The sequence below is a fragment of the Nicotiana tomentosiformis genome, chromosome 10 (assembly GCF_000390325.3).
Source record: "Nicotiana tomentosiformis chromosome 10, ASM39032v3, whole genome shotgun sequence".
In the NCBI taxonomy this organism is placed as follows: Eukaryota; Viridiplantae; Streptophyta; class Magnoliopsida; order Solanales; family Solanaceae; genus Nicotiana; species Nicotiana tomentosiformis.
In genome coordinates this window covers 40746573-40817395 of record NC_090821.1, presented here as the reverse complement: position 1 = coordinate 40817395, position 70823 = coordinate 40746573, and the positions used below count along the sequence as shown (strand labels likewise).

Here is a 70823-nt window from a genome sequence, read left to right as displayed (position 1 = left end):
ATTTTTAAGTCCTAGACTTATAGGAGGCCATTTTTGGAAGGGATTCTGAGACCTAGCTATTGGGTAAGTGATTTTGACTCAATCTTAATATTTTAACTTAATTTCTTATGTATCTTAACATCAAAATCATGGGATTTGAAGAGAAATTCTAAGGATTTTTTACTATGTTTTGATAAAATAAAAATTTGAGATTTGAAAGTCGGTTTGAACTCGAATTTGAAATTCAAATAGATATTTAGACTCGTGGGGCTATGGGTAGTCGAGATCTACCCTTCGACTCGGATTTTGACCGGATGACCCCAGGGTTGACTTTTGTTGACATTTTAGGAAAAGTATAAAGATCTTAATTTTATTAATTGAATTTTTTTGCATTGTTTGATGTTATTAAGTCGTTTTGGTCTAGATTTAGACTGAACGGAGGTGAATTTTAAAGGAAAAATATTTTTAGATTATTGATTGAGGGCTTTTGAGGTAAGTATCTTGCCTAATCTTGTATGAAAAAAATGCTCTTAGGATTTGGCTTAATTGCTTATTTGTGTTATGTGTAGACGATGTGTCCACGAGATAAAAAAAATATGTACACGAGGTGACGAGTATGTACACGGACGTATGTGTGCCTTATGACCGGATTTGACCCAAGGTTGCTTTTATTGCCTTGTTTTCAGTGAGAGGTCCCTGACTATGTATTTTCACTTTGGATAGTTACTTGAGTCTATGGTCTATGCTAGAGATCATGTTTTAGGATCGTATTTCCTAAATTGGTCAATTTGGGCATTTGTAAGATTGTTACTGATTTGAGTTAGCTATTGTAACGACCCAACCGGTTGTTTTGAGTATTTACATTATGTTCGGCTGTTTGAAGTCTTGAGTAACTTTATATGATGTATTATGACTTGTGTGCATCATCGGTTTCAGTTTTTGGGTATTTCGAAATTATTTTAGAAGAATGATTTTCATGTTTGAAGCATTAAGTTGGAAGAGTTGATCAAGTTTGAAATTTGTTTATTTGACCTCTGATAGGAGTTTTGATGGTTTCGTTAGGTCCAGATAGCGATTTTGGACTTGGGGTATGCCCGGATTTGCATTTGGATGTTTCTAGAAGGTTTCGGCATTAATTGGCGAAATTTAGAAATTTGAAGGTTTGGAATGTTCATAAGTTTGACCGAGAGTTGACTTTAATGATATCAGGTTCGAATTATTGTTCCGGGAGTTGGAATAGGTTCGTTATGTCACTTGACACTTGTATGCAAAATTTGGGTTCATTCCGGATTGGTTAGGCTTGAATCGGGCTCTTGGTTTGAACTTTGAAGTTTATGAACTTAAGAGATTGATCTTGATCGACGATTCGTGGTTTTGATGTTAATATGTGTGATTTGAGGCCTCGAGTAGGTCCGTAATATGTTTTGAGACTTGTTGGTATGTTCGGACGGGGTTCCGAGGGGCTCGAGTGGTTTCGGATTATTTTGAGGCCATTTTCAACTGCTGATTTTTTGCTACAAGGGTGTATATTGTGATCGCGTAGAGTTGGTGACGATCGCGAAGAGTAAAATGGGAAAAATGGACATGTGCATCACGTTCACGAAGAAGAAATTCTATTGTCAGTGAGTTAATTTTGGAAGCTTATATCTTACAATTTATAAGGAATTTGGAGATGATTCAAACATGAAAGTTGTATCTCTTTGTGTCTAGTTTTCAGAAAACTAAACTGTTTGACATTTGGAGTTATGTATAAAAGGTTATCGCTATTATACTACATGCTCTTTGAGACGAGTTTGGGAAGGGCTAATGGAAGTTTGTTCATCACGATCGCGGGGAAATGGCCGCGATCACATAGGGTAAAAATTATCTTGGAAACTTTTGTAATCGCGATCGCAAAAGGTACCTCTAGAATAGTGTATAAAGAACTATATTTTGAAGGTCTTGGTCATTTTATAATATTTTGAGCTATGGAGCTCGGATTTGGGCAATTTTAGAGACAAATTTTACCACATGAATTGGAGTAAGTGTTTTGTACTCGGTTTTGATTTTATTTCATGAATCTATTTTCGATTTTAGCATTTGGATTATGAATTTGAAAGAGAAATTGGGATTGTTTTCTAGACTTTCCTAAAGTGAACTTTTGAGGTTTGAGCAACGATTCGGAGTCGAATGCGAGTGAAATTAGTATGGTAGGACTCATAATTTAATGGGTTATCGGATTTTGTGAGTTTTTCAGGTTTCGAGGTGTGGGCCTGGGTTTGACTTTTTGGTTGACTTTGAGTAAATGTGTAAAGATTCGACCTTTACCATTTGGGATTATTTCCTTAGGCATTATTTTATGTATTTGAGTTGCTTTTGGCTAGTTTCGAGCCGTTTGAAGATTGATACACGCAGGATGGCATTTCTAGAGTATTGTTTAGCTTGCTCGGTATTAGATTTGGCTTGTTCGAGATAAGTAACATATTTAAACTTGTATTTTAGGGTATTTAATCCTAGGAACTATGTTATAAGAGATTTATTGAGGTGGCGCACATGCTAGGTGACGAGCGTGTGGGCGTGCACCAGGGAAATCATGATTCTAGTTTACTATTTGGCTATGACCATACTTGTTTGCTGTTATATCTTGTTACATCCATGTTCTCCCTACTTGTTGATTATGTGAGATTTGAATCATGTTAGAAATCATGTTTAGGTTATGTGCTTATTCGGCTGAGACCTAATGAGGCTATTTCTATTATTTTGAGTTATCTGCTCTAACTGTAATTATATACTCAGTCATGATTCTTCATTTTCATATCATAGCTTAGTCTCTGTTCATCATTCATTGTTACATCACATGTTATCATTGTTTGGGCTGAGTGGTACGAGATTGTGAGCCCTTGAGACTTGAGAGATTGATGAATGAGGTGGGCCTGAGAGCCGTATTATGAGTGCTATTTATGGGATCGGGTTGCACGCTACATCAGACCATATTAACTTTATATTAGCACTAGGGCAGGATCCGCCTCTCGGAAGTCTGTATACTAGCAGTGAGCACAGGTACCGTACGATACTGAGTGATTGTGTGTGATGAGTGGGAGTTTGAGATAGGCATATTGAGTACTCTGAGAGTGTGAGTATCTAGGATTATCACTGTGAGATCATTCATTTGACATGCATACTTGGAATGTAGGCATAAAGATGCATTTTCCTCATGCTATACAGTACGATGACATTCATGATTTGACATGCATATTGACATGTAGTCATAGAGATTTACATTTCTCATGCTTTCTGATAATGAAATATCCTATCTATTGTTGCAAGATTTGGAGAAATCACAGTTATTCTGATATACTCATCTTTTGGTGATTTCGGTAAAAGATTTGAGTTTTATTGTTATACCTGAAAAGCATGCCTATTTTCCGTAAATTTAAATGAGCTGAGCATCATATCTTTGAGTTATTACTTGTACTGCTTTTATTATATTGTTACGAGTTGTTCTTGGCTATTGGTATTGGACTCTGATCGTTTTTCGAGCTCGTTACTGCTTTCAACCTAAGGTTAGGTTTGTTACTTGTTGAGTACATAGGGTCGGTTGTACTCATACTACACTTCTTCACCTTGCGTGCAAATTTTGGAGTTGATGTTGTTGTGTACAACGGGAGCTGGCATTGAAGATGTACCTACGTTCCGGTTATAGCTGCCTCTTGTCCTTGGTAGCTTTAGATTTATAAATCTATTTATGTATATTTCAAACAAATGATGTATTTATTTCATACTAGCTTTGTAAGCTCTATGTCTTAGAAGCTCATGATTTGTACTATCAATCCTTGAAATTTTTGTATAAAAATTTAGTTATTTCATCATTATTTTCTCAGTAAATCTCATCTGAATTGGAGTGTTCTTAATTGACTTATCTAGCGAGTTGGGTTAGGTGCAATCACGACTAGTTGGATTTTGGGTCATGACAAGTTGGTATCAGAGCTCTAGGTTCATAGGTTCTACGAGTCATGAACAAGTGTCTTGTAGAGTCTTACGGATCAGTATGATGATGTCCATACCTATCTTCGAGAGGCTACAAGACATTTAGGATAAACTTCCCATCTTTCTTTCCTTATCGTGCGACATTGATTCAGCTTGAAGTATATCTCTTTAAATTCCTTCCACTCACTTGTATGCGTATGTGAGCGTTCAGCATTAGATGTTCATTGACGACTTGCGATTCCATGGATAAGGTGCGAGATATGTTTTTTATGTTCTGGTGATGGGCCAGTCCGGAGATGTGAGGCTTGATTTTGACCGCAGCTTGGGCATGGTAATTGCAGTTGTGTGAGTATGTGCACTTGGACATCTATGTCTGGTGGTGTCCCTATGAGTGGGACTATATCATGTAACCATGGGATGTGTTAAGATGTCTTTGACATTATGAGAAGGGTTGCTTGGGATGTAAAAAGGATTATTGGATGCTCGATTTTTGTCTTGATGTGTTGTTCAGTATCGAGTTATGATTGTATTGAGGGATCTTTCATATAGTTTATTTGTGGAACGAAGTAGATTCTCAAGTCTTGTTGATGAGTTCAGACTCAGGAATATTAAGTGATTACATAGTAGTTGTGGTTGTGAAAGGGTATAGAGAGATGCCAGTTTGAGGCTAAGCAAATAGGTTATCACCTGCGGGGTAATCTACGGATATGTGATACTTATGATATTGTGAGGAGAGTTTCTTTCTACCAGTGGGTTATATGTGTTGCGATTTGAGTTTGGATCGGTTGAGAAAGTTGACCTGACTGTCACGAGAATGAATGCGAGCTTAGCGGATGATTTGAGTGATTGAGCTTAGCGGGTTAATTGAATTCTTATGTGCTAACGCGGATTGCTTTGCTTGGTCGCATTCCGATATGACAGGTATACCGTAAGAGGTGATGACTCATAAGTTAAATGAGGATCCATTACACCCACCTGTCAAGCAAAAGAAAAGAAAGCAGGGGAGCTTCAAAAATCAAGTAATCCAGGATGAGGTACAAAAACTTCTGAAAATTGGTTCGATATGAGAGGTAAAGTACCCTAATTGGTTAGCTAATACTGTTCTGATTCCAAAAAAGAATGAAAAATGGCGAGTCTGTAGATTATACTGATTTGAATAAAGTTTGTCCTAAAGATTCATTTTCTTTACCACACATAGATCAATTAATTGATTCTACCACAGGTCATAAGCTTTTAAGTTTTTTAGATGCTTATTCTGGCTATAATCGGGTAAAAATGGACCCTTTAGATGAGAAAAAAATCTCGTTTATCACAGACAGGGGGACTTATTGCTACAAAGTCATGTCATTTGGTTTGAAAAATGATGAAGCCACATACCAAAGATTGGTGACCAAAATATTTAAGAACACCTAAGAAAAACTATGGAGGTTTACATAGATAATATGTCAGTCAAATCAACACAGGCAAGGGATCATTTTCAACATTTGGCTGAGACCTTTGAAATTTTCCGCAAGTACAACAAAAAGTGTGCTTTTGGCGTGGCCTCAGATAAAATTTTAGGTTTCCTTGTTTCTAACAGGGGTATTGAAGTAAATCCCGTACAGATCAAAGCTATTTAAGAAATACCATACTCACGATCAAGAAAGAAGTGCAAAGATTAACAGGTAGAGTAGCAGCTCTGGGAAGGTTTATATCAAAGTCATTGGAAAAATGCTTTAAGTTCTTTTCATTATTGAAAAAGCAAAATCAGTTTGAATGGATTGTCGAGTGTCAACAAGCTCTGAAGGACTTAAAGGTGTATCTATCAAATCCACCTCTGTTAGCAAAACCAAAAGACGGAGCGCGGTATTTGTACGAGAAGATAAAGGTAGAAAATCTCCAATTTATTATGTTAGTAAGTTTTTTGCTAGATGCTGAGACACGGTATCCTCACCTAGAAAAACTTGCTTTAGCTTTAATTATGGCGTCAAGAAAGTTACGACCTTACTTTTAATGTCATCATATTTTTGTTATAACTTCTTTCCCATTAAGGAATATATTGCATAAGCATGAATTATCAAATAGGTTATCTAAATGGGCTATAAAACTCAGTGAGTATGATATTATATATCAGCCTAGAACCGCTATAAAATCTCAAGTGTTGGCAGATTTTGTAGCATATTTTAGCTCAAGATTAGTTCCTGAAGCAGAAAAAGAGCTATGAATATTTACCGAAGCTAATCCGGGGACTTGAATCTTATTTACTGATGGCTTTTCAAATGGAGCAAGTTTGGGGATTGTCTTAATTCCACCCTCGGGAGAAGTCATAAGACAGGCAATAAAATGTTACCCAATCACTAACAATGAGGCAGAGTGTAGAACTGTGATTGCAAGCTTGGAACTCGCATGAGAGCTTGGCATTGAACAAATTGTGATCAAAAGTAACTTGCTGCTAGTTGTCAATCAAATGCAGGGGACTAACGTAGCAAGAGAGACACGAATGCAGCAATACTTCAAAAAGGTATGAGAATTGCTTAGACAATTTAAGACATGGAAAGTTGTGCAAATACCCAGGGAGGAAAATGCAGAAGCAGACGCGTTGGCAAATCTCACGTCCGTCACAGATGCAACAAGTGCAAAAAATGCTGTTGTGGTACATTTGTTTCATTCAGCCCTCGACTAAACCAAGAGTGATGTAAATTTCAATAATTTAACTTGGGATTGGAGAAACGAATTTGTGAACTTTTTGCAGTATGGTACTTTGCCTGAGGATAAAAAGAAATACTGATTGTTACGGTTGAAAGCTGCTCAGTATTGTTTAATTTACGGGAATTTATATCGCAAAATATTTGGTGGACCTTTAGCACGATGCCTTGGACCATCACAAACGGAATATGTAATGAGAGAAGTACACGAGGGGCATTGTGGCAATCATGCTGGGGGAAGATCGTTGGTGAATACATTAATAAGGGCATGATATTATTGGCCAAAAATGGAAAAGGAAGCAGAAAACTTTGTAGCAAGGTGGGATAAATGCCAACGATACGCTAATAATATGCATCGACCGACAGAACTATTGCATTCAGTCATATCACTATGGCCCTTCATGAAATGGGGGATGGACATTGTACGACCTCTACCTCAAGCTAAGGAAAAGGTACGATTTTTGTTAATTCTAACAGATTATTTCTCAAAAAGGGTAGAAGCAGGTAACTTTAAATAGGTGCGAGAAAAAGAATTTATGGATTTCCTTTGGAGAAATATTATATGTCAATTTGGAGTCCCAAAGAAAATCGTATATGAGTGTAAGGCCCCGAAACATTTCACCCAAAACCCGGGGGGTTCGGACTTTTTGGGTTGAACAGTGCGTTGGGGAGTTGAAGAAAATTTCTGGAAGTACAGGGCATTTCCGCAAATCTACCGCAGACTGAAGCAGAAATCTGGGCAAATTTTCGGACCATTATGCAGTCCAGTGTGCGGTCGCATAATCATTTCGCAGGCCGCACAACCCATCGCAGATCCAGCATGAAAATTTTCGGAGGGGAGTTCTGCGGCGCATTATGTGACCGCAGAATTGGTCTGCTGACCGCACACTGGTCGCAGAGTGAGGCAGAAGTGCCCAGTTCCGGAGGGCCATTATGCGGTCCATTTTGCGGACCGCAGAAGCGTTATGCGGTCGCATATGCAACCGCAGATCTGTGTCGGGCTTCATTTTTTTAATTTTTTTTACCCAACCCTATTTTGATTAAAAGCCCTTGGGGATCATTTTAAAGGTAAAAACCTGTCATTTTAGAGAGAAGAGGGGGGTATTCTATAGAGAGAGAAGTAAGACCCAAGTGTTTTGTTCATCAACATCTTGTCCAAGCTTTGAAATTCAACAAGAAATCTCATAAGATTTTCATCTAAGAGGTAAGATTCTAACCCTAGTCTTCAATTTCGAGTATAGGTAGAAGATATATAATCGGGAGTATGATTCTTGGGTGTGGGAGTTGTTCATTATGCATGCATGTACTATCTAGGGTTGTGTGATGACTGTTGAGCTCAATTGGGTAGAATTTGGGTAGTGAAATAGAGGAATCCAACATAGGAGGACCTTGAACTCACAATACCCACCTAGTGTTTGATAAAATGCTCAAATAAGCTGGAACCACGAGCTCCCTCCTAATTTGTGTTCAATTTTGTTATGTCTCTAAATAGATCGAAGTTGCTACGATTTTCAAAACTGTGTAGTGAATTAAGGAAAGCTCAAAGCGAGGTATGAAGGCTAAACTCTTTTTTTGGTACTGGAATTCACGTGTTCTTACAAAACTCCATCGTGTGAAGTTCGAATATAGAACGCTATTGATGTGGGGTATTCAAACTAGTAGAATTGATTTTCGATTGGCATAACGAGTCAGAAGCCTCGTGTATTAATGATTCTCTATTTTTGACTTAATTATGTTATACCCCTTTGGGGAAGAAGATCTTGTATGAAATCAATGTGTTTAAACACTTATTTCTCATATGATGAAACCTTATGAACTGACTCTTTCTAAGGCCAAAGATGCCAAATGGTTGATTTGAAAGGGAACTCTTTTGTACCAACTATTATTGTTTTGGGAATCCGAAGTGTGGCATTGTGAATACACCTCCACCCGCATACATTGGGGTGAGGCGACAGTACCGCTTTGTGTAGAATTGTGGTATTGTGAATACACCTCCACCCGCATACATTGGGGTGAGGCGGCAGGGCCGTTTTGTGTAGAGTTTGTGGTATTGTGAATACACCTCCACCCGCATACATTGGGGTGAGGCGGCAGGGCCTCTTTGTGTAAAGGTAGTTCTAGAGGATCCCCGACTTAAAAATTTATAAATGTTATTGAAAGATCTTAATAAATTTTCTATGGCTTTAACGGCTAACTAAGCCTTTTATTGTTACCATGATTCATCATATTCATGTTATATTTCAATGCCCTTGCATAGGTGTTTGATTTTCATACTAGTACTATTCGACATTTACTAACATCCCTATTTTTGGGGGCGTTGCATCTTTAATGGATGCAGGTGGTTCCACAGCGGAGGGCATTGACCAGTGATAGCGGTACACTCTCTTTCCGGTTGGCTTGGTGAACCCTACTTCATTTCGTGGTCGTGCATCTTTTGTTGTATGTGTATTATGTTTTGAGGTATAGCCGGGGCCTTATTGTCGGCACTATCATTGGACTCTTTTGTATCTATTAGAGGCTTCATAGATATGGTGTGGGTTGTGTATTTGTAATGGAAAGGTCAAGATAGTATTGTCGCATGTGTATTACATATTCCACTTCAACTATGAAAGTGTATGTATTTTGATACTTTATAAATGAAGTAACAAATAGTGATGGAATTGGTGTCGTTCATGAACTCTCTTGGTGTTGATTAATGAAGTTTACCTTCTCTTTATTTATGGGTGAGTTGGGTAGAAGGAAATCTAGCAGGCTTGCTCGGCCGGGTTATCTCGGTTGAACGCCGGTCGCGCTCCCCGAGGTCGAGGCGTGATAGTGACAATGGCCCGCAGTTCATAGGTGCAAAAGTCACTGACATTTTACAAAGCTGGCAGATTAAATGAATCACTTCCGCACCTTATCACCCAGTGGCTAACGGGCAAGCTAAGTTGACAAATAAGGTTATCATCAACAACTTAAAAACGCGATTAGAAGAATCAAAAGGCAAATGGCCAAAAGTGCTTCCAGGTGTGCTATGGGCTTACCGAACAACGTCAAAGACTAGTACGGAGGAAACACCATTTTTACTTGTGTGCTGAACAGAGGCTCTAATTCCAGTGGATATAAGTGAACCAAGCACGAGGTACACACATACTACTGAGGCAACAAATGAGGAAGAGCTACGAGTAAATTTAGATTTGATAGAAGAAAGGGGGGAAGCAGCATTAATTCAGATGGCTGCTCAAAAACAGATGATTGAACGATACTACAGCAGGAAGGCCAACCTGAGGTACTTCAAAAATGGGGACTTCGTCCTCAAAAAGATATTTTGGTCAACAAAAGCAGCAATCGCAGGAAAGTTGAGTCCAAATTGGGAAGGCCCGTATAGGGTTAGAGGCATTGCTGGAAAAGGAACGTACGAGTTAGAAACCATGGATGGCAAGGTGTTACTAACACATTAGAATGCAGTCCATTTGAAGAAGTATTACTTCTAAAAGAGTTTAATACCCACGCTCAGGTGTCATGCAAGTTCGATTTTATTTTGTTCATTTGAATTTTACTAAACGTTTTAGATGATAGGCAAAAAGTTGGCATGTACCAAATGATGATATTAGACTTTAAAGGCACACGAAATACTAAATTATTCTCGGGCTAGATTACAACATTTTTCATGGATAAAGGGTTATGCAGTCATCATCTAAAAGATTATCTCCGAGTCCCGTATGTATTTTCCTTTTCAGGAAAAGGACCAAAAGTAAGGAGTTGATCCAGTGTTGGAGATCTCATGCTTCAATGCTCTTACACTGGGAGGACTATGCATATAGAAGGATACACAAGGAAAGAAGATGTATACCAAGAGCATAGTTCAGCCAGAATCAAAACCTTGAAGAAACCCTTGAAGAATATATTTCAAAGGCGTTAAAACTCGCAAAAAGGATGCAAAATATCATTCCATGAGATTCTAGGTTAAGGCCATAAATTTAGTCATGAGAAGATATACCCACGAATTTGTAAACCTACTACAAAGAATGCAGTTATGAAAATATTGTACGAATTTACTTATTTGAAAGTTCAAATAATAAAACTTCCTCAAATTTATTCATGTGTTGTATTTACTTCATTTTTTATATTTCTGCACCAATATGAAGATGAAACGTCATCTTCATCAGTATTATTAATATAAAAGATCCCTCTTTTATAAAAATCTATGCATATTGAAGTCACATTCCACTAAAGCGTTTTAAATATAAGTATAAGCTCAAAAAATCAAAGAGCATAAAGCATAATATACAGCAAAAAGATATTTATATCATCATCCCAAAAGCAGCAGCAGAAAAGCTTCCAAAAGTTATCCAAACAATAAGAGGATTCCAACAAAAACCAAAAACAAACAATTCCAACAAAAGAAAAAAAGGGGAAGAACTAGGGAGCATCATCCAGGGGAGAAGAAGGATTAACTTGAGAAGATGAAGGTTGAACATCGGCTTCACCAGGAGTAAGTCCATCACCATCACCCTTGGAACTTTCATCCTCGGGTGTATAGAAGCTTTGACGCTGCTGAGTCTATTCAATTGTTTCCTTGGCCTTTGCAATTTCAGCATCAAGGTCAAAACCCTCCTGGCTAGCTTCAGTTAGAGTCTCAAAGCGAGTGTTCAAGAAAGCTCAACTAACATCAAGTGTCAATTTGTCTTCAAGGGCTTCTTAATCTTTCTCCCATTGCTCGATCTCAGCTTTCAACTCTTCTTTTTCTGCTTCTAAAGCTTCATAAGCTGCCTGAATAAGAGAACTCTTAAGGAACTGAACCTTGTCTGTAGAGGCATTGAGGTCTTCTTGAGCCTGGGTAAGCATTTGTACCAGATCACTCGCGTACACCTCTTTTTCATTAAGGAGTTCTTTCAAACTCCTTATCTCTTCAGTTGCCTTGGAGTGTTGTTCTGCAAAGTAGGATTCCAATATGTTCTTGCCTTTCTCAACTTTATTGGAGGAAGCTTTTAAAACCGCTAGTTCAGCGGAGATCATGCTCAGTTGTTGTTCCAAAGCTCCTTTCTCCTCAGCGAGAACGTCTTTCTCCAGTTGAAGGCCTTCAAATTGTTCTTCCAATTATCAGCATCGGTGCGCAAATCAACCACCTATTGATCTATCTAAGAAATCCTTCTCATAAGCTCTTTACCTGTCAAATTAATCTATAAAATGATAAAATAAGGGGAGTTATGACGAGAATGAAGGAAAGGAAAATAAGTGAGTAAAGATATACCTTAAGGGAAGAGTGAATGATGTCATTCATCAAGGTCAAAGAACTGTGACCCTCTAGCTTCTCTCTTTCCATGGGTCCTAGCAATGGTTTTAGCCACACAATAGCTTGACTAGACTTTTTCAATAGATTTCCACCATCAGGGACTTCAATCAAAACACTTTTCATACCCCCCTGCCGCTGGAAGGCTCAACTTTCTCACGAGGGGGCAACAGCGGGGGCAACCATTTAGGTAATTGTATGCAAAGAAACAGGGGGATTAACAGTAGGTGTAACTGACGACATTAGAAGAGAGTCAAGTGACGGCTCTTCAGAAATAGACCCGAATTCCTCTCCACCCTCAAAGCCTTTGGGCAAATAATCTTTCAACATGACTTGAGGGAGGGTTATGAAGGTTACCAACATCTTCATCAGAGATATACAAAGAGACATTCTCTGGCTCATCGACAAGACTAAAAGGAATTGAACTTGAAGGAGGAACTTGAGAGATATGAGTTTCATCCTCCGAAACCACGTGCCTTCTGATATGCGATTTCCTCACCAAGGAACCTTCTTCGGTATCCTCTTCATATTCAGACCCACGGGCTTCAGTAGTTTTCCTCATGGAGGAAGATACGCTCAAAATATGTTCTTGTGTAGAGCTTACATAAAGCCTCGCAGAGGGAAGAGAAGCGGGGATGATGCCACAAATGGAAAACCCTAATAAAAAGGGGAGGAAAAAAAGTTATATGCACTAAACGAAAATAATAAGCAAAGAGGAAGGAAACCACGGGGAAAAAAGGTACCGCGAGTCTTCACTTTCCATCCGAATTTCTGTGAAAGAAATTTCCAAGATCTTTTGTCCATGGAAGCATCAGTCAATATTTTTTCTATCCAAACACGAAAGTCGTGAATTTCTTAAAAAACTTCCATGGTTGCTGAAAAATGGAACATACGTTCATGTAAAGAAAATCAAGACATCCAGAAAAGTAAAGAAAAAGAAAGAAACACTTACGTGCAAAGTTCTATTTTTCAAGGAAAGGCATGTGTTCATCACCCACTAATCCACGAGTAGGGGCAGCAACAAATCGAGTATACCAGCCACGGTCGTGGTCATCCTCGGGGCTTACTAAAACCCTTTTACTTCTAGACACGAGAGAAAAGACACCTTCACGAAATAGTTTTGGAGAATAAAGGTGAAGCAAGTGACGGAAGGTAAAAGGGGCGGAAACCAAATCCGATAAGTAGCGAAGGCAAGCAACTGCCCTCCATACGATGGGACCGATTTGACCAAGGCAAACATTGAAATAGCGACAAAACTCAATAATCAATGGGTCAATGGGAGGTTTAAACCCTAAAGTGAAAGAATAGGTGTAAACAAAAGAAAAGCCAGTATGATAAGAGGTGATTCTCTGATTGGCACCAGGAATCAAAATTGGAAAATTTGGTTTCCAATGGCATTCACGTCGAACTAAAGAAAGAAGTTCTGGAGTGATCAAACTTGGGTAATGTTCAGCAGGGTTAAGAGATGCTATAGAAGAAACTTTCTTTTTCATAGCTTCACGGTCTGATACGAAAGAGAACTCTTGAGGGACAATCTCAGAAATTGTAGGCTCACGCATGGATTCGTTCTGATCCCTCCCCTTAGAAGAAGATCTAGGGTTTAAGGGAGCTTTAGCCCTAGAAGAAGATGGTTTGACAGTACTACTTTGGGGAGTAGAACTACGAGTAGATAATGAACCTAGACTAGAGAGTCTACCACCTCTCCTACTCCTAAAAGGTGCAGTAAAAGGAGCAAGTTCATCAACAATCACTACTTTACGAGTATCTAGTGTTGAAGAAGACATCATTAACAAAGGAAGATACAGAAAAAAGATGAGGAAATATGAAGAAAAGTTAAGGAGATGAATGCAAAGAAGAAGAAAGAGATTTTCAAAATCAATCATGAAGAAGTATTTAAAAGGAAAGGCAAAAGTCATCAGGGGTAATCATTATGAACTATCATCATGGAACTGTCACTTCGTGACTAATGCAGCTGCAGAAAAATCCTAAAAAAGTGCTGAAAATCGCAGAACCAATCATGGTGTGACACGAGTCTTGGGCATTAAATGGACGTTACGTATGTCGCATCGGTTCTGAAAAAGGCATTATGATACTCGAGAAATGGCGGCAAGGAATTCCCGCTATAAATACTTACCACTTCCCGAATATTCAGTTGAAAATATTTAGAAAGTGGGAGGATTATTTGTATTGGTGGAAAAAAGGCATGACACGTGGACCATCAACAAGGTGACAGGCGGCATTTCCAATTAGACGAGTTAAAGAATTCAAGAAGGCACGGGAGAAACACCCCCAGAATTTCTCTGGGAAAGGAACCGGATCTAACAGCTGGAAAAGAAGAAATAGGAGTGAAATGAATAAAGACCATCAAAGAGGAAAGATGCAAGAACATGTTATAAATAAGGAAGGGAAATTGACATTAATCGTGGTTACAGGAAATTGATAGTCATAAATGCTTCAATTATAATTATATATGGTAACGGATAATCAAGGCAATTAACGTCATTAACAAGCCCGAATTAAGTAAGAAAACCGTCATAATTATGTATTCCTATATAAGGACCTAATCCTCATTGGTAATGATCATCTGATTTTTATTGAATATATGTGATTATTCTTTACTTTATTCACAAGGTTCTAACTGCAATTCTGGGAGAGATTATTAATCTGCTTAAAATTTTCTTTCCTTGTCCATTATTTCTATTATTTGTCTTACTCCTCAAATTATTGAGAAAGTGAAGTAAATTTTGGTTATCAATAACCCGATTTCTTCTTGATATTGATTTTAATCGAAAAATCTATTTTTGGGTTAAACAAAAATATGAGTTGTGGTATTGTCTATCGTAAAAATAACATAATTTTGTTGACATGTAAAGCTGTTTATCTTCATGTATAACTCTAAATTACCTGAGATGATAGGTGTATTGACGACATGGAGAGACATTTAGATCAATCTATTCTCAAAGTTGCCTCATGGTTTCGAGTCTCATTTGCAGCAATCGTCATTGAGTTTGGCCGATGACATGGGAAGGCTTCCAATATTTCATGCAGCTTGATTGAAATAAATTGATTCAAATCACTTGCATAACCTCTTTGTTATGTATTATTTCTGCATGCGTGTATAGGTTTATCATCTACTTTAAGCTAAGAGAGTTTGCACAGTCCATGCCAAAAAATGAAAAAGCATCTTGATGTTACCTGTTATTATCAATCTCGAGCTATGATATAGAAGACTATATCTCCTCACTGAATCTACATTACCTATCAATTCTATGCAATATTCACTTAAAGTTCCCACTTTCCTTTTCTTCTTTTTTTCTTTTTCCCTTTAGAAGCTGATAGAGTAGTAATGAGGATTCAGTATTTCTCCCTTAGCAGACTTCATCCTCTCATTAATCCAATAAGTTATATACAATTAACTCCAACCATGGAGGTAATCCTGTCTTTATAATTTTTTAAATTATTCATATTTGTTGGAAAAACTGAGAGAAACGTGCAGTAGCTTTAATTTACAAATTTTATTCATGAATTCCTCTGTTAGGTGATGCACCTAATAATCATAAAATTTATTGAAATCTAATTATAAAGATGTAGTTGTGTTAGTTCTTGCTTTTCTTCATTATTTTATGTGGTCATTCTAGTTGTCTCCATTTGTTTACTTTCTCCAAGCAGCTTCTCTATATAATCCCTACAATTTTCGTGTTGACTTATTCCGTAGCATTTGTATTAAGAACAATCTCGGAAAAATTATCTCATCTCTGGCTAAGGTATGTTGTAAGATATAAAATGGACTTGAACCAATAAATGGTAGTATAAAGTATGACTATCTCAATCCAATGTGGCAAAGAGTGCTCTTCTTATTTCTTTAAGGCTGTTCTTATTATTTTACCTTTATTTCCTTAAGATTGCAGTCTTGAACCAATGAAACGTAGATAAAATATGAATATCTCGACGGGACTGCTGCAATACAAAATTTCAGACTTTAATATGTTGTGATGAAAATGGTAGAGATAACTGAATGAACTATTTTTTGAACATTTTCCTTGATTGTAAATACTTGAGTTGTGGGTATTCTGTTGTATGGTTATGTGGAAAGGATTTATTCCAGCATTGTCATCTGATTCAGTATCCTGTATTTCATCATGGTTACATATTAATACTTAATATCCTTAGCGTAACTGATAAAGTTGTTGCCATGTGACCAGGAGGTCACGAGTTCGAGCCGTGGAAACAACCTCTTAGAAATGTAGGATAAGGCTGCGTATGATAGACCCTTATGGCCCGACCCTTCCCCAAACCCCGCGCAGAGCGGTAGATTAGTGCACTGAGCCGCTCTTTTTTTACATATTAACATGAAAGGCCTGGATGGTATTTTGGACCAATTTATGGTAGAACAGGTTGTGCATTATATGGCTATGATCCATATATGATTGCTGGCCTAGGTGATGCTGCTCCAGTTGTGGTGGTTCAAGAAAGTCTAAGTTCAAGAACACTTACCTTTTCTCAAGAAAAATAAAGTACAAGTCCAAGAACAAATGTGCCAAGGGTTTACTCTGCTATCCATTCCAGTTGAATGCCTTCGCACTAGAAAATATATCGCTCCAACAGTAAGTGAACTGAAGTCATTTGGTATAATATTAATGAAAATTTTCTAATTCTAATCTCATGTTTGTTTTTGCAGCTTAACAACTTTGCAAGCATTTGGTTCGTGGCTCTCTTCCTTGCAATCATAGTCACTAGTTTGCTTGAGATGCAATAGAGTAGACTATGCAATGAGGCCTGGTGGCGTAATGAGCAATCTGATACTTTAGTTGTTTAGTTCAAATAATGCAACTTTATCTTTTATGCTGCTTATACATTTATATTATTGATTACTACTTGCTTTAGTTTGTGTAGATTTGAATGAAAAATATTATGTTTTTATGAACTAATCGTAATATATTTTATTTGCATTTGCCAATTCTAGATAGTTTTAGCATTATGGCAGTATAATGCACCTTTCATATGCTGCTACTAAATGGGTTGTAATATGGCCAAATTTTCATGACATTTGCCATGACATAATATCCATTATAACAAAATTTGTGGATCATGACATTTGCCATGACATAATATCCATTATTAGGCCAAGGATTTCGTGCTATAAATAGAGGAGTTTCTCCTCATTTGCAAACACACCAATTCAAGAGCTTTTCATTTTTGTCTTTCTTTCTCCTCTTTTATTTCATTATAGAGTATTTTGTAAGAGAGTGAATGTTGGGAAACACTTGTGTGAACCCTTTCTTTGGAGTGATATTGTGAGGTTATTCTCTTGGGTTATTTGAGACTAATTAGAGTATTTGCTCTAATTTTGTACTCTCTTTTGTACTCTTGTTGGTATAGTGAAATTTTTCCTCTCCGCTTGTGGACGTAAGTCACCTTGACCAAACCACGTTAAATTTGTGTGTACTTTATCTTCTTTAATTGCCGTTATTATCAACTTGCATTGTCTTTGTTATTGTCATTATAATGTTGTTTGGCTAAATTCCGCACTACCCGGTAACCCGATCCTAACAAATTGGTATCAGAGCCAGATCTAACCGGGTTAGTTTAAATAGCCAAAATGACTCTAACAAGGTCTTATGTTGAGAAATTTGACTGAAGTACAAACTTCGGAATGTGGCAATTAAAGATGGAAGCTATCCTAATTTAGGATGGCTTAGATTTGGCACTGCAAGGAAAGGAAAAGATGCCGGATAAAATGACAAACGAAGAGTTTGCCGTCATAGACAAAAAGGCAAAAGCAAGTATTATTTTAAATCTTTCAAATGAGGTTTTGCGTGAAGTTGCAGCAGAAAGCTCAGCCAAGGGCATATGGGAAAAGCTTAAAACCCTATATATGAAAAGAACAGTAGAAAATAGGTTTTACCTAAAGCAAAAACTCTACACTTTTCGTATGGCTAAAGGTACCTCTATACTTACTCATCTTGATACTTTTGATTCTCTAATTATGGATTTAAGTAACATAGATGCTGAAATCAAAGATGAGGATTAAGCTGTATTATTGCTTGTTTCCTTACTCCAGTCGTTTAAATATATAAGAGATACTGTGCTTTATGGAAAGGATAATATCTCTTATAAAGATATCAAATCTATTATGAAATCAAAAGAACAAATAGATAGAGATATTACTGGGAAAACTAGTGGGAACCAAGGGGAAGGCTTATTCATAAGAGGTAGATCCAATAAGAAAGATTCAAGTAGTGAGAAACCTAAATCAAGGTCAAAATCCAGATACAGAAATGTTATGCGCAAATATTGTCATAAGAAAGGTCACATTATTTCTGAATGCTTTAAATTAAAAAACAAAGAAAAGCATACAGAAAAGAAAAATGAGCACAAAAATACTGACACTGCCGAAGCAAGTGTAGCTGCTGATGAGACTGAGAGAACTATTTTTTTAGAAACTAATAATAGTTTCAAATCTAACAATGAGTGAATTTTAGATTCGGGTTGTTCTTATCATATCTGTCTCAATCGGGATTTATTTATCATATATGAATCTATTGGAGGTGGAGTTGTCTTGATGGGCAACAATGTTGCCTGCAAAGTTATTGGAAAAGGTACATTCCGAATCAAAATGCACGATGGTGTGGTGAGAACTCTCACCGATATTAGACATGTTCCTGACTTGAAGAAAAATCTCATCTCTTTGGGCACTCTAGAATCTCTTGGGTGCAAGTACACATGTGAAGGTGGAGTTCTAAAAATTTCTCATGGTGCTCTTGTGATCATGAAAGCATGCAGATCTGGTACGTTGTATACTCTTTTGGGATCTACTGTTACAGGTGTTGCTGCAGTTTCAATATCAGATAAATCAGATTCTGACATCACCAAATTGTTGCATATGCGATTGAGGCATATGAGTGAAAAAGGTCTTTCCATCCTCAGCAAAAGAGGTCTCTTATGTGGCCAAAGTACCGAAAATATAGAGTTCTGTGAACATTGTGTGTTCGGGAAACAGAAAAGAGTCAGCTTCAAATCTCCAGCGATTCATAGAACAAAAGGTACTTTGGATTACATTCATTCAGATCTTTGGGGTCCTTCACGTACCCCATCAAAAGGTGGTGCCAGGTATATATTAACTTTCATTGATGATTATTCAAGAAAGGTTTGGGTTTATTTCCTAAAATAATAAAAGTGATGTTTTCTTAAATTTCAAACAATGGAAAGTTTTGATTGAGAAGAAAACATGAAAACAGGTTAAGCGGCTTAGAACAGATAATAGCTTGGAATTTTGTAATGATGAATTCAACGAATTTTGCAAGAATGAAGGAATTGCTCGACATCGTTCTGTGAGAATGACACCTCAACAAAATGGTGTGGCAGAAAGGATGAATAGAACTCTTTTGGAAAGGGCTCGTTGCATGATTTCAAATGATGGGTTGACAAACGCCTTTTGGGCAGAAGCTATCTCTACAGCTTGTTATTTTGTCAACCTAGCTCCTTCTGCACCTTTGAACTTTAAGACTCCAGAGAAAGTGTGGTCAGGTACTCCTGCTAATTATTCTGATTTAAAGATATTTGGTTGCCCTGCATACATGCATGTAAATGATGGAAAATTAGAGTCAAGGGCTAAAAAGTGCATTTTCTTTGGGTATGCATCTGGGGTGAAAGGATACCAACTATGGTATCTTGATCCCATGGAACCAAAATTTATAATTAGCAGGGATGTAACATTTGATGAATCCTCTATGTTACATTATAGAAAAGAGTCTTCTAGTTCTTGTGATACAGATAAAGGAAAGTGTACACAGAACCAGGTGGAGATTGAGATTGGCATTCCTTCTGAGCCAAGCTCATCAACTTTGGAGCAAAATATAGTTGAAACTCCTGAAGTTGAGACAGAAGCTAAAATTCCTAAAGTTGAGACTCCTGAAGTTGAACCAGAAGAAGAGGAGTATTCTATAGCCAAACATATACCAAGAAGAGAAGGTAAACAACCATTAAGGTTTGGAGATTATGTTGCATTTGCTTTTTCAGTTGCACAGGAAACTGAAAAAATTGGAGAACCATCAAAATATTTAGAAGCAGTTTCTGGTGCTGACTCAGCCAAGTGGCTGATCGCAATGAATGAAGAAACTGAGTCTCTCCACAAGAATAGTACTTGGTCTCTTGTGAAATCGCCATCAGGAAAAAGAATTGTTGGTTGCAAATGGATCTTCAAGAAAAAGGATGGCATTCCAGGGGTTGAAGATGCCAGGTATAAGGCACAATTAGTTGCAAAGGGCTATAGTCAGATACAAGGAGTTGATTTTAATGATATTTTCTCACGTGTTATTAAACATAGCTCTATTTGTGTCTTGCTTGCCTTCGTTACCATGTATGATTTGGAATTAGAATAACTTGATGTTAAGACAACTTTCTTACATGGCGAACTTGAGGAACAAATATACATGCATCAACCCGAAGGATTTGAAATTGAAGGAAAAGAAGATCATGTTTACTTGTTGAAGAAACCCTTGTACGGATTAAAGCAGTCTCCAAGACAATAGTATAAAAGGTTTGATTCCTTTATGTTGGGTCATGGTTATTCGAGGAGCATGTATGATAGTTGTGTTTACTTCCGGAAGTTAAATGATGGTTCATTTGTGTACCTATTATTATATGTTGATAACATGCTCATTGCTGCTAAAGATTTAACAGAAATTCACAATTTAAAAAGTCTGCTGAAAAGTAAATTTGAGATGAAAGATTTGGGAGCAGCTAAGAAAATCCTTGGCATAGAGATCAAAAGAGATCGAAAAGCCAACAGGCTATTTCTGACCCAGAAGAAGTACTTGGAGAAAACCTTGGAGATGTTTGGTATGAAAGATGCTAAACTAGTTAGTACCCCTCTTGCTGCTCATTTTAAGTTATCAGCTGCTCAGTCCCAGCAGTCAGAGGAAGAAGAGAGGTACATGGCACAAGTTCCTTATTCCAATGTAGTTGGCAGTATTATGTATGCAATGGTTTGTACACGTCTAGACATTTCACAAGCAGTGAGCGTGGTAAGCCGGTATATGGCTTGCCCTGGTAAAGCACATTGGCATGCTGTGAAATGGATTCTCAGATACTTGCGAGGTACTTCAAACACATGTTTGGAGTTTGGGAGAAATACTAATACTTTGGTTGGTTTTGTAGACTTAGATTATGCAGGTGATCTTGACAAAAGAAGATCACTGACAGGTTATGTATTTTGCATCGGTGGTTGCGCTATTAGTTGGAAATCTACATTACAACATGTAGTAGCTTTATCTACTACCGAATTAGAATATATGAAAGTGACCGAGGCGATCAAAAAAGCTTTATGGTTGAAAGGTCTATTTGCGGAACTCAGTTTACACCAAGGTGGTATTACCATTTTTTGTGATAGTCAAAGTGTCATTCACTTGACTAAAGATCAAATGTATCATGAGAGGACAAAGCACATTGATATAAAGTATCATTTCATCCGAGAAATCATTGCTGAAAGAAAAGTCTCTGTTCAGAAGATCAACACTAGAGACAATCCTGCTGACATGTTCCCAAAACCTCTTCCAGTGTCCAAGTTCAAGCTTTGCCTAAACTTGATTGGCATTTATGAAGAATGATTTTGCCCATTGGGGGTTTTGCGGAGAAGGTGGAGCAAATTTACTATATATAAGCCGAAATTAGGCCAAGGTGGAGATTTGTAATATGGCCAAATTTTCATGACATTTTCTATGACATAATATCCATTATAACAAAATTTGTGGATCATGACATTCGCCATGACATAATATCCATTATTAGGCCAAGGATTTCTTCCTATAAATAGAGGAGCTTCTCCTCATTTGCAAATACACCAATTCAAGAGCTTTTCACTCTTGTCTTTCTTTCTCCTCCTTTATTTTATTATAGAATATTTTGTAAGAGAGTGGGTGTTGGGAAATACTTGTGTGAACCCTTTCTTTGGAGTGATCTTGTGAGGTTATTCTCTTGGGGTATTTGGGATTAATTAGAGTATTTACTCTAATTTTGTACTCTCTTTTGTACTCTTGTTGCTATAGTGAAATTATTTCTCTCCGCTTGTGGACGTAGGTCACCTTGACCGAACCACGTTAAATTTGTGTCTACTTTATCTTCTTTAATTGCCGTTATTATCAACTTGTATTGTCTTTGTTATTGTCATTATAATGTTGTTTGGCTAAATTTCGCACTATCCGATAACCCGATCCTAATATGGGTATTTTTACTGACAATTAAATTAGATTTATCAGCAATAAAAATGGATGTTAAAAGTGAAAATTTGTCCATTTTTGTAACGGATATAGCAGCAATTATAATTGTGGCTAAATAATTGCCATTAAAGCTTGTGACTTTTAGCGGTAATTTGATTAAATTTATCGGCAATAAAATGGATGCTAAAGGTGCAATTTAAGCAATTTTCGGAATGGATTTAACTGTCATTATAATTGCCACTAAACAATTGTTGAATCAATTGCCACTAAACAATTGTCATATAATTTCCACGGCAAAGACCTTTAGCGGCAATAAGAACTACGGCATTTTGTTGAATCACCGCTGCAGGCTTTAGCGACCCCATGTACACCGGCCAAAAATTAATGGCTGGTAGATGTTTTAGTGGTAATTTCTATTGCCGCTAAAGGCTTTCTTTATTGCCGTTAAAGACCATTTTTGTTGTAGTTATATACACATTGTGGCACGAGGTCTTTGCCGTACCGGTATAGTATATGTTGTGGCACGAGATGTTTATCGTGCGAAGGTGATTGATAATATGGGTACGAAGTGCAATATATGTGCGATTCTAATAAATGACTTGTTGTTAGAATTGAATCTTTGCTGGTATGAAGTTGTTATCACTTGTTTTGACGAGATTACAGTAATTGCAATTTGTATAGTTTCAGTTGTTAGCTATTGGTATATATTGCACAGGTTTTGTTTAGCGAGTGACTTGACTTGAAACTAGTCATTACTCCATGGAGGTTAGTCTTGATACTTACTGGGTACCGACTGTGGTGTACCCATACTATGCTTCTGCACATTCTTTATACAAATCCAGGTTCTTCAGATCGGGCTGACCTTTAGGTGACGTGCGAGCGTTGGTTGGAGACTTCAAGGTATCCTTGTTGTCCCGTTCGCAGGTCGCAGAGCCACCATTTTTACTTTATTCTCTACTATTTATGTATTCCAAATAGTATTGTACTATTTGAGACTTGTTATGTATTCAAGTAAAGTTTATGACTCAGTATTACCGGGTTGTGAGAAATTGCTTATTGTATCCATGTTTGGCAGACTTATTATATTTCTAGTTTTTATCGGGTTTATAGCTATTGTAATCTAATTGGCGTCGTTATGTGATAGGCTTACCTAGTCTTAGAAATTAGGTGTCATCACGATCCCTACGACGGAATTTTGGGTCGTGACATTTTGGCATCCGAAAAGCTTAACCAAGCAGGCTTAGTTCTTAGCTGAAATTATGCTCCAAAAAATTCTCCCAGTTATTATTTTAAATCATTTTTAAAAGCTACAAATTGCATCCTGTTTTTAGGTACCTAATAGGAAATAATATTTACTATTATTCACATACATATATATTTATCACACATTAAAATGTATTTGCATGTTTATTTGAAAAATATATATTTAAATTTTTTATAATATTAACTTTCATGAAATAAAAAATATCTAATTGTGTAGTTATACCTAGGTATGCAATGAAACATAACACTTCAGATTACGTTGTAATTACAAACATATCGTTAGAAGATGGAATCATGTCAATGCTATATTAAAGAATATAATGATTGAAGAGCTATGACTAAGGTGTAATCTTAACTAAATCAAGTCATTGCTATCTTAAAAAATATAATGTTTGAAGAGCTGTCACTTAGGTGTACTCAGCTGAATCATATCATCGCTATCTTAAAGAAAATAGCAAGAAGGGTTATGGCTCAACTGCTTCGCTATTTCACCATATTGCCTAAGGAATATTCACAGCAAGAGCGTAGTTAGTATAGAAAGAATTATAGAGATCAAGGAGTTTTACCAACGGTTGGGAATACAACAGGGATATTGACCCCAATACTATATTAGAAATTTATTTACCTATATTCTTTATGTTTTGTAATTTTTAATAAGTATTTAGGTTTTTCTTACAAATTGTATACATTGCTCCTTAAAAGGCTCATACCCCATTATTAGTCCTTCAATTAATGGATTCAATTATATTCTTTCCTTTTTTTCCCTCTCCTCGGCTCTCTCCTTTTCTTTTTACATCAAAATCATCAAAATCCCCTAATCTACGCCCAGAATCTCCATCTTCTCTTTTTCCACCATTGCATACAGGTTTATATTATTAAAAATCGTCAATTGCATCGTTCTTCTGCTGGGAGACTGGACAACACTGAAAATGAAGAAATATTCACGAATTGTATGATAATTGTATGATAATTGTATCATAATTGTATCAGATACATCAATGTCTAAAACATAATTGTATCATACTTGTATCACAATTGTATCTAACTTGTATATGGTACATTAATACCCAAAATAATATCTGATACAATACTAATAAATTAATATACAATTATTATATATTTGTGATACAAACTGTGAAATTCGTCACGAACTCACCACTGCTCGTAATAATATACAATGAATATACAATTATCATATATTTGTAATACAATTTCTTCAACAATTATGATACATATACAATTATAATACAATCGCGATATATTTCTAAAAAATTGTGATACAATTATGATCTTCATCTTTTTCAAGTTTCAATCACAACTCTAAACTAAAAATCTAATATTATTGTATTATAATTGATTAGTATTGTTTCAGGTAAATTTTGGGTATTGATGTATCATATACGGTCAGATACAATAAAGATTTTAAAAAGAAAGAAAGCAAGATTCAAAACGTACCCACGGCTTGATTATAGAGCAATATTTTGAATTTTGTCTACACTGTATCAATAAGTTGGAAATGGGGGTAACTGTCGTATAACTGACATGCTAAAATTAAGGAATCTTGAATTTTTTTTTCTTTTTTATGGTTTTGTATATAACTTGTAAATATAGATATACAAAGTAATTAATAAGGAACCTAAATAAATGTAGTAAATAAGTTCTATTATAGTATAGCTAGGTAAAAATCCCAATGCTACAATGACACTCGATGTAACAATAACAACTATGTCTCAGTCCTAAACAAACTGAGTTCGGCGATACAAATACTCATTTCTTCCATTTATTCTCATTTCTCGCCAATTCATGATGACACTCGATGCAACCGTGGAAAAATTGAACTACAACACTTTGGGCATAAAAGAAAGAATTTAAGTTACAACACTTTTGGCATAAAAGAAGGAATTTAAGCATAACTGGAGCTATTGCATGTCCAGGGCGCAATATTATGGTTTTAACAGATTAACTGGAAGTTATCTGTGATGTTCCAATGAAATTTGTTAATCAAAGGACACTAGAAGGGGCCATGGCATTTGTTAATCAAATGCCATTGGAAACTTGGATATGTCATGTTTTCTAGGCATGTACATTCAGTGTGGCGGCAAACGGGCGGGGCGGGTCGGATATGGACGGGTTGAAAATGGATAATACAAAATGGATAGATTATCCGATCCGACTCATATTTAATAGAGATAAAAAACGGGTTAACCGATGGATAATATGGATTTCTTGAATATGATCACTTTCGGGGAATTCCTAATCTTCCAAACTTGAGGAACCCCCAATTTAAGACTTTACAAATGTAAAAGTTAAACCCATTAGTTATCCATTTTCTAAGTTGGATAATATGGTTTTTATCCATATTTGACCCGTTTTTAAAAAGTTCATTATCCAACCCATTTTTAATGGATAATATGAGTGGATAAATATTTTCTTTTATCCATTTTGTCACCACTAGTGGTGGCAAATGGACGGGTTGGATCGAATTTGGGCGGGTTAAAAATGGGTTGGACCTCAACCCACCCATATTTCATGCGGGTCAAAAACGGGTTGGGTGTCAAATGGGTGGGTTGAATATGAGTTAACTCATATTATATAAGTGTAATATTTTTTCAAGTGCAATTTATAATTTTTCTTTTGCTCAAATTATTTAGTGACATAATCTTTACTAGGATAATATATACTCTTTTTCATTAAATTTATTTAAATTTGACTATCATATTATAAACTTAAGTTACTTTTCCACAAAATATGACGGTTTTCATTTTAGGAAGAAAATGTGCTTAATGCACTTCAAGCAATAATCACTAATAATAAATGACTCTATGTATTTTCGACCTTGTTCATATATTATCTGCAATCCAATATAAAACTAAACAAATTCAAAATATATATAATAATAATAACAATATTAATAATAATAAGAAGAGAAAAAATACAAATTCTTAGGATGTTTTGGTAGGAAGGAAAATATTTTCAATAGAAAATGTTTTCTTGAAAAATGAGTGATTTTATCTCGTATTTTTTCTCGTTTGGTTGGTGAGTGAAAAAAAATTTCAGAAAATATTTTCTAGTATTTGGTTAGAGAGTAAAAAATATTTTTAGGAAAATAATTTTTTAGTGTTGCTTTACTTTTTCACGCAAGACAATGTTGAAATTTGTGCTTCATAATTAAAAAGAAAATACTTTTTTTGGTTGAAAAAGAAAGTACTCATTTTAGTACTTTTTTGTTGAAATGAAAGAAAATATTTTTTATATTATGAAAAGAAAATACTAATTTTGTTGAAATAAAAAAGAAAGTACGCTATCTACAACATGAAAAGAATGTACTCTTAATAATATTTTTATTTAGGATGGGGAGTAGGGGTGGGGGTATGGTGGGGGGTTTTTGTGGGGGGTGGACGGGGGTTGGGTGGGGATTGGGATGGTAGGGGTGGGTGGGGTAGGGTGGTTTGGGAGGTGGGGTGGGTGGAAACTATACAAATTTGCTTCTATTTCTTAAAAGTTTTTTTGATATTCAAGTATACATCTAGAAAGAACAAGAATGCTAAACATAGTAAACAATACTTACAATGTTTAGAAGGAAAAGAAAGAAAAGAAAAAAATACTCACACAGTCAAGTATAGTGAGAAGAAACTTAGGAAGGAAGAGGAGTTGGAATACCTTAATAGGATTTTCAGTTTTAAAAAATGATATCATGTATTCTGAATGAGCAAAAGTTGGAAGATAACCCACTAGGCTAACTCATATTTTACCCATATTTCTATGGGTTAAAGCCCAAATTTTACCTAACTTAAACATCACTCATCCAACTCACTAAAATATGGGCTTATTTTGCCAATACTAGACTCACCACTACACCAGACCATAAAATGGTTCGTTTAAAGTCGGATATTTCCACGTTGTTATTTGACCTATCAATTGACGGTTCCGCTTTAGTGTTTACGGTTGTTCACTGCGTTAGAATTGTTTGTATGTTATTTGTCCCAAAGGACTGATCATAATCATCCCTTCCGTGACAATAATGATTCCTTCTATTCACCATTCAACAAATTAAAAGCAAAGGTTCTTGATCCATAACGCGATCCAAACTTTTTATAAATAAAGCAACTCAAGTAACTCAACGACTTTTTTACAAGCAAATATTATTGAGCTATCATCTTTCGAGGACCTTGACATATAAAAATGAAATTCCCACCACTATCTATCACAATAAAGGCCAATAAATATTGGTAACATCAATTGTTTATCCAATGCTCGAAGCGAAGCTGCTTTAAACAAAGTTAAAACATGAATATTTGGCCATACAAGCAGTTGGAAGTTGGGAATCTGCCTTGAAAAAATATTTGATACGAAACTAATCATAAGCATTTTATGATACAAGCAAATGAACACCATCACATATAACAGAGTCAATTACAATTAACAACAAAATTGGCCCAGGAATTTTCCTTAAAACCCAGTCTGAAAACGAACAGTTGCGTTCCACGAAGCAGCTCAAAATTTTAGAACTTGTGGGTTACCTGAGGCCTGCTAACGAACTCAATTGGCTGGAAACACCATCTCAGCTTGACCTTTTATATTAGTCGTAACTCGTACTCACCAGCCATCGTAATATATCTCACCCATGGAAGAGCCTGATAGCCACTTTTCTCAATAATCTTCAAGTACCGAACCTAGCATGCATTGAACAATCCATATCGTTACAATGTTAAGAACAAACCATATCAGATTAAAGCACAGATACAAACAAAATTATACTTGCCATGTAAAAGAGACTCTCCAAACACTGAACAAAGGAGATAAGTCATAGAAGGCAAGATATTTTATGGATGACATTTCAATCACTATACAGCAGAGCCAGATTAGATCTTAAAAAGTTCGACCACTGGAGATTGTTACTTCCAGTTCTCTGGAAGGCATGTGGGGAACGCTAAGTGCTTAATTGGAATCCACATATTAGTCAGTACTGTCGGAGCCATATCTTATAAACTTGTCTCCATTTAAATTATTATTATTTAGGTGGTGAATTGCACTATTACAGCCTATACCTGTACCGGAAAAACATACCACGATTACCCATAGGTAATTAGACTGTAGTATATGAAGTTACTGTACATGAAGAGATTACAGTCAGCTATCTATCGCCCCATCTTCCAGGACAAAACCCTCGTCCTGCCTCTCTTTTCTTATTGCAGTCTGTCAAGCACCACCAGTAGCAACTAGCGAGGAAAATAACTTGAAGTAGTATAACTAAATGGACAGCTTTGTTTTATGTTTTGGCAGTTCTTCTAAATTTCTTCCAATATGCCTCTACAGCAGAACTCAACCATCCGCATCAACACATTGTCCCCTATATGCCTTGACATGTACAATAACCCCTATTTCCGAATACCATTTGAAGTGTCAACCCCTAAAGTAATTGCCAGTTCTAAATCCTAATGTATGTAGAGTTAACAGCTCTATCCGAGAGTAATAGTGGTGGCTCAATATGATAGACTAAGCAAGGTTATCAGCATGGGCCTAGAGATTACAGAGATCAAGGAGAAAAAAGACTTGGAAGTCTACGACTTAAGTACAGCCAATGCTTTTAAGGGCTTTCTGAAACTTAAGTACAACTAATGTCTTTAAGCCCTTACCTGTATGCCAGAAACTGTAAAATAAGGTATTTCAAATTTCACACGTATGGGAGCTTTTCTCTCAGGAGCTGATTCTTCTGCTGTAATACTGGGAAGAGTAAACTCTGCTCTCAACATATATTCCTGAAAAATAAATGAAAATACGTATAGGAAAGCCCAACGAGAGAACAAAGAGAAAAGTAAAACTATAAGTTAATATTCAACTATGATCAAGTCTATACTAACCTTACCACCTGGAAAAGATTTTATTTTCCAAATCAATGCATCTTTTTCAGGTGCATAAGTAGATGACCCCATTGATGTTCGGACATTTGGATTTGTAGCATCCGTTGCCACGGGTAACTCAATTTCAACATTAGTTGCAGTACTGAAATTATTGAAGAAACTCATAACTAGACATGGAAAGCTTTGTTATAACATAATGCATGTCATCCATAGTACAGAGTAATGATGCATCTAATCAGTTGAATATTTCACACGTATACTTGATACACATACCTTCGTTCCTTGAACTGGCTCCGCGCTTTAACCACAATTTCCATACGGCTCCTAGAATGTCTTTCCACTTGAGCTTCTACCCATATGAGAGGCTTAACCTGAGAACAAGTACCACCAAGGTTTAAACTATTTTGCTTAAGGACTTCCACAAGTGAACTAAAAGTTTTAGAGATGCAGTAAGCTCGTGATTTACCTGAGTACCGAGTCTGTAGGTCATAAGATCAAAAGCTCCATCTGGAGGTATGAATGATATAGTGCGATCATTTTCAAATCGGGCCAAGCGAACACACCTATATTACAAGCAAAATTAGTAGAATAGAAAGAGAAGGGCAATAAGAGAGATAAAAGGGTATAAAAGGGTTACTATCATGTTGACACTGTTCAAAAATGCTGACTGGAGTAACTGTCGGATCCTCCAAAAGTATTGCATTTTTGAAGGATCCGACACGGGTGTGGCATATTTTAGAGAGTCCGAGCAACATATGTTACTATCAGAAACTGGTCAGGACATTTGATCAAATTCATTTGACTAATTGTATGGGAGGTCCAGGTTTGCTGATTCAAAAACCGTATGCGAACCTCTTCCCAAAAAAAAGGACCTTTTACTACTTAACTACTTAATTCCTTTTCCCGAACCCCCATGCCCCGTTATTTTCGAAAAGCCCGATATACAAGTAAATCAATTACCAATCCATACAATTCCGTTTGACAGGAGAGACCAGTAAATCATAACACCACAAAAAGAAATAACTGAACAATTTCATACTGATGAAACTTGATATCATCTAGATCAATGGCCTTCCCCTTCGTAGTTCGTCCTTGTGCTTCCAGCAACATTCTATCATTAAGACCAAGCTTACACTCAGGCATACCACTGCAAGAAAGAACCAATAAGACTTACATTCCAGATAACAGTCGCTCTATATACAGTAGGATAAAACCAACAAGTCAAACTCAACGAGACTGAGGAGCATGACTTTCAAGTAGTGGAACTAAGTGCGTTTTGTATCAACACAGAAAAAATCCCAGACATTCAACTCTACCTTAAAAAGTTCCAGACATTCAAATAGGAGATAAGGTAGTTACACTACAAGCCTACAACTGATGCAGAACAAAGAGCTGACTAGATCACTGGAAACTGAAAGATATCAAGGGAAGAGCAAACAACAACTCACTCCAACAACTAGACCCCACACATTAAATCAAAAGGTTTGGAGAAGGGACTCGCATTCAAATATGATTACAATTGGGACGAATCATAATCAGTTTGGAACATCTTTGAAGGCGATAGAAAATACCCTTAGAGGTTGAAGGCCTTGTATTAGCTTCTAAAAGGTTAAGTAAACAAATTGGAAAAAGGACAAGAGACGGTTGCACAAGTGGTAAGCACCCATCCACCTCCAATCTTGAGGTTGCGGGTTCGAGTCACCAAGGGAGTAAAGTGGGGAGCTCCTGGGGAGGGGTAATAAAAAAAAAGACAAATTGGAAGAGGGAACTAATTTCAACTTTCACTTGAGTACTTGAAAGATTTAACTAGTAAACTAGGAGTATCAAAACTAGCCCTTACATGGTGCAACCCACCAATCAAGAAGTTAAGCGCCGGATTTGTATGCTTATTAGGACATGTCAATTATAGACTCCACACATGGTGCCTGTAACGACCCGACCGGTCGTTTTGCTTTCTAGATCCCTGTTCTCCTAAATAAGACTCCCCGTATATGCTTTTACTGTTTTATGACTTGCGGGGATGGTTAGTTCGGTATTTGGAAGAGTTCGGGTCGAAATCGGAACACTCGGTTCCTTAGTTTGGCTTTAAAGAGCTAAGTTTGACTTTGGTCAATATTTTTAGTTAACGACCTCGGAACCGGGATTTGACGGTTACAATAGGTTCGTATGGAGATTTTGGACTTGGGAGTATGTTCGAATCGGGTTTTGGATGACCCGGTAGCGTTTCGGCGCTTAATGTTGAAAGTTGGCTTATTGAAGGTTTATAAGTTCTTTAAATTTGGTTTGGAGTAGGTTTTGGTGTTATCGAGGTCAGTTTGTGATTCCGAGCCTGAGAATAGTTCCGTATGGTGATTTAAGACTTGCACGCAAAATTTGGTGCCATTCCGAGTAGTTTAAGTATGAATCGGCGCGTTCGGAGTGAGTTGGAAGAATTTGAAGTTCATAAGTTGATCCTATTGGTTTTGGGTTGTGTTTCCTAGTTTTAATGTTGTTTTCCGCGTTCCGAGGGTGCGAGCGAGTCCGTTTTATGTTTACAAACTTGTTGGTATGTTTGGACGGGGCCTCGGATGCCATTCGGACGATGCACGGAAGTCGTTTGGCTTTGGGTGATCAACTGAAGCATCCAGCTTCTGGTGCAATCGCACCTGCGGAGGGCCAATCGCAGGTGCGAGCTCGCAGAAGCGAGCCAGCGGCCGCAGAAACGGCCCAGCATAGGCAGCCCAGAAATCGCAGATGCGGACGAGGTAGGCGCAGATGCGCGACCGCAGAAGCAGTCAAGGGACCGCAGAAGCGAGAAAGGACGCAGGTGCGGCTCGAGCGCCGCAAGAGCGGGCTCGCAGATGCAGATTTTGGCCAGCCAAGAGAGGACCGCATCTGCGATGAAACTTCCGCAGATGCGGCCCTTGGACCGCAGATGCGAAAGTCCTGGAGGTACTGAGGTCCATTAATTTCGGACTTAGCTCATTTTGGTTCATTTATTTCGGACTTAGCTCATTTTTGTTCATTTATTTCACTTCTTGACACCCCTTGCTTCAATGTGGCTCCGCCACTGGTATCTATTATTTACTTCTTGAATTAAGAATTGAAACATTTGCTTAATATGTTATTTTTATTGAGTTTTTGGTCATTTATCTATGCCTATTTAATTACTTTTATTTATGTGTTAAATTGCGCTTCACATGAAAAAGAAAAGCGCTTCGGTGAAGCGAGGCCTCCTCGCTTTTTTCCGCTTCTCGCTCTCCAAAACACTGGGTTGTTTATAAAGTATCCTCTCTTCTTGTGGAGCGGGCCAAACTTGCATCTATGGTTCGTGCCGCTCGACTCTCGGCAGTGTACACATTATTCTGGATCAGGCCGTACGACCTCGGCATCGTGCGTGATAACACTCGAAGTGTAATTATATATTTGATATCTTTTCCTGGCTTTGAGAGGCTAAAATTATATAAGACAGAAATTTATTTGGGACTTACCATGCGTGAAAGAATTATTTACTTTCTGCCAGTGTTATAAATAGCGCTCGCCTCAGCGCTAATAGCGTGAGGCGAGGCGAGGCGAGACAGTGTCGCCACAGAGCCTCTGTTGCGTTGCGTTTCGAAATAGCGCTCGCCTCTGCCTGCGTGGCGAGAGGCGACAGTGTCGCGAGAAGCGAACATAGCGTCGCCTTTTGTTTTTTTAAAAAAAAAAAAGAAAAAAAGCAAAGACTCAACAAAAAGGGTCGTGATTAGGGCTTGACAACATATCTTCTTCATCTTGAACAAAACAACAGAGCTTCTTTGACGTTCTGAACTAGCGAGCCATCGTCTGCCATCGTCTTCTTCTTTCAGAAGCTTGAGGTTCCAGCCATTAAAAGTCCAGGTATGCTTCTTCTCCTTTCTTCTTTCTTCTTTCTTCTTCTTTCTATTTTTTTTCCTCTGTTTTTTGTCGAAAAGAACAGAAACAGAGGTCTGTTTTCTGCTCTATTTTTCGAGCAAAATACAGAGGTTTCTTCTTCTCTTAACAGAAAGAGAGGTCTGTTTTTGTGCTCTATTTTTTTTGGTTCTGTTTTGGCAAAATAACAGAGGTTTTGAAGCTCTGTTTTTGCAAAATTACAGAGGTTGTTTCGAAGCCCTGTTTTTGCAAAATAACAGAGGTTGTTTCTTCTCTTAACAAACTTTCTGTTTCTTTCAGGCCCCGTTTTGTTTGCTTTTTGTTTTTCAATTATTGACTTATAGTCTTATAGAGTAGAATTAATTGCATATTGACTTGATAATTTTTTTTTCAATAAAACAGCGTTGGAATGACGTCATCCAATAGTAATAAACGAAATGATATAGCTTGGAATTATGCTATACAAGGCTCATCAAGATCCGCAATTAAATGTGTGTTTTGTGAAAAAACATATAATGGTGGGATAACTCGTCACAAGCAACATTTGATAGGTGGATTTAAAAATGTAGTACAATGTCCCCTTTGTCCGCCCGAGGTTAGGGAGGAAGTAAAAGCGTTTGTTGATAAGAAAAATGTGACAAGAACTCAAATGAATTTTGAAGCATCGGTGAATCTAATTGATGAAGATGATGAAATGGATGAAGATGGTGAAATGAGACCTCCCCCCCAAAAAACTCATAAGGTATCTTCAAATAGTTCTAGTGGGTCATCCACGACGGCACGTACAGTGACAAAAGGTCCTCTCAATCTTTATTTCTCGGCAAAACAACAAGAAAAGGGAAAAGGTGAAGAAGGTCTAGGTTTAGAAGCCAAGAAGATTTTGAGAGACCGCGCCGTAAGTGCCTTTGCAGCATGGATGTATGATGCAGGGCTTCCTTTCAACTGTGTTAACTACAAAACTTTTGATAAATTCATTGAAGCTGTAGGACAATATGGCCCAGGAATGAAGCCTCCTAGCTATCATGAAGTTAGAGTAACTCATCTTAAAAAAGAGGTGAAGAAGATAGACCAAATTATTGAGGAGCATAAAGTGGAATGGAACAAGTTTGGATGTTCCATTATGATGGATAAATGGACAGCACGGAATGGAAAAATGATCATAAATGTGTTGGTGAACTCTCCAAGAGGGAGTGTTTTTCTTGAATCTCACGATGCTAGCAACTCTTCTACGGATGGAAGCAAAATGTACAGCTTGTTTAGAAAGACTATTGATAAAATTGGAAAGGAAAATGTTGTACAAATTGTTACAGATAATGCTAGTGAGAATGTTAGTGCGGGTAGGATGATGGAAGCTATGTATCCACACATTTATTGGACTCCATGTGCTGCCCATTGTATCAACTTGATGTTTGGTGACATATTCAAGGAAAACCCATATGCTTCAGGTAACTTTAATATAGTTATTTATACTTATGTCCTATCCTATTAAGTATTAACTATAAAATTGTTATTGTTACTTTTACAGTTTTCACTAAGGCCGTCAGGGTATATTCTTACATCAGTCAGAGGCCGTTGTTGTTGAATTTGATGAGGAAATTCACAAATGAAAGAAATTTGGTGAGACCGGCCAAAACTAGATTTGCAACGGCTTTCTTAACTTTGCATAGTTTTTACTTGCAAAAGAAAAAATTGAGAAAGCTAGTTCTTTCAAATGAATGGAAAGATAATAGATATGCAAAGGAAGTTGCGGGAAAAGAAACTGCCAAAGTTCTTATTTCTCCATCATTCTGGAATGACGTCGTTCGGACTCTTAAAGTTGGTGGTCCTTTGATTAGGGTAATACGTATGGTGGATGGGGAGAGAAAACCACCAATGGGCTATCTTTATAAGGCTATGGATAGAGCCAAAGAGACTATTGCAGCGTCATTTGAGGGAGATGTTAGAAAATATGAGAAAGTTTTTGAGATAATTGATATCAGGTGGGAGAATCAACTCCATCGACCTTTGCATGCAGCAGGCCATCTTCTGAACCCGGGATTATTTTACAAGAACACTAGAGATGAAACTTTGGCTTCAGAGGTGTGGATTGGATACCATGCATGTCTTGAGAAGTTGGTCCCTAATTCAGCGACGATAGATCAAATAGGGGAGGAGTTTGGTAGGTACTCACAAGCAGAGGGCCTATTTGGTTTACAAGCGGCCATTAGAGCCAGAGACATAAGGTCGCCAGGTAACTAACTTTAATATAGATATCCTTATAACTTTAAATTAATTTATTTGATTTATACTTATTAACTTTTAAAATATTTTTCTATAGTTGAATGGTGGAAGCAATTTGGACATCAAACTCCAAACTTGCAAAGGTTTGCCATCAAAGTACTAAGCCTAACTTGTAGTGTATCTGGATGCGAGAGAAATTGGAGCGTATTTGAGCATGTAAGAAGTAGATTTATTATATTAATATATTTTATATTGTATTATTATTAGTATCGATTAATTAATCTAAACAACTTATGCGCAGATTCACTCCAAGAAAAGGAATAGGCTTGAGCTATCGCGTCTCAATGATCTAGTGTATATTAAATACAATACATTGAGGCGACGTTATGAAGCTCGCGATACCATTGATCCAATTTTGTTGGACAACATTGACGAGGCAAATGAATGGTTAACTGGAGCCCCCCAAAATCATGAAGATGAACAAGTGTATGAAGGAGATGATCTTGATTGGGGTACTGTTTCTATGGCGGTTGGAGTTGAGGAGAATATCTATGGTCTTAGAGGGAGTTCTTCAAGTTACAAGGGAAAGGGAGTAGCAAGTTCAAGCCGGTCCCTAATTGATGAAAACTCCGAGGATGAAGAAGATGATAGCCAATATAATGCTAACATTCATGAAGTTGTAGAATTTGAAAATCTTGAAGAAGAATAGACGTTGCTTGTTTTAGACTATTAGACTTTAGTTTATGAATCTACTATGAGTCTGACTATCTATTGAGTCTTTAATTTTTGAATGATATATTTATTAATATATTATTGTTATTGAGTTTTTAGTTATATGTATATAATATTTTATGTTTTTGTATAAATTGTCGCTTCACATCAAAAAGGCGAGCGCTTCGCTGCGCGCCTCTTGCCTCAGTGAAGCGGGCCCTCATCGCTATTTGACGCCGCACGCTATCCAAAACACTGCTTTCTGCTTGTTATTGGGTTATTATTATTATTTACATAATTCATGCTTATTCAGAATTCTGTATTTCTTTACTGTTGGCCCATAATAAGTGTCGATGTCGACCCCTCGTCACTACTTCTTCGAGGTTAGACTTGATACTTACTGGGTACATGTTTTTATGTACTCACGCTACACTTATGCACTAACCGTGCAGGATCTGAGGCAGGTGCATCTGGCGGTCAAACCGGCGCACATCCCCGATACCCTGAGGCCTAGCGGTGAGCTGCTTCCTGAGCCGTTGTGCAGCACCTAGAGCCTTTCTTTTGTACTTATTTTCTGTCTGTGTTATTTCGACAGTAGTTAGAGTTTTGTATATTCTACTAGTGCTCATACACTTGTGACACCAGGTCTTGGCACACACTCTAGTAGACTTTATGGTTTTGGAGTATTTATATGTCTATAATTGCACTCAGTTGTTTTCGTTTTATTTATTAAACTTCCTACTTCTTAAATCTCTTAATAAATGAAATTTAATTACTTGGAAACCTATTAAAAGGAGTAATCACGTAGTTATTTTCATCGTTGGCTTGCCTAGCGGCGACGTTGGGCGCCATCACGGCCTATAGGAGAATTTGGGTCGTGACAGTGCCCCACAGATATCTTCGGATGGAAAGGAGGCATGATAGCAAGCGCAACACAGGTTGATTGCTGCTATGGGTGTGTCTCTGAATATTCATTAATCAGTATAATTCTATTCCGCCTTGTAAACTTGATCAAGGGTGTCAAATGGGTGGGTTGGGCTACATATTGGCAGGTTAAAATAAGTTGAATTAATAAATGGGTTGGGTTTAACCCGTCAAAATAGGCATGTCAATTTGGGCTAAACAATGGATCACAACCCAACCTGCCAACTCAAAGGCTTTTCTCACTGTTTGTTTGTTCTTCTATAATTTGTTTAAATACCAACTCGAATTAATAAAAGTTTTTTCTTTATTTAGCATGACTACTTCAAAGTTCAAAGAAAATAACATACCAAACTCGAAAAACTCATTTTTCTATGTTTTGATAAGTTTTCTTATGAATCAATTTGGGCTCCATATGCAACCGAAATTGTTCAAAGCTTTTAGATTGGCTAGCTTGGGCTATGCCCAAAATAACCACCACTAAGCAAATGTCCTGCCCAATCCGCCCAAGTCTAGATGGGTTGGATGGGTTATTCTTTCATGATTAAATTTGACATCCCTAACCTTCATCCACACCTCTGTGAGACAGTGACCATTAAAGCAGTGAACTTCTCGAACTAAGTAGAGGGTCCTCAGAATTTCTATTTAGTGCCCATCCCCTAGGCTACTCTAATCTTACATAGTTGTAAGATTAGAACAAAGAAGACCCAATCCCAGGAGGCCATGTTAAAATCCAACATGCACCTAGAAATGAGTATGCAATGAAGCATTAACAAAGCTAACTTTGCCGGGAAGAATTTAGCAATTCTAACTTATAATTGAGCGCTTGCAGATTATGATGGTCAAATTAGCTCGTATAGCAAGCAATTCTATTGGTGACAGAAATTTTCTGGGTGAGATGTATAAAGAATTGATGACATTCCGAGAAAAAATATACTTGGCAAGCACTTTATAGCTACATTCAGTGAAAAGAAGAACCAAGGTTGTGTGTTAAACTTTAATCTTTACATTACTAGCACAAAATGAGGTAAAAGTCAAACTGCTTTATCACCTATATACATAATTTTAGCCTTTACCACCTAATGAACACTAGGATTCATACATTGACATGTCAGATTACCTGTAGAGGTAGGAACGTGCAATGCATGATTCAAAAATCTAGTGAATTATGTTTCTGATATACTATCTCACGCTAACTAAAGAATGTAATTTCATGCAGTTGGATTTCTTAGAATCTTAACTTAACTAAAGGGATAGGAGGAAAAGTAAAAAACCCAAATAAAGGTAAATATTTATTATTATTTTTCTTATGAGGCATGAGCCAGATAGTAGGTTCAGTAAAAATGGGAAGAATATCCAAACCTCAAGTATGTCCTCATCTTCAGTGCACCAACAACATCTGACCTCACTATTTGCCCGTTGCTGTTTACAAGTATATTAACACTCTCTACGACATCCAAAAACACCTGAAAGAACAGCAAACTTCCATGTAGCCCACTGAAGAAAGGAATTCCTCTTAAATAAACATGTAAACCTACTTCATTTTTCTTATAGCGTATCCCTTCACTGCGCCAGGAGACAGCATTTGTAACTGCCATTGGAGGCCTCTGTGTAACCTCCATCCTATATGCATCAGTTTTGATAAACTCACTGAGAATCTTTGCTTCAGTGTATTGAGGATAACCAAAGTCCATCATTTCGTCAAGTAGCTCATACTGCAAAAGGCAACATCAGCTCAGTCAAAATTAGCCAACATGATGATAATTTCCTATCGAACTTTTGATCTTAAAGACACGTGAAAATTCCCCATACCACAACAACAAAATTATCGCGAAGCGATTCCTCTTCTAACTCTTCAAAGTAATGCTTGAATACCTGCCAAAAAGGTAAAAGAAAAAATGATAACTCTTCCCAAGTTCCAACTAAGAAAACAATTACCCCCTCTGCTTCGTTTTACACTGTATTGTTACTATTATGAGGAGTCAAACAGAAATTTTCTTCCATTTTAAGAATATTTTTAACGATAAAATACTCTGATGTATACCATATTTTATATAGGAGTAGTTCATAATATGTAAATTTTACTTTAAAAATTAAAGGAATTGATGTCCAAATAGAGACCGAAAATTGAATGGGTTGACCCTACTTCAAAGTCCGCCGTTCTTTTGTAACTGAGGGAGTACATGATTTCGGATTAACACAGTTAGAGGACACATCCTCAAATATCTACATTAGAACTTACGTCTACAACACGGTGTAGAAACAGAAGGAGACTAGCCGCATTACAGTTCTGTCTCGATGCAGTCATGAGATACACATTGTTATGCTGTATAAACATGTAGGTCACGCCATTATCATATGCGACAGGATCCTGAGGATCACCCTGCAATGGATCAAATCACATAAACAATCAAATTACACAGCAAACCATAAACTTCTCAAGCTGCAATTATAAGTCAAAAACAATTCAACAATAATAATGAATCAAATATAAGTCCTTGAACCTATGCTTGCACAAAACTGCTTTAGATTTGAAGCTCTAAATTTCAAAGAAGTAAAATCATCAAAAGAAATTCTAACCTCCTTCTCTAATCTATTAAGCTTAATTGCATAATTTCAAAATCAAGCTATCAACTTTCACTCCCCTGAAGTCAAATAAAACTCCAATTTCAGATGAAGCCATTTATAAACGCATCAATTATGAAATCTTGAACAGAAATGTTACCTCTTTTTCAATGAGCTTGGTGAAGAAGCGTTCGGCCTGAACGGATGAGACGTCGCCGCGGTAGTCACGCCAGACGAGAACCCGGCCTTTGATGTCGAGGAGGAACAGCGCAGAGGCCGCCCCTGCCATGTGATTCTACTACTACGGATTGGTTCCGATCAAAATCGACGGATCGGAAAAGCTGTCGGAGATAACCTTTTTCCGGTGGAGATCTACTGGTGTTAAGAGTTAAAACGGTCAATTATTAGCTCCGCACTGATCCATTTTTGTAACATGAAAATTTTCATGTGAAGGATGGGTTTTGAGATTGAAATCGACTTCCGATCAAGTTTGTTGTCATGTGCTACTTGTGCAATCATATTTGGGCCGTATCGGGTAATATTGTCCAACTGATAACAAGTCGGGTGCACAAAATAGTGGTTTTTAGGACCCATATTTAAAGAATAGCCAAAATTTGTGAAATTTTTTAAAAATTTAGGGTGTGTTTGATATGAAGCTAGAAAATGTTTTCATGGAAAATGAGTGATTTTATCACTTATTTTTCTTATTTGGTTGATGAGTTGTTTGGTTGGTGAGTGAAAAATATTTTCTATTGCTTGGTTAGAGAGTACAAAATATGTTTTAGGAAAATATTTTTTTATGCTACTCTCCTCACCCCATTTCCCCCAAATCCCCATGTTTCCTTGCTCCCCCCCCCCCCACTCCCCCTCCAAATATCCAACGTTTTCAGAACTCTATTTTCTTCAACAATTTAATTATTCTTCTAATAATTCACACAAACCTAAAGGAACTAATGTATTGCTTTACTTTTTTTATGCAAAACAACGTTGAAATTTATGCTCCATAACTATAAAGAAATTACTCTTTTTTTGGTTGAAAAAGAAAGTACTCTTTCTACAACATGAAATATAAAGTAATCATTTTATTGAAATAATAAAAAAAAAAAATATTTTCTACATCATGAAAAGAAAATACTCATTGTATTGAAATTAAAAAAATACTTTTTCTACATCATGAAAATAAATTACTTTTTTTTTGTTGAATTGAAAGAAAATACTTTTTCTACATCACGAAAAGAAAGTACTTTTTTGTTATAAAAAATATTTTTTTATATCATGAAAAGAAAATACTCATTTGTTGAAATGAAAAAAAATCTATCTATAACATGAAAAGAAAGTATTATTAATAATATTTTTATTTAGGGCGGGGATGGGATCAGGGAGAGTTCTTGACCAGTTAAAAAAAAGGTTAGCTAACTTTTGGTGAGGCGGTGGAAATAAATTTCAGTAGAAATGCACCAGATAGCCACTTGTGATAGCACCATATAAAGCATGGCCAATTTTTAAACACTATTCAAAACTAAGTTGTTTTGTAACAAATAAATAAAATTCGGACAAAAATACCGCTAACTTTAACACGAGAAATTTCAGATCATCAGGCCTAAAGTTAAGCTCTGCCAAAGGTAACACCAGACACAAAAATCTAAAGTTGAAAGCTCTAAACTTAAAACCACAACTTCGGATCTTCGGGAGAAAACCTATGTACATCAAAATTAACGCAACCACATACCAAAAGTTATATGTCCTGGTCTCCTACTCCTAGCAACTAGAAAAAAGAGAAGAAAAATATGTTGTTAGATAGGTTAGAAAGGACCCCCTTATTTTGAGGGGTGAGATCATTAGTCCAACCAAAATTAAATAACTACCTAAAGACTTAACAATGGTAGCCTCAAGTTCTTCCCTCTCAAAAGTTTATAGGCTTATAAATGCCAAATATTTGTTATCAACAACCACCATGCTTTAGAAAGATGGCAGCGAAGGCGAGAATTTTTGCAGGTCTTTTTCTTATTTGCACGATCCTCCCTTCTCTGTCCTCAGCATTTGCAGATCATCTTCCTGAAGTTTTCCTAGCGAACGATTCTGATAAAAATGATGTGCCAATCCAAGTTAATAATGTTGCTCATGTCAGCGACGACGATGATGATGCAATTTTTGATCTAGATGGTAAAAAAAAGGGAAAAAAACAGAAAAAGGCATTGAAGAAAAGGGCACAAAAACAGCATGATCTGTGGGAAAAAATTCTTGATCATGACCTCATTGAAGAAAGCCAACCTGAAGAAGATGCTGCACCTGTAACTCCAACACCTGTGCCTGTCAATCCAACACCAACACCTGTGCCTGTTGATCCAACACCTAATCCTGTGCCTGTTAATCCAACGCCTAATCCTGTGCCCGTTAATCCAACACCTACGAATGTGCCTGTAGGATATCCGGGAGCAACTCTACCACCTGTGACAATAGGATATGGTGGTGCACCTCAAACACCTAATCCATCAGCCACACAAACACCTGTGCCTGTACAGCCAGCTCCAGGGCAAGAACATCCAACACCAGAAGAAATTAAAGAGATACGTAAACATGCCGGATTGAAAGTGGGATTTTACGATGAAACTTGCCCAAAAGTTGAGAAGATTATTAAGGATGGCATGATCAGGGCTTTTGGGAATGATTCCAGCATTGCTGCTCCGATTCCCCGCCTTCTATTGCATGATTGCTTTGTCAATGTAAGACTTCAATCCTTACCTCAATATGTAGATTCTATGATGATGTTCTCAGGATATTCAGTAAGAAACATATATGGTAAACCTCTGAAATTCTTCAATAGTTTCAGATCTTTTGGATTGCATTTGATATGTAGCTGCTCATTTAATGAATTCAAAATGACTGAATCGATCTTTATTTTGGTGGTTAAGATCCTTTGGGTCAGTTTCATTATGTGGAAACTTTGGAGAGAAAATGAACTTGATCAGCTGATCCTACACTTCCCACGTTTTGCAATGAATAGGGGCAGAGCTACATGGTCTGAAGGGATTTCAATTGAATGCCCATCATTGAAAATTAAACCGCAAATTGGGTAAAACAAATTGTTCTTTTATACATATAAATTGTTAAACCCTCTTGACATAAGGAAAACTTCTAATAAAGTGGAAAGATGGTTCAAGAACTGCATTCGGCCACAGGTTGGAATCCGGGGTGTGGCATTCTCGCATTTTCTTAATCCCCTTAGTAGAATTTTTGGCTCCACAACTGGCAATGAAGGCAAATTTTACTATTCTTGCAAAACTTAAAGGAAAATGGAACAAGCCCAAACTATCTTCAACACATTTGCAAATTTTACTCTATTGACCAAATATTTCAGCTTCCCTTTTCGTCCACTTTCTTTCGCAGGAAACAGGCTTTCCTGTGCTTTCTTGATAACCAAAAATAACATTAAAGTCTAATGAAAGTTCATTTATCTAATGTATAGGGATGTGATGCATCACTATTCCTAGACCAGACACCAAGTGGGGCAAGGGTAGAGAAGCTCGCCAACTCCAATGGACCAACAGTTAGGGGATTTGATCTCATTGACGAGATCAAGGCTGAGCTTGAGGCAGAATGTCCCGGTGTAGTCTCGTGCACAGATCTTTTGGCATATTTATCAAGGGATGCCTTTGTTGTATCCGGTGTCCCTCACTACGACGTGCCTGGTGGACGTCGTGATGGAATGGAATCCCTTGAAGCAAATGTTCCCGGCAACCTCCCACTTCCTGATAATACAGTGGATATGTTGATTGACCTCTTTAAAAGGAAAGGCCTGAATGAAGAGGATTTGGTGGTTTTAATTGGTGCCCACTCCATTGGAGTAGCCCATTGTTTCAGCTTCCTTTACAGATTGGATAATCCTCAGAAGGCGGCCATGGTAGATCCAAGGCTCGCTGGAGTTATGAGATTCACATGTACCAACCAAATGAATACTTTGGCTTTTGATACCACCACACAGTACAAGATGGATTCTATTTACTACAAGCAGCTGACTGAAAAGAGAGGACTACTTGAATCAGATGTGCTTTTGAGTGAAGATCCCAGAACAAAGGACTATATCCAGAAGTTTGGTCATGACCAATCAGGATGGTTCAATAAGTTGGGCAAGGCCATGAACAAGTTGGCTTCAATACAAGTGCTCACTGGTGACCAGGGGCAGATCAGGAAACAGTGCAGGGCTGTTAACTGAAAAACTGGATATAAGGCTCTCCATCAAAACAGAACTGGTTCCTCTCTTTTTTGTTTTAACCAACTTTTACTTAGTAGCTCATAGGACTAATATAACAAACATACAAATGGTGCATGGGAGATGAGACTTGCTCATCTACAACAAATTAAACAATACGTGCAAAGCAAGTCCTTATCTAAAATGAGATCACAATTTTGTACTTCCCAGTTCTACGTAAGATAGCTAATGTAATTGCTTCAACAGACAATGCACGGAAAAAAATTCTCTTGTACAACTGCTTGCTTGTTTTGATGTGTTCTGTGAGCAAATTGGGAAAGAAAATGAAAAAAGCCTCCCATGTTTGAAGAATTAATAGGTAATCAGCTATGACTTTTTTTTTTTTTTTTTTTTTTGCATCACCTCTGGTGCAGCTACAGCACTGTATTATCTCCCAATTCACGGATCACTTCCTCAACTTTGACCAGCATATCTATCAATATCAGTAATTCAGCAAATTAGTACTCTAAACCAGTCATATCAGCATCTGCATGTAGCTGCTTCTTTTAACAGTGAGTGATTTTTTTACAACTCGTACATATTACTTAGCAACGCTTTATTTTACCATGGTTTGAATAGTAATCAACTTCAAGAACAGTGACTTTAAGGCTTTTCCATCCATTAAAAGGAAAAAGTAAATAAATTTTAAAAACAAAAAAAGAAGGTATTTTCAAGTAATGTGCATGCTCCATCGACCAAAACCTAGAAAAGGGGCATTAGTATTTAAAGACATACCTTGGAATGAAGAATCTTCTAGATATTTCTGCAAGACAATAAGCAGGTGGATCATACAAATGGAACACAGTTATGAGCCGTCCAGCCATTTAAAAAATTTCAGCGAAGCAGAATGTTAGTTGATCTCTATAAAAGATATAGACAGAAACAATACCGCAATTTGGTCTTTAAGGTCAACCTCCTTCGTCGTACTCGACTGTGCAACAGCAACTGCAATTCAGTTAACAATTATTAATGGTGTTTAGTTTTGAATCAAAAAGTGGGGAACTTCATGAAAAGTCGACTGATGAGAACCACCTTGATCAACTTCAGGGCCGCAGTTCATCAAGAAGGACGTGAAACTGGGAGGAAAAGCAGAAAGAATCTCCTCAGCTTCGCGATTTAGTCTCATTTCCTCTGTATGTGAACCTTGAGAAAATCCAGGTGCCCAGGTCACTGGCATATGATGGGAACTAGAGTCACCTGAAGCTGTATATATCCATCCTTCATTGTCCCTGACAAAATCAAACCTTATGTAAATTGTACTTTAATATCCTAATTTGCTAAACTCACGGGAGGATGTGTCAAAGCAACTGCAGTAATCAGTATATGTCACCTTTGTGAAGCTCCACCGAAAGGAATAAACTCAGATTGAGAAGATATCACTGAATCAAATTCAAGACACGGAAGAGCAGGAGGACTTGCACTGTCCAACTTTCCCTAAGAATTTTACATACGAAAAGCACGTGAAGGAAGAAAGTTGTATATTGTAAGTGAACTCGTAGAGAGAATCATAGAGAATTATGCACCTTTAAAACATTCATGAAATTCTCTATCTCGTAGATTGTCAAGAACCGCAGGACGAATTTCTGAATCTGCAAAAATAACAGGATAATTGAAGTCCAACATTAGTGGTTTTATCATAGGACCTTTCCACATAGTTCTCTGTATCAGGATTAGCAGAAAAGAAGTCTCAGACCATCATATATTCCACTTTGAGTTCTTTCAGTGTGCCCTTTATATGACAAAGCCTCAATAGAATAATGTCCTAAGTTTGAAAGCTAAAGCAAACATTACGACTAGGAAGCTTGAGTAAATGATTCAACGCGTGTAACAGCTCTGTGAAGTGAACTTCCCATGATATATGCTCTCAGAGGGCCTGTCTATTATCTTAAGTACCAGATGGTACAGAGCTTGGATAAAATGCAGTAGTCAAGTTAGAGAGCCCGAGTCTCAAATGCTTCAAAGTCTTAAAGAAAAGGATGTCATCACTCCCACGTCATAGTATTGAAACTTCAAGTTATGCACCTAAAAGATACTTGTTCAGAACAATTAGCTTACTGCATATAATACACGTGTATCTCCAGAAAACTAGCTACTTCAAGTTTCTTCCATGCAACTTTTCGTTCTTATTTTAACTTCATTTAATGCTCCATTCGCCTCTTTGCATTGGACATTTGGAGCGTGAGGGAGGTTTGCCTGTCCCTAGAGCTACTTTCATTTTAATCTGATTCTTAATCTCGTTACTTCTCTACACAATAGTTTTCCTGGAAAGAAGAAGTTTCAGCTGAAAACAATGGGGGTTTAAAGAGAGCATGAGGTTAATCACACTTATAGCAAATTCATTAATGACTTCACAAAGACTAATTAATGAGCTCACCTGGCCTACAGAATCCCTATAGCTCACAAAGACAGCTCTAGTTCCCCTTGTTGGAAAACCTGACACACATGAGACCTGAGGCCATGAGAACATCAGCCTCGAAACGTAATGCTCTTCCTGCAAGAAGTAAATAATGAAACCAAAAAAGGTCAGAAACACGGAACTATTCTGTTAGCCTCTCCATGCAGAAAACTTGATAACTGTAACATTGTCTAAGAGCTTATGAACCACAGCAAGTGACATCCATTGTTTTGCAGAACTATGAGACAGCTAATAAAAATCAGAACTGATAATGCACAAGACTAATGCTCGTGCGCTTTGCTGTGTAATCTCTTTAAGCTGTGTAAGACAAGTTTATCTAACAAACAAAGGGTAACACAGGTGCCACTATGCTACCAAACAGAGAACTAATACATCAAGAGTACACTGCGTCCCTAGTACTCAACGAAAAAACTGGCATAGGCCCTCCCCGGCAACAGTTTTCAACAGTGCGCTTAAGCTATTCATATTACCTATGGATTTCTCTGTACCCATGACATTTTTACCATCAACTATGTAATTTACCCTCTGGGAAAAGACAGCATTATTGTTTGCCCAGAATGGCACGAAGAAATTGCTTTTATTAAAGCATTGTTGTGTTTATCTCGGCCTATTTTAAACAAAACCACAACACAATGTTGCATTCAACAGAATGAATACCAGTTCTCCAACACAGAAAAAGTGAGATTGCATCAGAAGATCGAGTATCAACAAGTTCAAGCAAAAATTGACTCTAAAACTCAAAGTTACATTTATGTTTAATAAACAATTACTATATCATAAATTTCAGAATACATTTCGACTTCAACTAGATCCTTCAGAAATTCAGCTAACAGAAGTTCAATACAAAAGAAGAAGAAAGAAGACAAAACATAACTGTAAAATGGAAAGAAGCAATAGACCCTTATAATGGCTCTGTGAGCTAGAGCGAGCACAAGGATGAAACCGCGACAAGAAGAGAAAGCATATCATAAGATCGAGTATCAATAAATTCAAACTAAAATTAACTACACTATACAATTGAGAGCTCTCAGTAAACTAAGATTGCATCATAAATTCACAATCAGTGACAACTAACAATCAAATTCAAAAAGTTATGCATTGTCCTTTTTTATTTCAACTCATCCTTGAGCAAGTCAGCAAACAAATATATGAATCCAAAGAGGAAAAACGAAAACAAAACCAAAGCAGTTACATATTATTTTTCAAAAAACTAAAATAGCGGGAAAACAGAAAGAAGCAGTATCTCTCACGAGGACTCTGTGAGTGCTGTCGAAGATGAGAATCAAAATGACTGAAGTTTCTCCATTGACTTCCAACTGATAGGACTGCCCCCAAGTAGCACAATATACCCACTCACAAACTTTCTTGTATCAGGGCAAGCAACCCAATCTGAATCACAATATGCACTGACAGTGTAGTTAGGATCATTGGATAGAAATATTCCCAAAGTAGGATCTTTCTTCAAGTATCTAAGAACATGTATGGCAGCCTTTAGATGAGGTTCTCTTGGTGCCTGCATGAACTGGCTCAAATGTTGAACACTATAGGCTATGTCCAGTCTAGTATTTGTCAGAAAGTTTAGTTTCCTAACTAGTTTCCTGTAATACCCTGGATCAGACAATAAGGCTCCATCTTCACTCCTCAATTTGATGGTAGAGTCAAGTGGAGAGCTGACAGGAGAGTATGTCAAGCAGTCATACTCCTTTAGTAGGTCCATAGTAAATTTTCTCTGGCAAACCAGTACTCCATCAGCCTTATACAACATCTCTAGCCCCAAGAAGTAATGTAACTTCCCAAGATCCTTTATCTTGAATTGGTTGTGCAGGAATGCCTTCAATTCTTTGATTTCCTCCAAGTTGGTCCCAGTAATAATCACATCATCCACATATACAGCCACAAATACTGCTGAGGTCCCCTGTTTCTTGTAGAATAATGAGTAGTCACTAGCTGAATGTTTGAAACCCCTGGAATGCAGGGATTCTGTCAACTTATCATACCATTGTCTGCTTGCCTGTTTTAGACCATATAATGACTTTCTAAGCTTGCATACTAGATTTCCATTAGGTACCATCAGTCCTTTTGGAACTTCTATATACACTTCTTCATGTAGATCCCCATGAAGAAATGCATTGTTAACATCTAGTTGATATAGGTCCCACCCTCTCTTTACTGCAATGCTGATCAGTGTTCTGACTATGGTCATCTTTACCGCCGGTGAAAAAGTCTCTGTATAATCGATTCCTACTTCTTGTGTGTATCCCTTCACCACTAGCCTTGTTTTGAATCTTTCCACACTTCCATCAGCCTTGTGTTTGATCTTATATACCCATTTACAACCTATAGCTTTCTTTCCTGCAGGCAGTTCAACTAAATCCTAAGTATGGTTAGCATATAAAGCTTCAAATTCCTGTGTCATTGCCATTTGCCATGCAGGATTCATGGATGCCTCCTCATAAGAAGATGGCTCACAATCATGTGAAATGTTTCTAAGCAATTGCTGACTTTCAGAATGCAAGACATTTAGAGAAACATATTATTTACTGTTACAAAATGTTTGAATGATGTGGGAGTGGTGTGAGGTTCAGGTTCTGTATCATGATGTTGGAGAGTTGGTAAAGAATACACATAATCTTTGAGGTGTGCAGGAGTGGTGTGTGTTCTGCCTGATCTTCTAGGTTGTGAGGAATTTGTTTGTGAGGGATTTGGTTGAGATTTATTATGTTCAATGCCTTGAGACTCAATATGTTGTATCTGTGTGGGACTGTGGGTGGTTGAAAAGCAGGGCTATTTTCTGGAGATATGTGTGAGCTTGGCATATCTTGGTTAGATGTTGTTGGATTAGGTGGAGAAAGAGGTGCAGCATTATCTGATACATGCATATTGGTAACAGAAATTGATGCATCCTTATCATAAATGTTACAATTATTTGGAGTGCCAGAGGTAGAATAAGTACAAGATGGATTAGAGTTCATCAGATGCAAAACAGAAGGAAAACTAGAATTTTCAGGTGAAACTGCAAAAGGAAAAATATTTTCATGGAACACTACATCTCTAGATATGTGTATTCTCTTTGTGGCCAAGTCTAGGACCTTATAACCCTTTGTACCAAAAGGATAACCTACAAATACATAGGGTGTGGCTCTTGGTTCAAACTTGTCTCTGTGAGATTTTAGTAAACAAGGATAACATAGGCATCCAAAACTTTTAAGTTGTGAGTATTTGGGCTTTTTGTTATACAGGAGTTCAAAAGGACTTTTGTTATTAAGAATAGTAGATGGAAGCCTAATTATTAGATAGGTGGCTGTTAGAATACACTTCCCCAGTACCTTATAGGCAGTTTGGACTGGTAAAGTAGGGCCCTTGTTCTTTCAAGTAAGTATTTGTGTTTTCTTTCCACCACATCATTTTGTTGTGGTGTGTATGGACAAGTTTTCTGATGCACTATGCCCTTTTCTTGGAAGTATGTTATGATTTCATTGTTGGCAAATTCCAGACCATTATCAGATCTAATGGTTTTGACTGAGGTGCCAAACTGATTTTCAATTATGGATAGAAACCCTTTAATAGCATGAAAAGTGTTGCTTATGCAGCTTAAGAGGTGAGTCCAAGTTGACCTGCTAAAATCATCAACCGTGGTAAGGAAATATTTGTAATTATCATGTGTGGATATATGGTAAGGGCCCCATAGGTCTACATGGAGTAATTCAAAAATTTTGGTGGATGAAGTGGTCCTTTCAGGGAATGGCAACATTGTCTGTCTGGCCATAAGGCAGATTGAACAAATGAAGGGTTGTTTGGGAGCAAAATTGGCTGGTATAGTAGATATTTTTCTCATTTTTACAAAGGGTATATGACCTAGCCTATTGTGCCACAAGTAGTCAACATTATTTCTAGAAGATGTAGAACATACAAGAGAAGAATTCACACTAAAAGGATCAGTTTTATTGCATGAATGGATAGTATTTACATTGTTCAATGGATAAGATGACTCATTTATAGTTGACAATGAATGAAATAGATGAGATTGATCCTTTTTCTTACTAACATTGTTATCGGGAATGGAAAAGCAGGAATGAGGTAAACTGAAAATTGAAGTAGTAGATGGACTTGAATCGAAACAACTATGACACTTTGAACAGAGAAAATATAATCCACTTCTTGCCTTACCAATCTCCAGAGGCCTCTTCATTAAAGGGGCCTGCATTAGACAAAGATATTTGTTGAAGTTAACTATACAATCAAGGTGCACTGTTAATGAGTGGATTGAAATGAGATTGTGTTTGAAACTAGGTACATACACGACTCGAACTGAAGTTAGTTTAGGACTAAGGAAGGCATCACCAATTTCTGTCACTTTCACCTTATATCCATTAGGTAAGGTCACAAGGAAAGGATAAGGTAGGGTTCTGATGTTAGTGAGAAAAGACTTTTTATATGTCATATGGTTTGAAACTCCACTGTCTAAAATCCATAAGTCATCAATTGAATTTGAACATTTACATGCAGTTGTTACGGCTATCTCTTTATAAGTACAGCAAGTTAGAATACATGCAAAGTTCACAGCTCCACTAGTGATGATGTTTGGATTTTCCCTTGCAGTGTTGACCTTGAAGTTCTCCAGCAAATTCAACAACTGGTTGTATTGTTCCCTCGTCAGGTTCTGAAGGTTTTGGTTGTGATTCCTGTTGTCAGCATCTTCACTATTGTAAGCTTGGATCTCTTCACACTGACCATGAACATTTGCAGCAGATCCTGTGTTTCTACCTTTTGTAAACTTGAAGTCTTGTGGAAATCCATGTATCCTATAGCACTTCTCCCTGGTATGCCCCGACTTTTTGCAATAGTCACAATACAATTTAGATCTATTAGGGGGGAAAATTAGGCTTGTATGAGTTCTGTCCTGTAGTGTTGGCTTGTGGAGTGGTAATTGGTTCTGAATCTGTTGTTTCCTGGTCCATTCACATTCAAGGAGGTGAATTCCATGGCTAGGCGACCACTTGGTCTAATTTCTCTCTGTTTTTCCTCCCGAATAAGGATGGAAAAGGCCTGTGCAATACTAGGTAGGGGATTCATCATTAGAATACTTCCCCTAACAACTGTGTAGACTTCATTGAGTCCCATTAGGAATTGAATCAATCTTCGATCTTGCTCTGCCTTGTACATATTTGCTTTAGCACCACAGGTGCATTGACAACCACATTGAGCGTGTGCATTTAAGGTATTGAGTTCCTCCCAGAGTATTTTCATTTTTGTGTAATATCCGGTTATGTCTAGGGTTCCTTAATTTAGGTCGTTGATTTCCTTTTGCAATTGGTAAAGTTTTGCCCCATTTGTTTGGTCATACCTGTCCTCAAGCTCTTGCCATAGCTCATTTGCATCACTCACGTATTGTAGTCCATCAGCTAAATCCTTTGAGAGTGAGTTCAGAATCCACGACGTCACCATATCATCGCATCGTGCCCATTGATCGTAGGTCGCTTCTCCAGCATTATGTTTCTTACACTTTCCTGTGATGAATCCAATTTTGTTCTTCACAGAGAGAGCTCTGAGAACGCCTCTTCTCCAGGATCTATAACCGGTGCCGTCAAATGTCACCGGTACTAGCACAGTCCCAACACTTTCCGACGGGTGCATGTATAGCGGGTTGGTCGAATCTAAAATTGTAGTAGTATCATTGGTATCTTTGTCTCCAGCCATGAATTGAGGTAGAAAATGACAGGAATTTGAGTCAATTGAGGGTTGAAAATGTGCAAACCAGTGATTTCTAGAAGAAATTACGAATTGAAAAACTTCCGATTTGCGATTTCAAATCGGGTGAACACAACGAAGAAGAAAATGAAATACGGACTAGACGTAGATCGGAGATTGCGAGTTGTACTCTGATACCATGTCGAAGATGAGAATCAAAATGACTGAAGTTTCTCCATTGACGAACCTCTCTAAGCTTCAGAGAGAAGGTTCTAGATGAGAGAGGAATTGGAGAAATGAATTCTGTATATTTCCCATATGTAAGAGTAAAATGTTAAAATGTCTAATTACAAAACTACCACTATCACTAACTCAACTACTCTATTAGGCCTACACAACTAATATACTCATAAATATAACCATTCTCAATAAGCGCAGTGAAGAAAAGGATGAAACATCGAGAATAAAGAGATCAAATTATAAAATCGAGTATCAACAAATCCAAAGTAAACTAACCTATGAAATCAAAGGCACATCAAATTGAAACAAAAATTTACATCAAAAAAGTCACAAAAAAAAAAAAAAATAACATTCAAATTGTTCATTTTCTAATTCAATTTCACCTTGAAAAAATAGCAAATAAGTGTATCGATCCAGAAGAAATATATAACGAAAGTAAAGCAGTTGTTTCTTTTGTTTTGTTTTGTTTTTTATTTATCTGGAGCATTTAGAATTCGAAATAGTTGTAAAAACAGAGGGATGCAGTAAGCGCTCACGAGGATCATATGATCACGGATAGCGAGGACGAGGATGAAACCGCGATCAGGATCGGATCTATCAGTGCGGAGTTTGAGAGAAACGAGGGAGGAAGAGGAGATCCATTTGCCGCCTTTACAGTGCTTTCGTCTGGTGGAAGAAAGAGGGATGAGGGACGGATGAGAGGGATGAGGAGAAGCTGGAGGATAGAGGATGAACCGAGCGTATTCAACTTCCCACTGGTTTGTTACGGAGGCGATTGCCATTGACGCCGGCGGCAGCTCCGACTGCTCTGCCGCCGCTGTTGCTGGCAGTGAAAGTAAATGTGATCCCGCCATTTTTCAAAATTCTACTTTGGAGTTGTTTTAGGTGCTTGCGGCATGTACCACGGGTTTTGAGCTTAGATCACGCTAAAAGCAACACTATATAGCAAAAATGGTTGCATATTAGTATTAATTTGAAATTATTATAAAAAGAAAAGATAAAAGGAGAGAAAATATGGATGTGCAATCTTTGTGATTGAGAAATGAGAATATATGCTTTGGTAAAATTCTCGAAAATATAGTAGTAATGTAAATCTTTTTAGCTATAAATTCGTATATTTTTCTTGTCCTAAAAATTGCAGAAATCACGTGAGGCAAAACATCTATTTCTTAACTTATATTTTCAAGTAGTTTCTTACTTCTTTTTAAACTAAAATTGATATACGTAGAAACTATACAAGAATTGTTATGATTTATATTTTTTTGTAAATTCTAGATATTCATAGATATTGGCAAAGTCGAAATAAAAAAAAAGTTGTGCGACTTAATAAAAAGAAGTTGTGTGACTTAATAGATTGGCAAAGTCGAAATAAAAAAAAAGTTGTGCGACTTAATAGATGTAATACGTACTTACATATAAAACACGGAACAAAATATTGATTGTATTAAGTATTCTAAACTCTAAAAGCATGTCCAAAATTTCAAAGTTTTAGCATTAAACTTCTAAAAGTGACTTCATCTTGCCTTCAAGAGAATTAGTTCGTTTGACTAATCTACCTTTTAAAGATTTTAAAACTTTTCACAAGACCATTTACATTATCTTGTGATTTTTGACATGTGATTTAACAGGTTACCATACTCTCATCACTAAACTAAAGATTCTATATTTTATATTCTCGATAATTAAATTGAATTAAAAGCAATATATATATATATATATATATATATATATATATATATGTTAGAGGCGTTCAACTCCACTTGCTTTGACCATTCAAAGATCAGAAGGATGAAAAACGACATATACTCTATATAAATTCTTAATAGTTCATTTTCTTTGCCATTTCCTCAAAGTTTTAAGATGCGAATTAATGATGCTATTATAGCAAACAACGCAATTGTACTTTGTTTGTAGGATGCAAAAAGAGTAGTAGCTGAAACACTCTAAGAGAATAAGAGGAATAAATAAAAGGTAAGAAATATAAATATAGTCGTGTTTACATCAAATCAGTGAACACGCGACATGTGTTTTATTATCACTTAATCATGATTAGTTTGATATAAATATCGATCGTGAACTCAATGACGGACCAATGTAGGTGCAATTATTAGCACCTAATCTTACGAGGTAGTAATTTTAGATTAAAGTCAGTTGAGTATGCAAAGCAATATTTTTGATACCATGTACAAAGCAATATTCTGGCCAAGATAATGGCTTTTCACAAGAGCTTTACATTATATAACAGACCACAGTACAGAGTCAAGTCGACAAGTACAATAAGGGCTCTTCTAGAGTATGATGTGTAAGCCTACAAGAACTCTTTTAATTTATGTGCTAATACTGAGTACTCGTGATTTAAAAATCTTGAGTCTGCCATGTGAACTACTAGTATTTACCGTAAGCAGAATGTAGTAGGCAATAATGCTAGAGATAAAGTTGGTAAAATATGCCTTAAAGTAAAGGAAAAGGAGAAATTAAGATGTTAACCACGGATCTCATGTCCGAATCCTAGTATAGAGTTACATTTGTTAGGAAGTATTGGGTTTGTGTACGATAGTATGAATGTGAAATGGAGAGATTCCTTTTATAAAGGGATCGTACTTTGTCCCATGCACGAAGAGAAAAAGTTATTTGTTGGGTTTAAATAAAAAGGCACTTCTACTATCTTTTTAAAAAAAAAAAGTTGAAAAGAAGTCAAAGTCTCGCACCATCGCTAGCTCGTCTTTGGCTTCAGTCAAACGATTGATTGATTAATTTTTATTGACCAATAAATATTTTCGCAAAGGACTGAGAACCATAAGGTGAGCGTTAAAATACTAGCACAACCTACTCCCACAGACTAAGGGGGTGTGGGGACAACCATGCTAGCACTTTTACCATATATGGCTCTAGACGACCCAAGAGTCCACCACTAGAACCCAACCCTTAAGAGGCTAAAGAAACCAAAGATTTACGCAGTCGTTGTGCTTGCTTTGTGCACCGGCACAGAAGAATTCGAAATTGCTTAGCGTGCTAGCCCTATAACGGAGTCAGATCCAACCACACTCTCTTAATATAAAGCGAAGCAAGACCATTGGCCCGATTTAAACAAAAGAAAGCTGAAATAAAAAAAGAGAAATCGGGCTAAGAACAGTGCCCGCTCCCTTGTATTTGGGGAAGTTGGACGGTCGTTCCGCTCTTTTGGACTTTCTCTATTCTTTTTTTGTTAAAACAAATACAACTAAAAAAGACTGCTAGGATTTTTAGATTGATGGCATATGTATAAGCATTCATTCATCTTCTTCGATCTTCCTTGGAATATCCATCATCTTGGTCTTGACCTTGTTGAGCTCTCCCTGATCGAAAGTTCCTATTTTGCTGTCTCTTTGATCGTCTCCGACTTCCTAAAAAATAAGAGTACTTGGGGTATCCCCTTTTTCGCTTTTCTTTCTTTCATCTTCCTAATTCGTTAGGTAAGCTTCATGCCTGCCTGACTAAGGTAAAGGGGGAAGACCTCATTTCTAGATTCATTTTCTTTTAGGAACATGGCTCGTTCATTCACTTGCTCATGAACTTACAGCTTCGCTAGAAGCGACGAGGGGGGATGAGGAAGCCCAACGAATACATGAGGGGAAGCTTCCATAGAAGCTTCATCCCTTGCTTTATAGAGATAGTTCATGAGAGAGTTATGAGCTGACTAAATGACTAGATTCTCCCACAACTCTAGCTAAGCTAATCGTCTTAGTTTTCTTCAATTAAATCAACAAACTTTTGTGATTGATTTAGGGTGGCGATTTTCTGTGAGTTCTGAGATGTGAGCATAGTCATTCGGTCTAGACAAAAGATTAGGGAAGATAAAGAAAGAACGGTAATAGAAGCAAGAAAAGAAAGAAATTACGACTTCACCAACCACTTCGGCCTAATCATCCCACTCACTTAAAAGTCAAAAAAAGGGAAGTTTCTGTCTTAGTTTCACTTTCTTGAACTGGTTATTAGCGCGCAACATGCCCTTGCTTGGTGGGTCGTTAATTAATTAGTTTTAAAAATGATCATGGGAATGTATTGCAGGCTTTTCCTATTCATCAACTCGAACCTCATTCTTTTGTAGTTGATGTTACGAATTAGCCTCACTCTTCAAGGCAACAACTTTGCTCAACATTTTTTGTCGATTGTCAGCTTGTTCAGCTGACCTCAAAGGATTCCTCTCAGCCCTGTAACATCAACTTAGACTTAAGGTTGGCATGCCTCATTCTTGAAGCTACATTCTGTTTCTTAATCGATCTTTCCTACTTCAATCGACCTATACTTTATCGTATCTACCGAAACTATTTCTTTTACGTTAATATTTTTTAATTCAGGAAATTAAATTAATATGATTTCCCGCCAGATTTTGTAATAGTCACCAGGAAAAAGTGAGCAATCACTTTTTGCCTTTTCACTATCCCTTCTTCTTTGCATAGATAGTATTTAAACAAAGTAAATGTCAAGTGTAATTTGCTCCGTTCTTTGAGTTCGTCGAAATTCTGTAACTTGAAGTGCTGCTATCACAGAATCGTGCATTTCGCTCTATCTTGAGAGGAATTTATCTAAACTTTGGGCAATAGTAAGGAAATTAAATTTCTTGAGAACATACAATGCAAGTTGTGGGTTTGAAAATTCATTTTGGTTTAACTAACGTTTTTTAAAATTTCCGTTTTCTCAGTTTATTTATTATTCTAGTTTCTTTTTCGAATATGAATAGATAACAAGGTAGCACTTTACCTTCCAATACGAGACTTTTTGATACAAATTCAAATTTAATCAGAGCCCATATGAGTATCGGACACCGAAAAAAAAAAAAGAAAGAAAGATATGTAGGTGGCTTATGCACCTAATATAACTTTCATTTTAGGAGAGCAATGTTTTAAAATATCGAAGTTGGAATGTACTTGTGGATAAGCTTTGAGAGTGGGTTGATATCTTGTGAAATAAAAAAGTTTAGACAAATACAAAATGTTATGTTAGAAGGACTATTTTGGTGAACTTGCAACAAGAAGCGTCGATGGTTTGAAATACAAATTAGAATATGCATCAAATAACTTATTGTGAAATCATGATAGATTACATTTACCCCCTACTAATGAGTGGAAGGGTTTTTAAATTTTTGACTTAATAGAATCAGTTCCATACTAAGCTAAGGTCACTTTTATCTTCAGGTAATGAATGTGTATAATTACTGATTATTGTAATTAACTCGCCATCTTGAGCAGAGGTTGGTGGATAATATTTGCTATTTTGCTAGGACTATCCAACTTTACAACGGACAAGTTAATTTCATCCTCTCAAAGGTTGAATACTTTTATTCACGTGACTACCGTGCCACATAGAACAACACGGCACATATGACATAACCAGCGTCCAGCGAGCTGTTATGCATGGAGCCAGGTCACTTAGCTTGCCCAACTACAGCACAATTACAAAGAACAAGGAAAAGAAAGATAAAGTACTTTAACAATGGATATGACCGTCAGTATTTTTCTTAATGAACTTGTGTAAATCATATAATAAAGTATTTCTATCTTTTATCAATATAAATACCGGATAACTTTACCTATTAAGCTTAAGCAAATATAAGAAAATTATCTAACATTTTTTTGTCTCGTTTTTTCATAATTTTCACCAAGTTCATTGATAGTTACGTCATAAAATGACACATGCTAGTCAGTTTTCGGACTGATAATTGAAAAATAACCAGCGTTTGTAAAATTATTAAAAAATAGCCACTTTTTTGCTGATACACAGAAAGTTCCAGCATAATATGCTGGATTATGGAGCTCTTGCGTATAAACTTCCAGCATATTATGTTGGAACTCCAGCATATTATGCTGGAATCTCATATGTAAAAAATTCGAACCCCAGCATATTATGCTGAAATTTTTCCCAATTTTTAAGGATATTTTTATTTAAATTTTATCTTTATATAAAAATATGGCTAAATTTTAATTATTTTTTAAACTGTAGCTATTTTTCATTATCAGTCTATTGATGGGCTTATAAAATAACTGCATTTGAAAGTCCTTAACTTTCTTAACCTCTTACAAACCAAAATTACACGTTGGGTTTAGCTCTAAAGAAGGAAGATGTTGCATATTGGGCCTAATATAACCCACCAAAACTGAGGCTCAACCAAATTCAAGCACTTGTATCATTACAAGTCACCGTAGTGGTTAGCCATCTGCAGTCCACAAGACTTACCTTTTTCCTTTTGTCTTAAATACACGTAATCTCAATTTCAATTCAACAATTTTGTCTTCATTTTTTTCCCAATATAATTTTGTTATCGTGATTATGCAGCTTTTGGCCGTTTCTCTTGGGGTCGTTTGGTTACAATTGATAATTTGGCCCTTTTTCTTGGGGTCAATTGGTTATTAGAATTAGGATATTAATTCCGATATAAAATTTAAAATTATATTTATTTCGTATTTGACTGTTGGTACTAATTAAAATCAGTATATACTATTTTATATTCAAATTTTGATATGTTATTTATCTTTGTTCCGAACAAAACGACCCTAGTTTAGTAATTAGTAATAGAAAAAGTAAAATTGTCGTTGGCAAAATGAGGGCGACATCAATATCAAGAACCAAAACCACAACTCTATAGTTTGAAGCAGCACCACGATTTGCTTTATCTCCAAACTTGTGATTGAATAATAAAGTTCAAAAATCTAATGTACAGAATAATCCATTCTACCAATTGTTCAGTGGTTGTGGTTTCGCCTTGGAATTTATGTCTTGACACTTGGCCACATATACACATATTATAAAATTATCCTATTTGGCTCACACCCAAAACAATTGCACTTCTCATTTTCACTTCAAACAGAATTGACTGACTTCTGAGTTCTGCACCAGGGCTCAGACAACACTTGGCTCTAACTGTAAGCGATCCCCCTTTTTAAGTTCCTCTTGAAGTTGTTTTTTTATTATTTAAAATAAACCCATTTCGTGAAAACTTGGGGGTTCTATATGTGAGAGTCCAATACTTTTAAGCTTCGTAACAAAATTTTATGTTTTTTATAAAGATGGGTATTTAAAGATTTTGTTTATTTTTGTGATTCTGCCTATTCTTTGTGTGTTCTGTTGATGTTTAATTGGCTTGAAAAAGAATGCTTACGTACAAAGATTTTTGTCTTTCTTCTATGTATACTGGAGGTTTTAGTGTCATCTTTCTTGATTTCGTCGTGTTGTGAATGTGTGATTGATTTCTCATGCGTTCATATCTAATACTTCTGCATAAAACAGCTTTTTTTTAGGAGTTTTATTGGCTACTATTTGTTTCTTCAAAGAGTTTGTTAAATTCTGTTTTTTATAACGGTGGTGTTGGCCAGCTTGGGCGCACTTTACTATTCCACATTGCTGCCTCCGACCAGCATATGTGTTGGGTAACTCTGCCCACTAAGGTTTAGGCAGATGCAAATAAATCGCCTCGCGTCTTTTGTTGTAAACCGGGGCAAAGCTGCCCTTGTACAACGAGAGTCAATTGACACCTCTTTGCCAAAAAAATACTGTGTAGATAGGTCAATTTTATAAAAATCTATATATACTATATGTTGAATCCCTTCGCATACTTCACGTGTTTACTTCTTTATAATTTGAATTACCTTAGTGAAAAATCTGGTTGTGCTACTGTTTTTCAACCCTGGCCTTAAGGTCTGCACCCACTTTATTAACCATTAGGTCCAGCCTTGAGTGCGCGTTTGTTAAATTTTGTAAAAGGTCTCTGTTATGATACTCAGTGAATGCAGATTTTGATTTAGGCGTGTGTGGTCACGTGCATTGTTGTTTTGCCAGTTCCCAGCTCATACTATTACAGTTTCCTTTTCAATTTCTATTGTTTCTAAAATTGAAAGCATGGACCTACTGATAGATTGTCCATACATTATATGTAACTCTATTGCCACTTTTCTTGCGCATAATAATTTTTGATCGCATTTGGGGTTTTTATATCGGGAAGTTGTGGTATTATAATCAATGGGCTGAGCATTATGGTCAACGGAGTATCAAGTGATATGTTTAATCTTTTTGGTTTTTGATTTCGTGTTGCTTTGCAGTCATTGTTCCTTTTTACTGCTTATAGTTTCTTCCTATAATTGTAGGTTTTGAGCTAAGCTGCTAGACTGCCGGTACGGGCAACACTTTCTTTGGAATTTGAACAAAGAGAAAACTCTAATTCCTTATAATGTCTTCTAAGCCATTAGACTATGACAATCTGAATGAAAATGTGAAGAAGTGCCAATATGCTGTCAGGGGTGAGCTTTACCTTCGAGCTTCTGAGCTTCAGAAGGAAGGCAAAAAGGTATAAGTAGTCAACTTATTCATATCTTTTTCCTATAAGAGATTCTACATGGTGACATTTTAAAATAGGTATTATTGTCTATTTACCCTCTTTCAGTCACTCATAGTTCAACGTTCCAGCATGCACTAGGATTATTATCTATTAGACCATTATAATCAGGGAACTATAAGCAAACTTTAGGCAATTGGAAAGATTCTAAACATTGATTAAGTCATCTGTATAGAGCATGAATTGTTGCCAAAACCTATTTGAATCCCACGGAAATTCATGAACTTGAAATTCATCATCTAAACAATCCTGATCTAGTATGTTGAGACAGTACATGCTCTTCTGACATGATGTCACCATTGAACGATTTATACATTAATACTGATTAATCTATTCCAGAGTCCTCTGTACCAGGAAGAATTATCTAAGTCCTAATATTTTTTGGGAATCGTTTGAATGAAGACCATTTAGTGGCATATAACTGGGAAAACACGTCAAAGCATCACGTATCTCTTATTTAATTCATCCGAAGCACGTGTATACTATTTCATTATTCCTCTTATTCTGCAGATCATCTTTACCAATGTTGGTAATCCCCATGCTCTTGGACAGAAGCCACTGACATTTCCTCGCCAGGTTTGTCGCATTTGCTGAATGCCTGTTCTATAAGATGCTTGAGGTTTTGGTACATGTATAAACTTTGGACTCTATATTTCAGGTCATTGCTCTGTGTCAAGCTCCATTTCTACTGGATGATCCTAACGTGGGATTCTTATTCCCTGCTGATGCAATTGCAAGGGCTAAACATTATCTTGCAATGACTTCTGGAGGTCTAGGTATCCTTCTCAGATAACCTTTAATTGTTGGATTGCACCTTCTTGTGCTATCACTCTCTTTCTCCTCTCTTCCTTTCATGTCAGAAGTTATTCATTTCTTTATTTTCTTTTTGTATTTTAATGATTTTCATATTTTTGTTTTACCTTTTACTCTTTGGTCCTGCTTATAGTTTGTCCATTGTGTTTGTGAAATCTACAATCTTCCTGATGAGAAGCATTGGTGTTATTTCACGTGTAACTGCTTTAGTCTCTGTAATTTCTTATATGCTAAAGGACTACCAACTTTTTATCCCTTGGGAGGTGATAGTTGGAGTGTAACTTCGGAACTGTTGATATTAGGGGTTATGAAATTATCCCTTCCTCGATGCACAAAAGCTAAATTAGACTACAGCCACTTGACTTTGTAGCTGAAATCCCTGTCTCACTATTGATCTGTGCTCTTGTTATTGCACTCAATTCCAAGCAATATAAATGATTTTGGCACAGTTTTGTGACAGTAACTTTTTAGCTACGGAATGATGTATTCTATATTGCTGGTCAATTAGGTGCTTACAGTGACTCCCGTGGCACTCCTGGTGTAAGGAAAGAAGTTGCAGAATTCATTGAGAAACGTGATGGATATCCAAGGTTATAAATTGCTCTATCCATTTTACTGTCTGGTTTGATTTCTTCAATTTGATTCTTGAACTGACAGTAGTAGTTATTTTGTTTGACAGTGATCCAGAACTCATATTTCTCACAGATGGTGCTAGCAAAGGTGTGATGCAGATCTTGAATACTGTCATTCGCGGCCCAAGTGATGGGGTAATTGATAATTTGATATGAATAGCACGGATTTCCTCTTCATATTCTCTTTCTGTCTCCCTTCATATATCTGGTTTTAACTTAAATAGTTCCTTCTTTTAGCACCTCCTGGTCCTATGTTTTACATGCATTATCATATTTTTTAATGAGTGCGTATTTGTTGCTAGATATTGGTCCCTGTTCCCCAGTATCCGCTATACTCTGCTTCAATACAATTATTAGGGGGTTCTCTTGTGCCATACTACCTTGAAGAGACTGCAAACTGGGGTCTTGATGTTAATGACCTTCGCCAATCAGTTGCACAGGCACGATACAAGGGAATAACTGTGAGTTTGCTGTGCTTCTGCTTTCATATATATGCAGACAAACATGATGTGTGTGTGAATTCTGAGTATGGTTCACTGAAATTCACTTTTATTAGCAGCTTTTAGGCTTGGTGGACATTAAGCACACGTAAGGTTCACTGAAATTCAGTTTTATTAGCAACTTTTAGGCTTGTTGGACGTTACGTAAGACTGAATACTAGAAATATTTTCAGAAACAGGCAAAACTTAAAACCTATTCTATGGGGACTGATTCCTTTTACCCACACAAACATTTGGATAATGCTGCAAATAAAGGCTGAACTACTTTTCGCTTTTGATATCTTAAAGCATCTTGTGTTTGTATTTTTAATTAGCCATACATTTTTTTTTTGTTTCTGCCTAGGTACGGGCTATGGTGATTATAAACCCTGGAAATCCCACTGGACAATGTCTTAGTGTGGCAAATCTTAAGCAAATAATTCAATTCTGTCACCAAGAGAGTTTAGTATTACTTGGAGATGAAGTTTATCAGCAAAACATTTACCAAGATGAGCGCCCCTTCATAAGTGCAAGAAAGGTACATGTGCTAAATTTCTGCTTAACGAATTTAGTAACCTACCAGTATCTTCAGATCCTACAATACTCATTTCAAATGTTATTCACCAAATATGAAGGTTTTGTTGGATATGGGCCCACCTATAAGCAAGGAGCTTCAGCTTGTTTCATTTCACACTGTCTCCAAAGGATATTGGGGTGAATGTGGACAGCGTGGAGGATACTTTGAGATGACCAACATTCCTCCAAAGGTTTGTCTTTTGCTTCCAATTCAAACTGTAGGGATAGGAATATAATAGATAATTCTTGCTTTTAGTAAAGTGCTTATCCCTCGGTGCCAAGTTGTGTGTCGTGGTTTACATAAGCAAAACTCTTGTAGTGATAGTGAAAAATGTCGTGATCTGAAGACAAGTTTTACTGGGGGGTGCCGTAGTAGGCTTTTCTTTGTAGTGTGCATAGATGACTCATTTTCACATTTTGGGAAAGTCTTAAAAGGCTTACATTCTCAAAATCAATGTGGATTAGCTAAAAAAAGAATAGAAAGAAAATGGATGATCCATTTATGAGATACCAACTAGTTGGATTAAGACTTAGTTGTTGTTAGCACACTCAATTTAGGTTCAGCGTTTGGCAGGAGCTTTATAAGTCTAGTTAAAGACTTGTATGCCAGTGTAAAAGGGGTGAGATTTACAATATTACTAGCTCTAGATAACCCTGATGCCTTGAAACAGAAATTGTTATATTGGAACCAAAAAGGCCCCGAATAGGGCAGGGTGGATAGAGATGATTTGTATCCCCATAACTAGTTTAGGATTGAGACATGGTTCGTCAATTGATTAGAATAATTTGAAAGAGATTAGATTGGATCATTTAAGTGGACACCATTTCGTACTATTCACAATGGTGTAGTTCATTGTTATCTTTTTAAAAAAAAAGCTATTCACAAGGGTATACGTTATGAAACTTCATGGTCATATTATAGTCTGACAATGTAAGTTTTTCTTGGATTTGGACTTTATGTACCTAACACAGCTTTTTTGGTATTGGAGTCTATGTACCTAAGACAGAGCCTTTCCTTTTTTCGCATTTGATGTTTGCAGTCTGTCGAAGAAATATACAAGGTTGCTTCAATATCGCTCAGTCCCAATGTACCTGGACAGATATTTGTAAGTCAATTTTCACTTGTCTCCTCTGGATAATCTTAATTTGCTTTAAACTGAGCAACATCTTATTTCCAATACCAATCCAATATGTTAGCTCCAGTTTGCCCTGTTCAATTCACATCTGACAAGAAATGTCCCGTTCCTTTGTATCTTACAGATGGGACTAATGGTAAACCCCCCTAAACCTGGAGATATCTCATATGACCAATATGTCAGAGAGAGGTATGACTTCTGACATCAGTCCTTGATGAAATTCTTGAACTTCTTTTAAGGAATTTAGATATTGACCAAAAAAAAAAAAAAATTCATCCTTTTCGATGGATTTTGGATATGGACTTTTAAACTAATTGGTCCCTGAGTTGCTCTTATCTTTGAACTAGTGAGTTCTAAAGAAGTTTAAAGTTATAAATACATCTGTGACTTTAATAATGCATTAGTATGAGAACATTCATATAAGCAGAACCATTAGAATTTCTATGGTCATTCGAACTTTGTCAAAAGAATGCACTTCTCCTCAATATAACTCCCAGCATTACAATTACATGGGGGTCATTGATCACATTGCAACTTCTTGTTTACTCCTAATTGTCTGGAGTCGCGTACAGTGAATTAAAGTAGCTGGGGATTAAAGTCAAAAGCAGCGCAATTCACCGCTTTTTCTTCTTTTGTTTTTTGGAAAAACATGGATTTATATCATTATCTTTCTACTGTTATCGAGGATTTGAAACACTTGTAAATCTCTTGCTTAATTTGATTTTTTATGTTTCTCTCTTTTGGTAATCTGTATCATCTTTCCGCACATACAGAAACACTTTCTCGCTTTTGGCGATGAATACTAGTTTATTCTGATTGCAGTAAGGGTATCCTCGAGTCATTAAGGAAGAGGGCACACATGATGACTGATGGTTTCAACAGCTGCAGAAATGTTGTTTGTAATTTCACTGAAGGCAAGTCAACAGCTCACTGGATCTAGTTCTTGTGTTCTATCAATGCCAAATGAGCTCCCACTAACTTTCTGAGGAAATCTTTTCAGGTGCAATGTATTCTTTCCCACAAATACGACTGCCTCCAAGAGCAATTGAGGCTGCAAAGAAGCTTGGGAAAGTTCCCGACGTGTTCTATTGTCTCAGGCTGTTGGAAGCGACTGGCATCTCCACTGTCCCTGGTTCAGGATTTGGTCAAAAGGAAGGGTGAGTTTATTATCCTATCCATTCGCAAACCTTTTCAGAACCAAAATGCCCTTATATTCATTACATACCTCAGCTATCTCAGAAACTCCCTTCTCTCGGGTTTCCTTCACTTAATTAGCTGTTAAACCTCAATTGCCCCTCAGTATGTTTTAAGCCGTTGCAGCAGGTAACCTACATTATTTTTCAAGTTACTGACCCCACTTATTATGGACGGTTACATATAGTTGTTTTATAGATGAACTGATAGTGTTAAAATTCTTTCACACTGTCAGTGTGCAGAAGTTAAACTCTATCGTAAACCACTTATAGCTTCTTATGTGGGATATTGTAAGTTTTGGGCTCAAAGATAAGCGTGTGTGTGTAGGGTGTTCCACCTAAGGACAACCATATTGCCAGCTGAAGAAGACATGCCTGCAATAATGTCAAGTTTCAAAAAGTTCAACGATGAGTTCATGGAGCAATATGAAGACCACAGAGGCTATTCCAGGATGTAAAAGGAGTATTTATTGTATATTGTTTTACAATTACTTCAATTCTCATAAACAAAAAAATTATTGTACACTACTTGACCGTAACATTTTCCTTACCCCCCTCTATTTAGCCTTCATTTATGTTATATAAGACTTATTAGATATACTTTGTGGTGTATAGATTTGCTTCATAAATTTTCCATGTCCATTCTGCATTTAATTGAATTAAGATAGTAATTAAGACCATATTAAAACCTCGTTGACTTTAAATATTGATGGTAGTACTACGTATACTTTTGTAGACCGTCTCCTTTCGTTAACTCTATTTTTCAGCATCATGGAAGTGAGATGGATTCAAATTAATAGACCATAAAATAAATTTTCTTCTTAAATCCAAAAGGTTTTTTGGGAAATTAATCTAAATTGAATACAGTATTAATTTGTCGAAGTCCGGAAAATTCTGAATTTAACATGGATACTAATATACATTCGTGTGTAGGACCCAAAACTAAGCAGTCCAAATCCTGCCCCTTCTATATATGTAAGGAAACTGAAATAAATCTAAATTTAGGTGAAATTTTTGTATCTGCAGTCAAAAGTTCATGTATGAGCCTCTTTGGACAACCTTTTCCAATCATAAAAGCACTTTTTTTTCAACAAAATTTTTTTTTTTTTAAAAGTTGAAGTGTTTGGCCAAGCTTTTGGAAGAAAAAAAGTGTTTTTGAGGAGAAACAGAAAAAAATAGCTTCTCCCCGTAAGTACTTTTTTGAAAAACACTTTTGAGAAAAATACACTTAGAAACACTTTTTAAAACCTTGGCCAAACACTAATTGCTACTCAGAAGTGCTTTTCAAATTAATTAGCCAAAAACAAACTGCTTTTCATTGAAAGTACTTTTGAGAAAAACACTTTTAAAAAAAAATATTTCTCAAAATAAACTTATTTTAGAAGCTTGGCCAAACAAGCTAAGGTTAGACTATGTTATATATATGATTTAGTGATTTTTATTTTGTAACTAAACAATAAAAGAGACTTTCTTGATACTTTTGGAAGTTATGTTTTTTAGAAATAACCTTCATGGTTTCTTTTTAGCTAGGTACATATTATTGGGATTTTAAGCTTGTGTAGCTTAAAGAGGGTGAATGGAAAATGGAGGAAAAATGAAATATTTGAGTTTGCCCTCCTTGGCAAAGGGACATTGTCCCATATTGGAGGAAGAAAAGGCTTTTGATGAGTATATATATAATTGCTCTTCTTCTAGCTCTTAAAGAGTTAAGAAGAAGGCAAGCCTCACGTCGCCGTCGTCGTCGTCGCTCGCTCGGCTTCGGCTTCGGCTTCGGCTTCGGATTTGAATTTTCTGTAGTGAACTTATATCGGATATACTCGGTCAATCGATAGATTTGATATCTTTGAACCGTCGAGCTTTGTTGTATATCTAGACAACATAAGTCACACAATCAATCCTTAACCATCTATGGTTCTCACGGTTGTGTTCGTTTCAGCCATGAACACCGCCTGGTTTCATGAGTGCTTAGAGAATGAGCCTTTACTTTCATTCCCCTTAAAGCGGCTTACACTTCACACTCACATAGGTGATTTCTAAACGTGTAATCCTATAGACACACTATTTGGTCATATCCTGCCAGACTTAGCAAATCATTAAAAACCTTTAAGCTTTGTTCACTCATCAAAAAGCCTTAATGCTTTACCTCGATTCATTCATAACTTTGTTTGATCTCTTTGAACCTAGCTCGTGGGATCTCCAGTCTGCTAGGTAGAGTTACCGCCATGATGACTTGTCCTAGACCTTAACCCCATTCCCTTTGATGATCTTTCAACTGCCTCTCTAGATGGGCCTTTTGTAAGTGGATCTGACACGTTATCTCTTGACTTTACGTAGTCAATTGTGATAACACCACTAGAGAGTAGTTGTCTAATGGTATTGTGTCTCCGTCGTATATGACGAGATTTTCCGTTATACATAACGCTCCCTGCCCTACCTATTGCCGCTTGACTATCACAATGTATACAAATAGGTGCCATAGGTTTGGGCCAAAATGGAATATCTTTCAAGAAATTCCGGAGCCATTCAGCTTCTTTACCGGCCTTATCTAAAGCTATAAATTTAGATTCCATTGTAGAGCGGGCGATACATATTTATTTGGATGATTTCCAAGACACTGCTCCACCCCCAATTGTGAAAACATATCCACTCGTGGATTTAACTTCAGATGATCTAGTGATCCAATTTGCATCACTATATCCCTCGATCACAGAGGGATATTTGTTAGAATGCAAAGCGTAATTTTGGGTATGTTTGAGATACCCCAAAACTCGTTTCATCGTCATCCAATGTATGTGATTGGGATTACTTATAAACCGACTCAGCTTACTAATAGCACATGCTATATCTGATCGCGTACAATTCATGATATACATCAAACTTCCCAATACTCTTGCATAGTCCAGTTGTGAGTCACTTTCACCTTCATTATTTTGAAGTGCATAACTCACGTCAATTGGAGTCTTGGCAATTTTGAAATCCAAATACTTAAACTTGTCAAGTACCTTTTCAATGTAGTGAGACTGTGATAATGCTAGACCTTGTGGAGTCTTGTGAATTCTGATTCCTAAGATCACATCAGCAACTCCTAAGTCTTTTATATCGAATTTGCTAGCCAACATGCGCTTAGTCGCATTTATATCTGCCATGTTTTGCTCATTATCAACATGTCATCAACATATAAACAAATAATGACTTCATGACCTGGAGTATTTTTAATGTAAACACATTTGTCGCACTCGTTGATTTTAAACTCACTTGCCAACATTGTTTGGTCAAATTTGGCATGCCATTGTTTTGGTTTTAAGTCCATAAAGCGACTTAACAAGTTTGCACACTTTCTTTTTTTTACCAGGAACCACAAAACCCTCAGGTTGTTCCATGTAAATCTCTTCCTCTAATTCTCCATTTAAGAAAGCTATTTTAACATCCATTTGATGGATTTCAAGACCATACACGACCGCTAGTGCCACTAACACCCTAATAGATGTTATCCTCGTTACTGGCGAGTAAGTGTCAAAGTAATCAAGGCCTTCCTTTTGTCTATAACCTTTGACAACAAGTCTTGCCTTATATTTGTCAATAGTGCCATCAGCTTTCACTTTTCGTTTAAAGATCCATTTCGAACCTAAAGGCTTATTTCGCGGAAGAAGATCTATCAATTCCCATGTATGGTTATCCAAAATTGATTGAATCTCATTATTGACTGCCTCTTTCCCAAACGCTGAATCAGAAGATGACATAGCTGCTTTAAAAGTTTGAGGCTCATTTTCAAGCAAGAATGTCACAAAATCTGGTCTAAAGGAAGTAGATGTTCTTTGACGTTTGCTACGCCTTGGATCTTCTATACTTGTAGTATTTTCCTTTGGTTCTTCCCACGGTCATTTAGGTCTTTCACTTAACGACTCACATTCAATTTTATACGGATAGATGCTTTCAAAGAATTCAGCATTATCTGATTCCATTACCGTATTAACGTGAATTTCGGGATTATCGGATTTATGAACCAAAAACCGACATGCTTTACTGTTTGTAGCATATTCAATGAAAATGCAATCAACAGTTTTTGGTCCAATTTTAACCCTTTTAGGTAAAGGAACTTGTACCTTTGCTAGACACCCCCACACTTTGAAATATTTCAAGTTGGATTTTCTTCCTTTCCATTTTTCATATGGAATAGATTGTGTTTTGCTGTGGGGTACTCTGTTGAGTATTCGGTTAGCTGTAAGGATAGCTTCGCCCCACAAACTTTGCGGTAATCCGGAACTTATTAATAAAGAACTCATCATTTCCTTTAATGTCCAATTTTTCCTTTTCACAATTCCATTGGATTGAGGTGTGTAAGGTGCAGTAGTTTGATGGATAATTCCATATTTCGAACATATTTCTGCAAACAGAAATTCATATTCTCCACCCCTATCACTTCTAATCATTTTGATCTTTTTATTCAATTGATTCTCCACTTCATTCTTGTATTGCTTAAATGCTTCAATTGCTTCATCCTTTCTATTAAGCAAATAAACATAACAATATCGAGTGCAATCGTCAATAAAAGTAATAAAATACTTTTTCCCACTTTGAGATGGTGTCGACTTCATATCATAAATGTCAGTATGAATTAAGTCTAAAGGATTTGAATTCCTTTCAATAGACTTATAAGGATGTTTTACAAACTTAGACTCAACACATATTTGACATTTTGATTTATTACACTCTAATTTAGGCAATACTTCTAAATTAATTAACTTCCGCAAGGTTTTGTAATTGACATGTCCTAAACGAATATGCCATAAATCATTTGACTCCAATAAATAAGAAGAAGTTGAAATTTTATTCATACTATCAACAACCATTACATTTAGTTTGAAGAGGCCCTCTGTGAGGTAGTCCTTTCCAACATACATTTCATTCTTGCTTACAACAACTTTATCAGAAACAAATACACATTTGAATCAAATCTTAACAAGCAAAGAAATAGAAACTAAATTCTTCCTAATAGTAGGAACATGAAGAACGTTGTTGAGCGTTAACACCTTGCTGGAAGTCATCTTCAGGAATATCTTCCCATAACCTTCATTCTTGGCTGTTGCAGTATTTCCCATGGAAATCTCTTCTTCGGGACCAGCAGTAGAGTAAGTCGCAAATGCTTCCTTGACAGCACAAACATGTCGAGTGGCTCTAGAGTCAATCCACCACTCCTTCGGATTTCTAACTAGGTTGCATTCCGAAAGCATTGCACACAGATCATCAATGTCATCATTCTTCTTCACTATGTTGGCCTGTCCCTTCTTCTTATACTTTTTCGGGAGACGACAATCAGGGGCTTTGTGACCGATTTTTCCATAATTGTAGCAGCTGCCCTTGAATTTCTTTTTGTTCTACTCCTTAGTCTGTCCAGAAGACCTCTTTCTCTTCTTACTTTTTGGAGCAGTCTCCTCAACGATATTAGATCCCATGATCGTTAAATTTCCACGAAGCTTCTTCTCGGCTATTTTTTTTGTCTTCCTCAATCT

The 70823-nt window shown here is 36.8% G+C and overlaps 6 protein-coding genes across 11 annotated transcripts; 3 read left to right on the top strand and 3 right to left on the bottom strand.

The window, feature by feature from the left end:
- Positions 1-11309: 11309 nt before the first annotated feature.
- Positions 11310-12705, bottom strand: LOC138900052 (interactor of constitutive active ROPs 1-like). The gene is made up of 3 exons (XM_070186756.1): positions 12645-12705; positions 12259-12558; positions 11310-11689 (listed from the first exon to the last, which is right to left on the bottom strand). The coding sequence occupies exons 1-3, from the start codon at positions 12703-12705 to the stop codon at positions 11310-11312; spliced, it is 741 nt and encodes a 246-aa protein (XP_070042857.1).
- Positions 12706-27605: 14900 nt separating this feature from the next.
- On the bottom strand, positions 27606-40034 carry LOC104114982 (AP-1 complex subunit mu-2). Its single transcript, XM_009625546.4, has 11 exons — positions 39687-40034; positions 39204-39344; positions 38774-38836; positions 38500-38676; positions 38324-38427; positions 30282-30389; positions 29709-29805; positions 29516-29613; positions 29243-29384; positions 29018-29140; positions 27606-28054 (listed from the first exon to the last, which is right to left on the bottom strand). Exons 1-11 carry the CDS (start codon positions 39813-39815, stop codon positions 27956-27958), a joined length of 1281 nt encoding a protein of 426 aa, XP_009623841.1. The 5' UTR covers positions 39816-40034; the 3' UTR covers positions 27606-27955.
- Positions 33519-36058, top strand: LOC138900593 (uncharacterized). The gene is made up of 4 exons (XM_070187683.1): positions 33519-34554; positions 34635-35339; positions 35427-35545; positions 35631-36058. Exons 1-4 carry the CDS (start codon positions 33519-33521, stop codon positions 36036-36038), a joined length of 2268 nt encoding a protein of 755 aa, XP_070043784.1. The 3' UTR covers positions 36039-36058.
- A 1459-nt stretch (positions 40035-41493) lies between the features above and the next one.
- LOC104114983 (peroxidase 57-like) lies at positions 41494-44013 on the top strand. The gene is made up of 2 exons (XM_009625547.4): positions 41494-42249; positions 42993-44013. The coding sequence occupies exons 1-2, from the start codon at positions 41494-41496 to the stop codon at positions 43737-43739; spliced, it is 1503 nt and encodes a 500-aa protein (XP_009623842.1). The 3' UTR covers positions 43740-44013.
- On the bottom strand, positions 42986-53053 carry LOC104114984 (retrovirus-related Pol polyprotein from transposon RE1). Of its 5 annotated transcripts, XM_009625548.4 has the most exons (8): positions 52656-53049; positions 46150-46266; positions 45299-45364; positions 45106-45209; positions 44808-45004; positions 44665-44720; positions 44511-44538; positions 42986-44208 (listed from the first exon to the last, which is right to left on the bottom strand). In XM_009625548.4, exons 1-8 carry the CDS (start codon positions 52971-52973, stop codon positions 44150-44152), a joined length of 945 nt encoding a protein of 314 aa, XP_009623843.1. In that variant the 5' UTR covers positions 52974-53049; the 3' UTR covers positions 42986-44149. The 5 variants fall into 5 exon arrangements, with proteins under 5 accessions (XP_009623843.1, XP_070043926.1, XP_070043924.1 ...); XM_070187825.1 differs by lacking the exons at positions 44511-44538; positions 44665-44720 and having other exon boundaries at positions 42986-44278; positions 52656-53053; XM_070187823.1 differs by lacking the exons at positions 42986-44208; positions 44511-44538; positions 44665-44720; ... (2 more) ...; positions 45299-45364; positions 52656-53049 and adding exons at positions 47442-48543; positions 50359-50389; positions 50490-52355.
- Positions 53054-58733: 5680 nt separating this feature from the next.
- Positions 58734-65913, top strand: LOC104114985 (glutamate--glyoxylate aminotransferase 2). 2 transcript variants are annotated; one of them, XM_009625549.3, is made up of 14 exons: positions 58734-59018; positions 60237-60436; positions 60995-61060; positions 61143-61260; positions 61806-61887; positions 61977-62064; positions 62232-62390; positions 62773-62946; positions 63044-63175; positions 64025-64090; positions 64245-64309; positions 64943-65034; positions 65121-65277; positions 65642-65913. In XM_009625549.3, exons 2-14 carry the CDS (start codon positions 60320-60322, stop codon positions 65769-65771), a joined length of 1446 nt encoding a protein of 481 aa, XP_009623844.1. In that variant the 5' UTR covers positions 58734-59018; positions 60237-60319; the 3' UTR covers positions 65772-65913. The 2 variants fall into 2 exon arrangements, with proteins under 2 accessions (XP_009623844.1, XP_033516868.1); XM_033660977.2 differs by lacking the exon at positions 58734-59018 and adding an exon at positions 59086-59108.
- The last annotated feature ends 4910 nt before the right edge of the window (positions 65914-70823 follow it).

Bases quoted from the DNA above. Each gene is read 5' to 3' on its own strand.
- LOC104114985 (XM_009625549.3), top strand. From the start codon at position 60,320: ATGTCTTCTAAGCCATTAGACTATGACAATCTGAATGAAAATGTGAAG. The intron at 61,061-61,142 runs GTTTGTCGCATT...TCTATATTTCAG, and splicing joins CACTGACATTTCCTCGCCAG to GTCATTGCTCTGTGTCAAGC. The intron at 63,176-64,024 runs GTTTGTCTTTTG...TGATGTTTGCAG, and splicing joins TGACCAACATTCCTCCAAAG to TCTGTCGAAGAAATATACAA.
- LOC104114984 (XM_070187822.1), bottom strand. From the start codon at position 50,632: ATGACATATAAAAAGTCTTTTCTCACTAACATCAGAACCCTACCTTAT. The intron at 48,544-50,358 runs GTAAGGCAAGAA...AACTGCCTGCAG, and splicing joins GAAGAGGCCTCTGGAGATTG to GAAAGAAAGCTATAGGTTGT.
- LOC138900052 (XM_070186756.1), bottom strand. From the start codon at position 12,705: ATGGACAAAAGATCTTGGAAATTTCTTTCACAGAAATTCGGATGGAAA. The intron at 12,559-12,644 runs GTACCTTTTTTC...CCTTTTTATTAG, and splicing joins ATGGAAAGTGAAGACTCGCG to GGTTTTCCATTTGTGGCATC. The intron at 11,690-12,258 runs GTAACCTTCATA...AACAATTTGAAG, and splicing joins TATCTCTGATGAAGATGTTG to GCCTTCAACTGGAGAAAGAC.
- LOC104114982 (XM_009625546.4), bottom strand. From the start codon at position 39,815: ATGGCAGGGGCGGCCTCTGCGCTGTTCCTCCTCGACATCAAAGGCCGG. The intron at 38,428-38,499 runs GTAGGTTTACAT...CTGTTCTTTCAG, and splicing joins TACGCTATAAGAAAAATGAA to GTGTTTTTGGATGTCGTAGA. The intron at 29,614-29,708 runs GTAAATCACGAG...ACTTGTTCTCAG, and splicing joins CCTACAGACTCGGTACTCAG to GTTAAGCCTCTCATATGGGT.
- LOC138900593 (XM_070187683.1), top strand. From the start codon at position 33,519: ATGACGTCATCCAATAGTAATAAACGAAATGATATAGCTTGGAATTAT. The intron at 35,340-35,426 runs GTAACTAACTTT...ATTTTTCTATAG, and splicing joins CAGAGACATAAGGTCGCCAG to TTGAATGGTGGAAGCAATTT. The intron at 35,546-35,630 runs GTAAGAAGTAGA...ACTTATGCGCAG, and splicing joins ATTGGAGCGTATTTGAGCAT to ATTCACTCCAAGAAAAGGAA.
- LOC104114983 (XM_009625547.4), top strand. From the start codon at position 41,494: ATGGCAGCGAAGGCGAGAATTTTTGCAGGTCTTTTTCTTATTTGCACG. The intron at 42,250-42,992 runs GTAAGACTTCAA...TCTAATGTATAG, and splicing joins TGCATGATTGCTTTGTCAAT to GGATGTGATGCATCACTATT.